This window comes from Equus przewalskii, chromosome 16 (genome assembly GCF_037783145.1).
Source record: "Equus przewalskii isolate Varuska chromosome 16, EquPr2, whole genome shotgun sequence".
Classification (NCBI taxonomy): Eukaryota; Metazoa; Chordata; class Mammalia; order Perissodactyla; family Equidae; genus Equus; species Equus przewalskii.
The window spans coordinates 1,146,262-1,218,350 of record NC_091846.1 but is presented as its reverse complement, the minus strand read 5'-3'; the positions used below and the strand labels follow the sequence as shown (position 1 = coordinate 1,218,350).

Genomic DNA, 72,089 nt, shown 5'->3' with positions numbered 1-72,089 from the left:
TCAAGCTATATACATCCAGAGGCCACATTCCTTCATGAAAAATCCAGACAAGATTACAGGCCAGGAGATCTCTGGGTCCCAGAAGTTTCTCCCTGATGATACTGTGGGGATTCAGATGGGACATGACTGGAAGCCCACATTGGTCATGGTTTGCACTTGAGTTGGAAGAGGATCAGAACTCTTGGGAAAGTTTTGGGTTGAAAGCACGTGAGGAGAGAGGCGGGTTAATAAAGGACATGGAGCTACGTGGAAAGTTCCAGAGCAATGGAGTTCTGTGTGGGCACGTTTGTCAAGGTTTGAGTGTGTGTGCGTTCAGCAGGGCTTGAATGTTCACGTTCTACAAGCGTTTGTGGGCAGCTCACCATGTGCTGGCTCTTGTGGAATGTGCAGATGAAACTGGCAGACAGTTAGCCATTGATGATTGAGTAGCTAGGAACTAAAGGGTTTTTTTCCGTTTTGCAATTACTGATTATAGCTTTTAGCTGTTTAACCCATCCATTGTTAACTGTGCTCCTTAGGCAATATGCTCTCTGATTCCCACTAGGCTCCTAGAGATAAGATCTCGCTGGAACCTGGGTCACCTGGTAATGGGTATGTGAGCTGTTCTTCAGGAATTAGAACCCCTTTGTCCACTTCAGGGTGGTTGAGACCACCAACCCATCAATTGAGCCCACGCAGATGTCTGATAGTGACCTTTTGACATCAAGAGGCTAAAAACTCCACCCTTAGATCGTGCTAATGCCGCCATTTTGTGAACATGGGTCCTATGAAGAGGCATGGAGTCTGACTACGCTTGCACAGATCATCAATTACCTCACCTCTCCTCACCTCCAATCACCTTGCTCCACATTGCAGACCACCTTGCCCCCATCGCATAAATATCCCTGAGTCCCTATTTTCAAGGGAGCGAATTTGAAACTCATGCTGTTGTTTCCTCACGTGGCTGCTTTGTGAGTAAACTCTCTCTCTGCGGCAATCTCGTCGTCTCGGTGTTTGGCTTTCTGGGTGGTGGGCAAAAACGAACCTGGTTAGGTAACACAGACATCCATTGGAAATCACCCACTGTGTGAGCAGTGTGGTGGAGGGAAAATGTGCTGTGACAGCTTGTGTCACAGATGTCTTCATTTAGGGTCCACGTGTGCGTATGGGGGTACCGTTGAAGATGGTTTCCCCGAAGAGGTGCTGTTAGAAGAATAACTAGAAGTTTCCCAGGCTAATGGACTAAGGCTGAGAAGTTGGGGAGAGAATGTTCCAGTTTCCTCATTTGTAAAATGGAGCTAGAAGGATCTCAGATAACTTCTGTGAGAGGACTAAATAATATAGGGACACTTACATAGGGCCTGACTGTGGCAGGCATGCACATGTCCTGCCCATATCCCCTGGGAATTCGCCTCCCTGTGTGAAAACTGCTCACTGTGACCATGTGTGAGTCCCTGAGGGATTGTTCCTCTGGCTGTGGGAGCATGTTCAACCCGCGTATAAGGCAGGCTGGAGAGCCGATGCCTCCAGAAGCAGGTCTCACAATGACAGACAGGAAGCTGGCAGGTAGGTATCCCGCTTCCTCCCCTCCTAACTGAGCTGAGCTCTACTCGTCTCTCAGAGTCCCCGCTGGATTAAGCTCCAGTTGCCCACGGTGGTTTAGCAGAGTTCAGTGGAGTTCCGTAAATGCTGGCTTTGTGATGGAGATGGACACTGAGGCAGCATATTTGAGAAATATATGCGAGGTAAAGTCAACAGAACTTAGCGATGGGTTTGGTATGGGGACGGTGAGAAGTGGAGACGGTTGGCAATTTCAGGCTTGCGTGGCAGGAGGGACAGGGTGTGGAGTCCTGCCCTGACTGGGGACCTGGAGAAGGCTGTCGGGGAGGAGATGGTGTGAGTTCAATGAGTTTGTGTCTGGCTGCACTGAGTCTGAGATGTCCACGAGACATTTGAGTGAGGTCTCTGGAGGCGGCGAGATGGACGAGGGTGGAACTCAGAAAGGAAGTCTGGGTCGGAAACGCAAACTTGGAAGTCGTGAGGATGTAGCTGAGAAGAGAAGCTACAGGCATGGCTGAAACTGTAGGGAGGCAGCATCACGTACAAAGACGAGAAGCTGAGAGGTGAGCCTCAGAGTCCAGGAGAGGAGGAGGAACCAGCGAGGGGCACAGAGAAGAAACAGGCGGGGAGGAAGGAGAAAAATCACAGGGTGGGAGTCGCTGAAGCCTGGGAAAGAGGGGCCCCCAGAGGCACCGGACGTCCGTTGTGTGCAGCCTTTTCTTCAAGGCTGCTCGCAGTGTGGGGCAGTTGAACTGTCCAGGTGATTATGTTGGTGATTCTGCCGCCTCCCTTTCCTCCATTTCCCGAGCCAATCCCAACCAAGGAGGTGGGTCGAGACCCCCTTCTCCGTGGAGGGTCAGGGATGAGCCTGTGACTACACACCGGGCAGCTGTGGCCTCTGCTGTGCCCCCTTAGCTTCAGCTTCCCCTTAACTCTCCTCAGGTCTGCCCAGCCAGAGGCTTTCACCTCAGTTTCCTCGACTAGCCCCACGGGACCCTCCCCAGACCTGGACCTACCTTTTGCCCACCTTCCTTCCCTCCACCTTGGGTCTTGCTGTCATCTGTTCATCCCACCAGGAAAACAGCTCAGCCTCTAGAAGAAGCCCTCCGTGTTGTCAGTTCCTACACTGTTTCTGGGAGCACTGGACTCCTCTCTTGCACCGCTCCAAATTCTTGTAGTCCTGCTGTCATCCTGGCCACCACCAGGGCCACCTATTCCTCACTGTGGCCAGCTTGGCACAGTGCAGCCTGACAGTGTCCCTGCCCTGTCAGCTCTGCACGCCCTCTTCCTGCTCTGAGCCTGCTGGCCACAGCGGGAGATGCCCCCAGGGACCCTTCAGCACCTGCGCACACCCAGCCCTTGTGGAGCATCCCTTGGTCAAAGGAGGGCCCGGACAGATGGGTGTCCACTTCCCCTTCTCTTCCCCACGATTCTGAGACACTTCACTCCACTCTGCGGGTGGAGCATGGGCACCGGTGATGCTGCGTCCACCTCCTTGGTCTTTCACGCTTCAGGCTCCCATTCCCGCACGGGAGCCTGCCCAACAAACGTCCTGCAGGAAAGCTTGGGCCCCACTGCGGGGACGCAGACACAACTGACAGCCTTCTGACTGTTGCCCCTTCTCATCTATGACTTCTCTGCAGGGCAGCAACGATGACCTTTAATAATGCCCATCAAATACCACTCTGCTTACAATCTTCCAGCACCTTCCCCTTGGCTCTGAAAAGAAAACCCAGGCTCCTTCTCTTGGCCCTTGAGATCCTGCAGATCTGTCCCTGCTCACTCCCCTCTCCTGGCCACTCAGGCTCTGTGCTAGTCTCTCTCTGACTGGAACATTCTTTTCCTGCTCCTCATGTGGCTGGTTCCCTCTTATGCGTCAGGTCTCTGCTCGAGTGTTGTCTCTGGAGAGGCCTCTCCTGGTCCCTGGAGCTCCAGTGGGCTCACTGCATTCTTTGTCTTGAATCCTGTTTATTCTCTTCCTGGTGCTTATGAAACTCGGCAGGGTGTGGTTCATGCATTCACTTTCTTTCCTGACCCTCCTTGTAGAAGACCAGCTCCCTGAGGGTGCGAGCCTCAGCTGTGTTGTAGCCATCGTGTGCCCTTGCACGTATTAACATGAGATCACGTTATGAAGTCTCTCAGCTGCACTAGCCACGTTTCAAGTGCTCAGCCAAATGTGGACAGTGCGTATGTACCAGATAGTGCAGATACAGATGTTTATATCATGGCAGAAATGTCTATTGCTGACATGGCTCAGATTCTTGAATGAATCAACAACTCGACAAGTAAACCCAACATCCTGGCACCGCGCACTAACGTACACCTGCTTGATTCATATTGGACCTGGGACAGGGATCCCAGGAGGTTTTCTAGGGTTAAATTTATCCAACAAATTTGCAAATGCTACACCCATCTAAAGTGAATGGAGAACTTACACATCCTTTACCTTTAAACATTCATACGTCCAGGTGGCTCTGGACAGGTAGGACTCCTAGTATCACAAGACACCTGGCCCTCTGCCTGAAAGTCCCTCCTGTCCCTTAAAAGGCTTAGTGTCACCAGTCCAGTGCCCAGGGAAGAGCTGGAGGGGAGGGGAGGGAGGCGGACCTGCGGTTCCCAAGGCATCCTTCAAGTTGGAGGGGCTGTCCTTTTGTTTCCTTCTTTGGGACAAGTCTGGCCCCCTGAGGGAAAGGTCATTTGCATTCGGCTGAGGTAAGAGCTCTTTCTGTTCCCTTTCCTGTGGTCCTGGCGTTTCTGCATTTTTCAGATCTCTTGGCCCAAGAGTTTTAGGTCACTGGCCCCTCCCCCGGCTCACCCACTCAGAATTCTGGCTCCTTCTGCCCCCTCAGCACCTTCTGGTCCTGCAGCTCCCCAATGAGCTCGGAAGGCTCTGGAAGACGGCTGAGCAAAGTCAGCCTCGCCTCTCCTTGGGCCTCCGGGCTCTGGGCTCAGCCAGCGCAGCCCAGCGGGATGCTGGGGTTTCTGCCAGCCCCACGCTCCACGCTGACCTTCTCCTTGCTTTTTTCCAAGAGGATCTGAAATGATCCTTTTACCTTTTGGGAAAAATTGCCTTTTAATTTTGTGTTCTTAGATACACTGTGCTACTTTGTCCTTTTGGGGGAGTTTGATTTTGTTTTAACCTGAATAATTCCCAGAATCGCTTCCACTCTCTCACTCTGGGAGCCAGCTATAGAAAGATGGATATTAGATCAGACTGTCTCCTAACCTCAGGCCTCTTGTGAGGATTAAGTACGAGGCTCTACAGAGCGTTCATTGTGGACATGAAGTCTTTCCTGTGTTGCGCTTTGTACTTCTATGCGCAGGCTGGGTTAATTGTGAAATTCTAGAGCTACAGGCCGCCAGGCGAGGCCCTGAGGCCCTTCTTGGAGGCAGCCTCAGCTCGCAGGGCCTCGGGAGTGCACCAGGGTGGGTCTAGCTGAGTGTGAGGAGCGGCCCGTATGTCAGCTCTGAAAGTCCCAGCGGCCTCTGCTGAGTTGATGTCAGCTGCAACGAAAAGGTGAGGACGGTAATAACTTCCTCATTTCAGCATGTCCAGTCCTCTCAAGCTCCCAGGTGCCGCTTCCTCCTTGAAGCCCTCCCTGTCTCTCTGCCCATCCCCTTGAAGTTCTGTTTGAACCTGCAGGCGTCCCTTGTTCATTCCACCCAGCAGCCTGGGTGCTCACACTTTTGAGTTGCTAGCCAACTGCAAATTCTTTGAGGGTGGCGGTGTGTCTGGTTCATCTTCTTAGATTCTTATTCTCCCCATAGCATCTAGCGCAGAGTAGGTTCTCAGCAAATACTTGTTAAATAGACAAATGAACCTGCTATCTCGACTTCCGGCCACTTCTGGTAATGACTATCTAGGTAATTTGGAACAAGACTCTACTGAGGACAAATAAAAAATGAATATATCAAAATCTTCCTAAAAGCATAGAAGAGATGAGACAAGATTGTGAGGAAGTCCTGGGCCACGATGTGACGAGACCCAGGAGGGGCACACGTACCATGGAGCGAGGAAGCTCCCCGAGCCGCGGGGCGGCACTGAAATGACTCCAGAGGTTCTCGCACGGGAGCAGCAATAGGAAAGTGACTGCAGCACGGCAAAGCACAACTGATAGGCGCCAATCCAGGAGTTTACGATGATACCAGCGAATAAAAGCCCCACCGGCCACCTGTGGAGCTGTTACAGACTAACTTGTTATTTTGAAAAACAGCAAATAAAGGAAAGGACTCAGACATTTAACCTGCTTTTCTTACATGAATGTGCCTCAGGGTCACCAGATAGCTGAGGAGGGTACATTTTTCTCTATGTATTCAGCTAACAAATTAAGAATGATGCAATCATGAAACTACCATTCTCCAAAAACCCCTAATGAAAAGATACTCTGGGCGATGAGCACGAGGGGCCCCTAGCATCTCAGAGAGAAAGCCACCGGCTGCCGAGTCTGCAGTCATTCAAAAGATGATGGGACAACATACAAACAACTTGCACGTGCCAACAAAATGGAAAATTCGGAAAAAGGGACAGTTTCCCAGAAAATATAATTTATCAAAATTCACTCTAGAAGACAAAAGAAAACGGCTTGAATGTTTCTATAACCATTAAAAAAAATTGACTCAATCCTCAAAAGCCTTCTGCAAAGGAAAACACCAGCCCAGGTGGCTTCTCAGGAATTACAGCAACATTCCTGAAAGGACTAGTGTCAATCTTATGTACATTATTCTGGAGAGAGTTTATAAGACTAGAGAACCCTGATACCAAAAGCTGATAAGGACAGTATGAGAAATTAAAATTTTCTAACAATCTCAGTACAAAAATATTAGCAAACCAAGCCAGTGCTCCATGAGCGGGATAATACATTGTCATCAAGCTGACCTTACACCACAGATGCAAGGTTGGTTTCACACTAGAAAATCAATAGAGATCATTTACCACATTAGCAGATCAAAGATCATCTCCATTGTTGAAGAAAATATGTCAGATAAAATTCTCTTAGCAAACAAGGTGTAGACAGGAAATTCCATACGGAGATTGACAAAAACCTAGAGCAAATACCATACTGGAAGCTGATGAGGTGACAGCGTTCCCTTTGAGATTTACAATAAGACGAGGATACCACATCTGTTCCATTTTCCTGGAGATCCTAACAAATGCAGTTACTCAAGAAGAAGAAATAAAAGATACAAGACTTGGAAAAGAAGGGGGAAAGCTGTCATTATTCACAGATGATATGATTGTGTATATAGACAATCCAAAGAATTTGTAGAATTAATGTGAGAGTTTATCAAGTTTGCTGGATATAAAATCCATATACAAAAATCAATTGTACTTATATAAATAGCCAAAAATGGAAAATTAGTGAGAAGAGGTATTATTTGTCATAGAATCAAAAATGTGAAGTTTCTAGGAAAAGGCAAGCAAAATGTACGGAAAACCTCTATTGTTAAAATTATGGAACATTATTGACAGATATTAAAGAGGACTTTAATGGTATATGGAGACGTATTTAATGGTATATGGAGATATATACCACGTTCATGAAAAGAAAACTCAATATTGTAATAACGTCAATACTCCCCAAATAGATTTTATAGATTTTGTGTCACCCCAATGTTTGTGTGTGAGGATGTGTGCATGTGTGTGTGTGTGCGCGTGTAATTGATATGCTGTTTCAAATTTTATTTGGAGATGCAAAGGGCAAGAAAAGCCAAGTCACTCTCATAAAAGAAAATAATGAGGCAGGATTTGCTTTACCAATCAAAAGTTATTATAAAATTTTATTAATTGACAATGTAATTTTTGCACAAAAATAGACAGATCACTGTGAGAAAATAAGGAAACTAGAAACAGATTCAAGTAGACATAGACACTTGGTTTATAGTAAAGATGGCAAAAAGGAATAGTGAGGGAATGAGAGAATGGCTATATATTCTGTGGAAGTAAACGTGAAAGCAAAACAAGCAAGTGTTTAGAAGGTAATATAGAATATTCTTATCTTCATGATCTTAAGGATAGAAATGTTTCTTAAACAAGACACCAAAAATGTTAACAATACAGAAAAAGATTCATGAGCTTGATTACATTAACATTATGAAATTCTATTCATCAAAAGACACCATAAAGGGAGTGAAAAGACAAGCCACCCCAAGATGGGAGAAGATATTTCAAATCAAGCAACTGACAAAGGACTTATGCTCAGAATTAGATAAGTAACTTCTGTAAGTCGTTAAAAAAGAAGAATGGGGAGAAGGTGTCTGGCACTGTCAGTGAGTTTCCTGACATGGGCGGCGCCCACACTGAGTGTTTACCTTTTAGTTATTTATTATACTAAATATGTATTTGTGTTTTATGAAATTTTCTCTATTGGGTTATATTTCACAAAAAAAGATTTTAAGAGTATGTCAGTGGGATTAAAAACACTTTACTCTGGAAAATTTCAAACATACACAAAGATAGAAATAATAATGTAATGGGCCACATGTACCACGCATTCTAACTTCAATGATTATGTCCTCGATTCTGATCCATCCATTCCCCCCTTCTCTGTTTCTTCCTGATGTATTCTGCTATCAGGACCCACTTGCTCAGCTTTGCCCCTCTCTTCTCTTCCCACCCCACTTCTAAGACTTGGTTCCATCAATCATCTCTCTGCCTCTTGATTCTTTCACTTCTTCCTTGATTTCTTACTTTGAGACTACAAATACACGTCTCTCTTCCATCCTTAAAAAAATTCCATGTCTTCACTTTTCTGTCAACAGCCCCACCCTTATCTCAGTTCTAAATTTCACAGTCGAGTATGTTAGTAACCTATACCTACTACCCTTGAATACACACACATGGCATCACGAGCCCACCTGGGAGCTAGGGTGCTCCAAGTGGTGGTACTCCTGAACACCCAGCTCCTACCTCTCTTCTTAGTACCCTTCCCTAGATGAATGGTTGGTCCCGGGACTCTCCCACTCACCTCTGGGCAGCTATGCTAGCTCAGCAGTGGGCTGGAGCCAGCTCATCCTGGCCCATGTGAGCTGATTGTAGGCATCTCTTTCCAGCTCTGTGTTCAGTGATGTCAAATTGATAGCTTGAAATTGGCCATGAGGTACACTTCAATGTGCGTACATGTACGGACACTCAAGAATTTGGCAAGGCTAAAAAATCAGGACTTTTTCCCTTTTTTTTTTCTTTAGTGGTCGTGGGTAAACGTTCACCAGCCCACCACAGGCCAGCACCGACCTGATAAGTCATGCCCTGTTTCCTGGTCTCACTGATCCCTCAGCCAGATGACACTTGCACCTTTGAGACTGGCCTGGGTTGCTCATCCCCACCAGTTACTAATCACCTGATCCAACCTTCATCTCTCTCCAAACCTTTCTGCTACTGGCAACAGTGGAGAAGAAGTGTACAAACCAAGTGCTGAAACTACCACCCAGGATGAACTGGATCTACCAGGGCCTTGTTGAAAATACAGATTCCCTATCTCCCAGACCTCCTAAGTCGGAATCTCTGGGGGCAGGGCCAGGAATCTGTATTTTAAAAAGGAACCCCAGGTAATTTTTGTGAGCAGCCAGCAGTCAGATATGGCTCCTGAAATGTCTTCAAAGAGGTAAGTTCTTACCAGCTCCCAGGGTGCCTATTAGATCTTTGAATAACCTTGACTTAGGAAGTTCTGTCTTATGTTGAGTCAAATCTCTTTCCTGGAGCCTCTTCTCTCGGTTCCAGAGTCAGCCTTTAACTACTTTCTTGTCCTGCTAAGTCTTATCTTCTCTAGTCCTTTACAGCTTCCTTGTACAACAGACTTGAGAGTTTTCCTTTATCACAATTTTGTGATTTTTCTTATCCAATTGGAAGGGCGACTGTGTCTCAAGAAAATGATGCTTTCTATGAGGAAGAAGAAGAGAATTCTCCAAATATGTGGGATGCTAGTAAATTGAGCTCTTTTGCTCTTTCGAAAACCTTTGAGTCATGTCATGTTAAACTTGCCATGAAAGCCTTAGGCAAGTGGATCCCGTTCAAAATTTGACAGTTCAGAGACCTGCCACTCTGGCAATATAACCTTAGAAGGAAATAGTGTAAAGAAGTATTTCTTTATTAATTTAGGATCTGGAAACCAGTGTCCACATCCATGCTAAGAAAATGGCCTTGACAAAATGAGAAAGTTCACCTTTCATAAGAAAAACTCACATTTGATATTAGCTAAGCTTCAAAAACTGAACCAATAATTCTTCTATAATACTAGGAATTGGGAAAACTGCTTTTGACATGATGGAGGAAAATCCAAGCACCTAAACTAGACATCCTTCCAAGTACTAGGGCCATTGTTATTACTGTGCTTAATACAATAAATCCCTTAGAAAAATGCTTATTCAAATACTCTCTACAGCTGAGTAAACTACTCCTTGTTGAGTTCTTTGGGAAGATGCTTAACTCTTTCAGGCAGATGTGACATTTAATTCAATTTTACCAACAGTTGAAGATCTTCTCATAATATATATACAAAATGTATTCTCCCTGTCTCTCTATATACACATATAACTATCTATATGATATATTATATATAACTATGTACAGCATTCTCTCTATATTTTACATATTATATATAACTATATATATAACATTATCTCTGTGTGTGTGTGTGCACGTGCATGTGTGTGTGCACACGTGTGTGTTTATCACATCCTCTTTCTTTTCAACAGCTTCAGAAGTAATTAGATCAGTAGAAATCACTTCATCTTATTTTTAACCCATAACGGAAAAAGTTGCCTGCTTGTAATGAGAGAGTGTCCGGTTGAAAAAGCACAATATTTTGATGATGCTTGACATTTTCTACAAGAAAATTTGGGGTTTTCAATATATACAAATAGAGTGTATTTGGATCATATTCCAAAAATCCATGATAAATACTAGTTTTTCTGGCTTAACAGAGTCTTAGTTCCACTATAGTGCTAGCTTTGATCCTAAAATACAGCTTTGTCTTATGTCTTTACAATCAGAATGTCATAGAAGATATGTATCTCAACATTAAGTTCTTACTTTGAAAATAATATCTGAACTTGCTTTGACAGCTGAGCTCCATTCGTTGGTAAACCTTCTTATCTCATTCTGTACCATAGTAGAAGCGAGATCACCGCCTTATCAGATCGTAGATTACAGACTGCTGGAGTCAGGTGAAACTTCAAAGGTCAGAATAATACCCTAAGATGTATAGCACTTTCCAGTTTTATCATCTATGATCGAATTTGTCTTTACCATTATTATTCCCACTTTACAGACGGAGCTGAGATATTGGATCGCAGAGCTACCGTGAGGTAGCACTGGGTCTAATCTCTGGCTTCCCTGCTTCCACATAATAACATCTGTGGTTTTATTGAGCACCTACATGTTCCCAACACTGTGATGAGCACTTTATATGTGTTGTCTTTGATCCATAAAACAACCCTGGATGGCAACACTTTCATTATCAATTTTGCAAAGGAGATCAGAACTCAGATCTGTCTGGCTTCAAAGCCCGTTTTTTTCCTCTCTATGATTTCCTCACTTTTCCTCCACTTTTAGGAAAAGTATAAATGTGTTTTCATTATGTATCCCCAGGCATCCTAGGAGAGGGTTAACAGCAAAGAGGTGGAGGACCCCAAAAATGCTGTCCAATATTTCTAAGTTGTCTTCCATTTGCAAATGAGCTAATCATAAGATGGCTTCTCCTTTCTATCAGCCCAGGCCTGTACTCTTGTCAGTGAATTACTCTGTAGGAGCAGAGACTATCAGAGCCTAAGTCCCAGGAATTACTCTCAGAAATTCAGCATCTCTTTTTCTGTAGGTGCGACATTCCTTCCCAGATTCCTAAAATCAAGCTTGTTAAGTACAAGAGAGTGAAGAGGGGAAAGACTGAATAAGGTGGCACAAGAATACGTTCCACTGTGGCTACTTCAGAGCTGACTTCTTGTTGATTTGAGTCTTGGCTGTAGAACTTATAAAGAATCGCCTCAGGGATACGTGTTTGGAGCCCTGTTCCTGCTCCGAGACTTCCTGCCCCTTGTTTTACTACCATCCTACCCTGCAGTTCCGCCTGGCGCAGAGATTAGTGCAAAGCACCACAGGGATCATGGTCGGAAAGATGGGTTTGATCACAGATTACAGAGCTGGAAAGCACTGTCCATCGTAAGATTACTAGGATCAGAGCTTTCTTGGGGCCTGGGGCATCACTGAGACAGTAAGGATGAACAATGTGACTTCCTGGGCAGAGCTGCAGAGAAGATCCCTGTGGGTGGACCTGTTTGCCTCTTACCGCGGACAAAGTGTTTCTGGCAGATTCTGCAGCTTACACGGTCCTCGGTATAACTACACAGACTTGGTGCTCAACCAGGTGGCAGTTTGGTAGGAAGTGAGCTTGGTAGGACAGTTCCCTCTTCAAATTGAGGTCTTCCAGGGAGAAATGCGTCACACTGGATGTGCCCTGGCTGTGAAGGCAGAGACGATGAGTGGTCTAATTCCAATAACTCCGTGTTTCGGGAAAGAGAGCATCAGATGAACTCCTTGATGGTTGGGTGAGGGGATCGGGAGGAGAAAGTGGTGGGTTTGAGCCCAAGGGCTTTGGTATCTGCATTAGCTCCCCAGGGTTGCTGCTGTGACAAATTACCACAAAGTAGGTGCCTTAAAACAGAGATGTCTTCTCCCACAGTTTTGGAAGACAGAAGTCCAAAATCAAGACATTGACGGGACCACACACTCTCCAAACTCCCTAGGGGGCACCCCTCCATGCCTCTTCCAGCTTCTGGCGGTTCCAGGCTTTCCTTGGCTTGTGGCAGCTTCCCTCCAGTCTCCGCCTTTGTCTTCAGAAGGCCGTCTCCCCTGTGCCTCTGTGTGTCTTCGTGTCTCTCTAACTTCCTTCTGCTTCACTCTTACACCTGCCATTGAATCTAGGGCCCACCAGCTAATCCAGGATGACCTCATCTTGAGCTTCTTAAGGTAACGACATCAGCAAAGACTCTTTTTTCAAGTGAGGCATACTCCTGGGTTCCAGTGCTTAGGACATGGGCGTGTCTTTCGGGGGCCACTACTCACCCCACTATGGTACCAGACAGACCTGAGTTCAGGTTCTATTTTGCCGTTTACTAAATTGCGTAACAACTAATTTACTAAGTGTTATTACCCTCTCTACAGCTCAGTTTCCTGATGCGTAAAATGGAGCTACAAATAGTATCTGTCTCAGAGAGCTGTGTGAAGAGCCATGGGTGATGCACACAAGGCATCTGGCACAGTGGCTAGCAGGTATTTTAGCAATTATTATTATTATTATTCCACAGTTTTTGTGTTATTTTCATGTAAAAACATTTTATTTTAAAATTCATAGTCAGTGGAATACACTGATGGAGTATTAATTGCCAGGCATCTATGTGCATTTTTCTCTAATTGCCCTATCAACCTGTCAGAGTAGGTAGCCTTCGTCTGTTTTTTTGACTGGGAAGGTGAAGCTCTGAGAGACTGGGTAACTGTCAAAGACCAGAAGGACAATACCTTGGTATGTTCACTTTCAAGTCACTAGTGACTTGAAGCCACTGAGGAGGCAAAGTTGGGAAAAAAATTCTGAGGCTAACTCACCCAGACTCCCCTCTCCAACATGCCAGTGCTGGGGCTAGGAGCACCCTCCGAAGGACCACAGTGAGAGGAGCGTCTCCTCTGCCTCTGGAGCACCCCATCCAGATGCCCTACGATGACCACCAGGCGATCCCAGCACAGGTCTGGGGCATTGAGTCTGCTCCAGATGATCAAGGGTCCAATGTGGGTGAGGGAGTCTTTGCATGAATGATAAACAGGGCCCAGGGACTTCAATCCTAGGCTGGATCAGGTCAAGACTGGCCTGTGGGCATCAAAAGAGGACTTTGTGGGGCTCGGACCTCATGCTGTTGTGAATGAAACTGGGACCCCTCTCCCTGGTCTAATAGGCAAATCTAGTAAGTGAGCTGCGTAGGCTTCAAGTCAGTACCATAAACATCAATCTGTACTGTGAAGCAGCCATGCTGGCCTCATGAGCCTGTGTCTAAATGACCTTGAAACCCCTCATCTCCTGACTGAAAGTGCCAGCAGAGGGAGTCAGCAACAGGAAGAGATAATGGGCACCTCACTCTCACATTTCCCAACTACATTCCTTAGAGACTGAGGGAAAAAGCGATGACCCTGGTCCTTGCCTCTCTCCGCCCATGGATCACACCAAAACTACCAGCCTTGTTTGATGTATAACCCAAAAGTTCTTGTTATCCTCGAAGTCTATGAATATGAGCTGTGTGAGCCCTTTCCTACACGCACACTGCTCTGCTAAAAGGTATATAGACTGCACTCAGACCTGTAGACCTTGCAACATTTCCTCAGAACACCCTGCTGGACTGTTTCCTGGGACTCGAATTCCTCACTTTGATTACCAAGTAAACTCCTTTAATTCACCTTTTCCCAGACTCTTTATTTCAGTGGACACTATTCAGACATCACGTGAGTGCTCTACAGGCAATTAGGAATTGTTAGTTGCATAAAAGTTCATGTTAATATTAATTTTCTCTGATTCTATCCTACTTGTTCATTATAGATAATTTTGAATTTTTTCTCATATAAGGAAGTATGAAATTTATAAAGGAAAGTGTAAATGAAAAAAGAACCATTTATGATCTCAGCACACCAAAATAACCAGTGTTTATATGGTATGTTTCTTTCTGGTCTTTGTGTGTGTGTAATACAAATACATATATATTATTCTTTTAGAAACTGAAATAATGCTCCATGTAAAATTTTTATTTTTGTGTTCTTTTTGTAACTTAACATTATATTTGAGCATATTCTTTGGCTTATCTACTCATTCACTCAATCATTCATTTATTCAACAAATAGACATGACATGACTCTTCTTCTATAAAGCTTCTCTGCAGACACAGAGAAAGGTGAGCACAAACATACTGGAGAGCAGGCCTGTTCACAGGGACAGACCATGAGGTCAGGGGGTAAACAAGAGGCCGTGAGTTCATCAGCCTCAGGCATCAGCAGAAGATGCCACAGAACGCACCGGGATGGGACCAGGCCAGGCACACCCCAGGATAGCACAAGGCCACGGCCCCTTTCCCTACAAGGACACAGGTTTCTCAGCTCCTGCTCCACACTCCACATAACATACCTGGAGAGGAACAGAAATCTAACAAATGAATCTACTTAACTGAGTCATCCAAGCAGAGACTGAGTTATCTAAGGAGATGGTTTAAATTATGGGCTTGGGGTGGAGTTACCAGATGGACGAAAGTAAAGTCCTCTCTCTAAACTACTCTTCCCATAGTCACCCAGCAGGCAGGGCTTGTGAGGAAGACCAGCTCAATTATAAACAAGCCAAATGCATTTTCTCTGCATGTCTGAATTTGTGATCTTCAGTACACATTCATTCATTCAAATAAATATTGAATAAGGGCTACTTAAATAAATATCTAAAATTGCTGTGTGGGAGTCTGAAGGATAATAAAACAGACACAGCCCGTGCCCTCCCGCAGCTTGCCCTGCAGTGTTGGCGATAGATATAAATTAAGCAATCACACAAATAAGGACATGATTACAAACTGACGAGTGCTTTGAAAGAAAAGGACGGGACACTGAAAGAATACATGCTGGGGGATTCACTCAACCTGGGGAAGTCAGGAAAGATTTCCCTGAAGAAATGAATTTGAACAAAGATCTTAGAAATGAGGAAGCTGTGTGATGGGGTGGGAAGGGGACGAATGGTCCAGGCATAGAAACAGCGTTAATGACGCCTTAGGTGGAGGAAGTGAGGGAGGGGAGAGTGGAGGTGGAGACAAGACTGAAGAGCTAGGCAGATGGAGCACAGGCACAGCTTTGTGGCCGTGCTAAGGATCGACACTTCAACCTCAGGACCGTGGAAGTGGTTGACAGACTATAAGCCAAGGTCAGATACGCATTTTTAAAAGTCCATCTTGTCTGCTGGGGTCAAGAAGAGATTGGTGTGGGTGAGAATTCTGGGAGCAGGGAGCCTGGGAAGGGTTCTAATGCAGGGGTCAGGAGAGAGCACATGGTGGCTTGGACTTAGGGTGGTGGGGGGGTTGGAGAGAAGTGGAAAGAAGTGGAAAGATACTTAGAAGAATAATTAATGGGATTTGGTTATGGATGAGATGGAGAGGGAGATGTCAAAGACGATGTCCATGTGTCTGCTGAGGGTAGTTCTCAAGCTTCTTGTATTGTAGAATCATTCAGGAGATGTTTTTTAAAATGCATTTGGAACCGCCCAGAAATGGGTTCAAATTTTTCTGCCATTGATCAGAGGTGTGATCTTGCTTAAATGACACTTTCTTCTGAGTTAGTTTAGGTATCTATAAGAGAGAGATATTAATCCCTACTTCCCCAAATACTCCCTAAATAAATCCCTCGTATTTGTAGTTGAGGCGTATTTTATATACATACAGTAAAAGGCGCACATCTTAAGTGTTCAGTTACGTGAGTTTTGAAAAATGTGTGCAGCCTTCTAACTATAACCCAAATCAATATACAGAACATTTATATTGATGTGGGCTTGGCGAGCCGAGGAGGCGAAAGAAAGATTTCTTGGACTCTCAAAGTCTGGTAGTGGTGCTCTTTTATTCAGAGAACAGCATGGGGACAGGACCCAAGGGCAGTGAAGAGATGCAATGGGTTGAGGGTAGGGCTAAATTTATAAGGCATAGGTATGCGAGTTATTTCTTCACAAGACAAAGGAAAGATCATGTTAAAAAAAAGTCGTTAAAATGATATCAGTGCAGGTAGGGTCTGGTTATCATGTGGTTGTATTAACTTCAGATACGAGTCCTGTCAGGACGTCCTGTACTTCCCGGAGGATGATATAGATGGGCATGTAGGCCGGGATGCCTTGGGCTTCTCTCCCTGGGGCAGCCTGGATCCACATCCATATCACCCCTGAAAGCTCCCTCGAGACCCTTCCCAGTCAATGCCGTGCTCTCACCAGAGGCAACCATAGTTAGGATTTCTGTCACTGTAGATTAATTTTATGTGTTCTTGAACTTCCTATAAGTGTAATCATACACTATGTATTCTTTTATGTCTGGCTTCTTGCTCTCAACACAATGTCTTAGAGATTTGTCCCTATTGTCGCATGTATTGGTAGTTTGTTTCTTTTTATTGTGAGTAGTATTCTACTATATAAATATATTATAACATATCCATTCACCCATTGATAGACATTTGGTTTGTTTCCACTTTTAAGAATAAAGCTTCTATGAATATTCTTGTATGGACAAATATTTTCATTTTGCTTGAGTAAATACCTAGGAGTAGGATTTTTGGGTCATATGGTAAGTGTATGTTTAACTTTTTAAGATACCTCAAAACCATTTTCCAAAGTGGCCATATCAGTTTGCATTCCCACCAGTAATGTTTGCAAGTTCCAGTTGCTTTACCTCCTCAGCCACACTTGGTATTGACAGTCTTTAATTTTAGTCATTCTACTGAGTGCGTAGTGGTAACTCATTATGGTTTTCATATGTATTTCCCTAATGACTAGTGATCTTATCGCATTTTCAGGTGCTTATTGGCCATTTATGTATCTTCCTTGTGAAGTGTCTGTTTTTAATTGGATTTTGCAAAATTGGTTTGTAGAAGTTCTTCACATATTCTGGACAAGAGTTTTTGTTTTCTTTTTTTGTCAAATATATGTATTGTGAATATTTCCTTCTAATCTGTGGCTTGCATTTTCATTCTCTTAGCAGAGTCTCTTCCACATTTACGAAAAGGTGGTCTCTGAATAAAGATTGTTTTGTTTCCTCCGTTCCAATCTGGATGCCTTTTTTTTTTTCTTTTTCCTGCCTTATTGCACAGGCTGGAACCTCCAGCAAAATGTTGAATAGTGGTGGTGATAGCAGACATCCTTGTCTTGTACTTGACTTCAGAGGAAAAGCATCCAGTCTCTTACCATTAAGTGTGATGTTAACTGTGGGGTTTTATAGATCCCTTTTATCAGATTGTGAAAGATCTCTTGTATTCCTGGTTTGCTGAGAGTTTTTATCAAAAATGGATGTTGGATTTTGTCGAATGCTTTTTCTATGACTATCTGTTGTTTTTTTAAAATTCTGGTTATATGAGTTTTTTTTTTTTTTTTTGTAATATGTTGTTAATATGGTGAATTACACTGCATTCCTAGGGAAAAACTAATGATATATTATCATGGGTAATGAACCATTATATTATTCTTTTTGTGTATTATTGGATTTAATTTGTTAAATTTTTTTTTTATTAAAGTTATTGCTTCTATGTCCATGAGGATATTGGTATGTAGTGAGGTTTTTTTTGTGTTTTTTCCTTTCTTGCAGTGTCTTTATCTGCTTTTACTATCAGAGTAATGCTGACCTCATAGAATGATTTGGGAAATAGTTGCATGGAATTAGTATTATTTCTACCTTAAACATTTAGCAGAATCTGCTAGTGAAGCCACAGAGGCCTGGAGTTTTCTCAGTGAGAAGGTTTTTAATGAAAAGTTCAATTTCTTTAATAGGAAAATGGCTATTCATGCTGTTCATTTCTTTCTGAGTCAGCTTTAATAGTTTGTCTTTTATGGGATTTATCCATTTCAACTGAGTTCTCTAATTTATTGACATAAAATTGTTCATAATATTTTCTTATTATCCTAGAAAGATCTTTAGAAGCTATATTAATATCACCCACTTCTTGCTATTATAATTTATATCTTCTGTCTCTTTTTCTGGATTATTTTGGCAAGATATTTATTGATTTTTATTGATTTTATTAAATAACTAGCTTTTGGTTTCACTGATTTTTCTCTCTAGTTTTTCTGGGTTTTTTATTTCATTAATTTCCAGTCTGAGTTCTATTATTTCCTTTCTCCCACTTACTTTGAGTTTAACTTTTTTTCTTTTTTAGTTTCCAGAGGTAGAGGTCATTTTTAAAGATTGCAACACACTATATGAGGGTCTCTCCCCAGGTGGTCAGAACTCGAATATCTCCAAACCCTGCATGAGGTCTGAGAATTGTTTAGAGTACAGCTCCCTGTTAGTATTTTCTCTGGTAACTTCTCTCTGCTTGGCCTCGTGGAGTCTCACTCAATGCGTGTTCAGTTGAGCATTCAGCCCAGTACCTGAGGTCTGCTCTATGCTGGTGTCTGGACCTTTTTCTCTGAGTGCCTTCCTCATCTCCACTGTGCTGCCCTGCGATGTACCTCTGAACTCCAGTTTCTGTCTTCTTCTGTGAAGACCACCACACTCCTCTTGGCCCTTCCTGTCCACACTTTAAATGTGCTTTCAAGCAGAAAGCTGCTGCAATCTTGTTTGTTTCTTTTTTCCTGGAGATCACAGTTTTGTACTGTCATTTGATGTACAAAAACAGTTGTATATGATTTGTCCAGTTTTCTCATTGTTTGTGCCAGAAAGGAAAGTTGGAAAAGTTACTGCATCATAGCTGGAAGCAGAAGTTCAGATCATTTACATTTAATATAATTAAGGCTGAATTTAAGTCTACTTTCCTTCTATTTGTTCCCTGTTTGTCTTACCTGGTTGTTCCCCCTTTCCTGCCTTCCTTTGGTTTACTTGAGAAGTAACTTTTAGCATCTATTTCATCTCCTTAATTGACCTTAAAGCTAAATCTTTTTCTTTAACATATTTTTAACATATTTTAGTGGTTGCTCTAGAGATTGCACTATACCTTCTCAATTTATCAGGAACTTTAACTGAACACTACGCCACTTCACATACAATGCAAGAACCTTATAACGTTATAATTCCATTTACACTCCTAACATTCTATGCCATATTGTCATACATTTTACTTCTACTTACATACAAATCATACAGTAGACACATTTTTATTATTTTTGCGTTTGGCAGACAATATACTTTTAAAGAACTTAAGAAAAATAGCCTTTTATATGTACCCATAGGCTTACCCTTTGTGGTGATTTTCACTCTTTCTTGCAGGTTCAGGTTTACATCTGGGATCATGCCCTTCAGCCAGAAGAACTTCCTTCAGCACTGCACGTAATGAGGATTTGCTAGTGGTTAATTCTCTGAGTTTTTGTCTGAAAATGTCTTTCTCTTGCCTATGTTTTTGAAGGAGATCTTTGCCCCACACCGTCTGTGGGTTGGCATGGTTTCTCAGCACTTTGAAGGTGTTTCAACGTCTGCTAACTTCTGCTCCTCTGCTGAAGATGTCAGCCATCATTATTTTTGTTGTTCCCCTGAATGTAATGCGTCTTTTTTCTGGTTAGTTTTTTTCAAAGATTTTCTCTTCATTTTCATTTTTCAAAAGTTTGACTATGATATGTCCTTTGTATTTACCATACTTGGGAGTTGCTAAACTTCTTGTATCTGTGGATTGTCTTATATCAATTTTGGGAAAAAAATGGCCATCATCTCATTAAATATTTCTTTCCCCCATTCTCTCTGTCCTCTCCTTCTGGGATCCAATTGCATATATGTTAGACCAATCATTTGCTATTCTTCCTCAGGGCTCTTCCTCTTTGTGCTTCAGAAAGTGGATAATTTCTATTGACTTGTTTTCAAGTTCATGATCCTTTCTTGAGCTGTGTAGAGTCTTTAGTGAAGACTGTCCTATGGATTTTTAATTTCAGCACTGTATTTTTTAATTCTAGAATTTCCTTTTGTTTTCTTTTTAAAGGTTGTATTTCTCCTCTGAGATTCTCTGTCTCTTTGCTCATTCTTTCCATCTTTCTTGTAAATCCTTTAACATGCTTATAATAGTTGTTTTAAATTGCTCATCTGCTAAGTTCAGCATGTAAGTTATCTATAGGTCTATTTCTATTTCTTGATTGTGAGTCACATTTTCTGTTTTTGTTTTTTTGCTTGTCTTGTGTCTTTTAAAAAAAGTATTACTGTTTTGGGAATTCTGGATGATGTGTTGTAGAGAAATATGTTGTAGAGAAATATCACATTCCTCTAAAATGTGTTGAGTTTTGTTTGAAAGGCATTTAAATTACTGTGGATCACCTCGATCCTGTGAAAGCTTGATTTCTGGGTTTGTCATTATCCTAGGGCATAGCCTGTAGTCTTAGGATGTGGCTCTCACTCCTAAGGTGTGGTTTTTCTAGTTTTTCAGGGAAAGCCTGTAGGGTTTACTAAACCCTAGTTAACTAAGTAGAACTTGAACTTCGACTCTCAGCATCAGTGCCTGCTCAGAGACGGCTCTTTGACCTCCAGGTTGCTGCTTTCTGCTGGGCTCCTGGGCATCTGCTCATGCACGTGCTCAGTTTATAAGTAATCAAGAATTCGAGGAGAACTTTACGCTGATTTTGTACCCCCTCCCTCCCCATTCATCCTGCTTTCTGGGACGTTTCTCTTCAATTTCCAGCTGCTATGGAAGCTCTGAACTTCAACTTCTGTCTCTTTAGCCTAAAGCTATTGCTGCTTTCTGCTTGACTGCCTATTTTGCAGTCATTTAGGCAACTGGACAGAATCCTCAAAGGAAAAGCTGGTTACATGTGGGACTCACTTGTGTGCTTCTCTTTTCAAGGAAGAAGTTTCTGCCTGCTCTTGGTTGATTCTTGCTCCTGTGCCTTCAAACTCTTGGTGTTTATATTCTGACCAGAGTCTGTAACTGTTATTAGCAAGATGGTTAGTCCAATACAAGCTATTCTCTCATGACTAGAATCAGAACCCACCTGAGGAACTTTGAAAAATGTGGACCTATGTCCTGGACCAATTACATCAGAATTTCTGAGCATGGAACCCAAGCATCAGTGCTATTTAAAGCATCCCAGGTGACTTCTGTGTGTAACCAAACTGCCAACACGCATACAAAGTTCCCAGGAACATTTATTGAAGCCTTGTTATGCATCAGCACTTTTCATTAATTATTTTTCTTAATTCTGTGGTAGCCTTATTATTTACATACAAGAAAACTGAGGCTTAGGTCAATAAATGTTCCAAGGTCACACAGAATGTTCCAAAGCCAGGATTGGAATGTAGCCGATCTGACTCCAGACCTACAGCGTAAACACCACACTTTCCTGCAGCACACGGGGGAGCACAGGTTTAGAGGGCAAGGCCACAAGCTTAGTTTTGAATGATTAATATTCCATCATACTGCCATAATTTATTTTAGAATTTCTCCTGTTGTAGGATAGTTGTCAATATTTTTACTATTATAAATTAGTCTGCATAGAATATTTTCTACACAAAACTAAGTCAGTCTCTGTTTATTTAGAATAAATTATTAGAAGAGGAATTAGGTGGTCCACAAATAGAACTTTTAGAAATCTTGGCACACACTGCCGAAGATCTCCAGCAATATCCAGGAATGCTGGGCATACCACACTGTGGGTAAATTTTTCACTGGGAAATAAACAATAGGATTGTTTCTGTTTTAACTCGGCCATCTGGACTCGGACATTTGATTTCTATTCTATCTTTCTTGTCACTGACATTAACTTTATTGAGCCTCATATCTGTCCATCAGAATGTGCGTGGTCCATTTGTCCAATGGGCTGCCTGGTAAGACGGCAGTGGCTGGAAGAGAGTGGAAAGGGGAGGTCCCTGTCCACAGTGCACAGACACATCTGTCGTGGAGCCAAGCAGGTACTTCTATAACCAAGGCTGAGTCACAGCCACAGACACCTAAGAATTGTCCCTTAAGCCCCCTGAGAATTTCCTTGCCATGGTTACCTTTTCATAATTAACTTTTCCATAATTCCTAGCCATATTTATCTTGGGAGTGATTTGTGAGGGTTGATGAAGTAATAAGATGAAATTTTTACAAAAACGTGTTACACCCTTTCTGGATTGACTAGCTTCTTGCTTAGTGATGAAAGGGCAGGAAAAGAAAGGAGCACAGATGGCAGGATGTGCCTGAGTCTGATTTGACGAGGGCGTGATCAAGAGATTTGATTGATATTCTTAGTTCTTTCTTTTAAAAAACATGTTTATGACAGCCTGTTAACAGGCATTTGTAGATATTTTCAAGGCATTGTTTCAATTTGAAAATACAAAGTAAATTGAGGCAAAAGTGACAATGCACACAAACTCTAGAATGTGAAGTCCTGAATTTTTCTTTTTTTCCTTTTTAGAATACCCTTTTAACATTTTAAAATGCCCATAACACAGAATCAACAGTTCCTCAGAGGCACAGCAGTGCTACATGGAAACTTTAAAATCATGCTTGAAAGTGCTTCTAAAGTTAAATCTGGAATCTGTTGAAAAATCAAAATAAGTTCCTGACTTGCAATATGAGTACATTAAAACCAGATAAAAATGGCTGCTGTTCAAGATTTTCATGATAGTTACTAAATCTCAGAACTCATTTCTGTCACGCCCACACGAGAACCTGCTAACTTGAAAGAGATAGACCGTTTCACAGACTAATTTTGAGGAAGTCTTTTTTGTTGTTGTTACTCAACTTTGTGGAAGGATAATTTGCGCACAGAAAAATGCGTATGTTTTAAGTATACACTTTGGTGAGTCTTGACAAATGTGTGCCCTTGTAGCCACATCCCAATCAAAACATAGAACATTCCCCTGTCACAGAAAGCTCCCCGTGCCTTTCGCTGTTGATCCTCCGGCTAACCTTCTGCCCCGGGCAGCCGCTCATGAGATTTCTGTCATTGCAGGTTAGTTCTGCCAGTTCTGGAACTTCCTGTAAATGCATTCAAACAGTGTGAGCTCTTTGTGTCGAGCTTCTTTTGCTCTCAGCATAATGGTTTTGAGAATCATCCCTGCTTTTGTGTGTGTCAGGAGTTCATTCTTTTATTGCTGAGCAGTAGATAAAGTTTCCACCATATGGACACCTGCTCGTCCATCAACAAAAACAAAAAATACTTCTTTTTTTTTCTGCTATGTTTTGGCTTTTTTTGAGTAAAGCTTCTATGAATGTTTGTGTGCAAGTCTTTTTGTGAAAATATGTTTTTATTTCTATTTTTAAAAAAGGAATTGTTGAGTCATATTGTAAGTTTGTGGGTAACTTTATAAGAAATAGCCAATCTGCGGCAGCCCAGGGTTTCGCCAGTTCAGATCCTGGGCACAGACATGGCACCGCTCATCAGGCCATGCTGAGGAGGCGTCCCACATGCCACAACTAGAAGGACCTGCAACTAAGATAGACAACTATGTACCGGGGGGATTTGGGGATATAAAGCAGAAAAAAAAAAAAAAGAAAGAAATAGCCAATCTGTTTTCCGATGTGATTATACCAGTTGCTATTTCTGCCAGCAGTAGATGAGAGCTTTAGTCGCTCTACATCTTGGCCAATACTTCACATAATTGGTCTTTTAATCTGAGCCATTTTAATGGATGTGAAGCTACCTGAATGTGATTTCATTTCAACGTTTCTGATGATGATGTTAAGATCTGTTCTTGTGCCTTTTGGTGATACATATATCTTAAGTGAAATTCTGTTCAAGTCATTCATTCTATTTTTAATGGATTGCTTGTTATCATGGATTTATAGGAGTTTTTCATGTATTTTGGATAGAAGTCCTTTGGAAGATAATGTGTACTGAAAATATTTTCTCCCAGTCCGTGGCTAATCTCATCATTTTCTTAACAGTTCCTAGAAGAGTCTTTCCTCTTCTCTTTTGCACTAATTGATGCTTAGATTTCATTTTTCCTACGCTTGTCAACTATGCAACTTCAGCGCTTCTAGGAAATATTACTCTTTCTACAAAAGATATGCTATTCAGGAAATCTTGGCCATTTTTTCCATGACATCTTGTCATTTAAAATAAGTCAGTAGGGCTTCAGTTGTTCAACACTGGGCTGTGGATCATCTAGTTCAATAAGTGCAGGTCAGGGAAACAACTCCTTTCATGCTTTAAGGCAGCTGAAGATTTATACCAAATCTATGCCTTAAACCTTGTGTCTTATCTGCAACTGCTTTGCAAGGACCAACACTGAAAAGTGTAAAAACTACCTATAGGGGTGAGAGTTGAGTTGGGGAGGCAAAAAAGGATATGACCCAGATGAAAAGTAAAAATGCGCTTCAACGGAAAGCTATCAACTTTCTCCTTCATACCAAACTCTCAAGCCAGTAGAGAAGGCTGAAACTGCCGTGTGACCGTTTCATGACTCAGTAGTAATCCTTTCTAGTACACAAATGCCTGCACTGGGCGCTGTATGTCTTAAAGTTCTATAAGCATCCACAGGCCAAAGTTTTTGGTATGGAATATTTTTTAGAACTACTGTAACTGAGCAAAAAGGGGCTCGTTCTGCTTGCGGCAATCCAGTGCCAATCCATTGCAAACAAGCTGGTGGTGGAGAAAGGAAAGTTTATACGATTAGCCAGCAGAACTGGAAGATGGTGGACTCGTGTCCCAAAGAACCAGCATGCAGAATCTTGAGGCAGTTATACGGGGAAACGGGCAGGGAGGGAGGGGGGTTAGGGATGTTGACCATCCTGTGTGATAAACTTCAAGGCGCCACATTACCTCTTTCTTCTGTCATTTTTGATGGACACCAAAGCAGAATTTTCTTTATGGAGGTCGTCATGTTCCTGGGGAACTCAGAGAACAAAGTTATTGTCTTATCACAGTTAGGAAATATAAGTAAGCAAGAGTCATAGGACTAGCAGATGATGTATTTTGTTAAAGTAAGAGGTGCTTAATCATCGGTGCTACGTGCAGGCTAGAATGTATCCACAGACACCAGTGAGTCAGAGGCAGAGTTACAATGTTGCTTCTTTCTCTAAGATGGCCTCCCTCTTGCTAACTTCGGATCCAGCTGTTATACCACCAAAACCTATGTCGCCTCATGGATCACTCTTCTACCCCAAACACTAAAACTGAGTGGACCATGAAGACTCCCTTATCATTTCTGTAAAAAAATGTCATCTCCTGAGCCAGAGTTGTTTCTTGGGACAGCTGTTCAAACATTATTGACAATAGCTTTCTGGTCACTGCCTGTCCTTCGCATTTTGATACTCAGAGCCACTGATATGGTGGTTCATAATATTTTGCTGCAATTAATCACACAAGGGGTGGGAAAAACCGTGATGCTATTTACTACAAATAAGAATTTGCATAGAAAAGTCAGGAATGACCAATTAATAGAAAGATTTAAGAAAGCTTGGCTGTTCTAGCTCAAATTCATGAGGAGTCACAATTTTGTCCTCCTAAATGTAAATCAGTGATGAGAGAAATGGAAAAAGGGCTTGTGGTTGGGGTACCTGACTTGTCAGCAGTGAGAACCCCGACTGAGATGCAATGTCATCTCAGTTGTCTTACCCGACATGCTCTCAACGTTAACCGTGAACTTTCATTCTGTGTATTTCAGTCGTACTTTCTTAAGCAACTTCGCATCAACTTCTCTGGGGAAAATATTTTCCGTTGAAAATGCAGAGCAGATTTAAAAGATTTTGAGTGAATTTGGGTTTATGTTGGAGATAGAGACACAAAACTCATCAAAACTCAGTTTGTCTTCTTTTTCTTTTCTCAGGAGTGAGGAGAGTGATCTAGGGGAAATATTGAATACCTCCTAATGTTTTCTTTTCTCTCTTGCTTGAAGCCACCATTCACCCCCCTCACATATGGCTGAACTATATATGCAACTAGCCTGGAGAGTAACTGAGAGGACCAAAGCCCATAGGGTCCTTTGGCTTTTGTGAGCAGTCAGGACCATTTCCACCAAGACTAACCACCTTTGTGGCTGCCGTGCAACCCTCCTCAGACGGGGAGAACTTAGCTTCAAAGTCTTCAGGGATGGCCTGCTTACCCAACTCTGTTTGTTTTGGAGAAGGGTGGAAGTGAGAAGTTTGCGTTTGAGCCGACTGTAATTAATTCCTGCAGTAAGCCCAAACCACATGTTAGGTACCTCATCTTCTGTCTTCCGTTTTCATGCTTCACTTTAGCTACTTACCTGAGACGGGCAGACTGGTTGTGTCTCCACAGGGCAGAGGAGCCCTGAAGGGAAGACCCAAGGCCCGAGCTTTGTCGGCCACGTTCTTAGGCTCATTTGCAGTGTGATTTGGTAATAAGAGCAGATTCTGTTCAGTAGCAGTAACAGGAAAGACCACAGTGCCTTTTCTGTACATTAACCTTTTTGATCTTGAGTCCAACCACACACACACACACAGGGAAGCAGGGCTGCCATCATCATCCCCTCCTATGATGTAGGAAATAGACTTTTCTGAGCCTAGGAATTGAATGGCTTTTCTGCTTTCAGCACTGAGCTATGAAACTGTTAGGAATATAAGAAGAGCAGGCGACCTGGTCCCAGCTCTTCCCACAGGAGCTCTCCATCTAATTGGAGAGTCAGGATCATTATTCAGAAAGCACTTTCCCGGTGATCAACAGCCTGACACACGAGGTTACATACATGCTAAGTGGCTTGGAGGAGACCATAAGGGACAGTGCCCAGGGAGAGAGACTGCACGAGGACAGAGCAGCTGAAGCCTTCACTGAAGACCTGAACTGTGTTTTGAAGGCTGGGCAAGACTTTCATGAGTAGAGGAAGTGGGAGGGAACGCAGCCGGGTGCCTGATAGGACAGAAGACAGATGTCCCATTACACACCCTGCGTGAGATGGAGAGAGGACCAGATTGTCCAGACCAAATGCTGGGGAAGGAATCATGGCGAGACAGGACGTCCTTGGTTCTTAAGTCTGGGAACAGGTCTGAGCGTCTTATTCTCTCCCCATCTCACGGTGGACTGTGTGGGGACACGGCCTGGTGTGCGGCACTGTCCTGCCAGCACTGCGGAACCTGAATGTGAGATTTTCCATTTGCAGCCTCGTTGCAGTTAGGGACCTGAGTCTAGTTTCTATTCAGCTGATTGACACCCGTGGGTGGGCTCTGGAACCTAAGCGAGGTGTGGGCTCCGCCTGGCTGCTCTGGCAGGCACAGTTGTGGGGGGTGTCTGTTCGGCAGAGGGCCCAAGACTAACCAGTGGCTGGGAGAGAGTGACTACGTGGGCTCTAGGGCATCTGTTTACTGCAGCGGACTGCAACAGTGTGGTTCAGGTACGGAACCAGGAGAGAAGTTATGGTCTCAGGGCTGATGGAGGCAGAAAAGAGGTCAGATCCAGGCCACCACGGAAGCTTCCAAGTCGGAGGAGAGGCCGCAGCTTCCTCGGTGGCCCAGCTCTGAGGTGTGGCTTTAGGAGTCATTGCTGAACCTCGAGTGTGTTTCCTCACCTCTTACATCATGCTGCAAGCTGCTGAAAATCTTGTAATAAATCTCTTCCTGCTAAAACTAAGCTACAGTGGATTTGTTCTCTGCAGCTGAACCCTGCTGAGGCAGCCTAACCCTTGTCTTACACATGAGGAGCAGTAGTGAGTATTTTCAGCAACTGGGGACAAATAGAGTCATACACGAAGCCTGTTGCTCCCCTTGGAAAAGAGAGGCCAGTTTTACTACGAGAGCTTCTAACTGAATTCATTACAGGAGCCGAGGCCCACCAAGGCTCGGCCAGAACCCCAGCTCGCCAGGCGGCCTGTGGGGCATACAGCCAGGAGCTGCTGTGGCGTCTGCTCTGCAACTCTCCCGCTCTTGGGTTCTCAGAGCTGCCTTAGTGCCAGGATAATTCCATACTTCCCAGAAGGCAATCTCTTCGGAGAGAGGGAAAATGAATCTCCAACTGATAATTAATCATATCTTTTGCATCTAATTTAATCACCGAAGAAGTAAAGTTCTCCCCTCTTTCATGACCGAAGCATAGGTTGCTCTGTCTGGGTTTCTGTGGGGTGTAGACAGAAGGCGGATGTCTGGTGTCCTTCCTCCATGGGACCCAGCAAATGAGCCTCCAGCCCCGTGAAGAAGAGAAGAGAAGAGAACCCCAGGGCAGGCAAGTTTGTCCTCTCTTGTCCCCACTGGCCTTGGGCATGTGCATGCCGTTTTCCCACACACGCCCTGGCCCATGGTATTACTAAACGTGTGAGCAATGGGTCTGACGAGGAAACCACGCCACTCAACAGTCCGCAGTGTGGGGAGCACGATCGCGTCTTCGAGCGTTTGCTGGGCGGCTCCACGATGGCTCTCCCTTTCTGCACAGTGGGTCTCAGCTTTTGCAGAACTCGCAACACGTTCAGCTCTCCTTGCCACAGACACTGCCCTAGTGGCGACCTCATTAGCTCTCCTGGCCTGGACTATTGCCATGGTCCCTCACTCTCTCCGGCCTCCTGGCTGGCCCTGTGTCAAGCACAGGGTTAATCACGCCACTCCCCTGCTGACGGTCTTCAGAGCCTCGGCGCCGCCTGCGAGGTGCTCCTCCATACGACCCCAGCCTGTCATCTCCATCTTCCCTCCACTATGCCCTCCACCCGTGTGAACACCTGTTCACCCTACTTGGGCTGCTAACATGCCTTGCTGACGCGCCTGCCCTCCGCCTGCCTACAGGAACGCTCCCCACAGTCACATCTTCAAGACCCAACTCAAATATTCCCGCTTTTCCAAAGCCTCGAGACCTCCCCAGACAGACTCCATTTTCTCCTCCCTCTGCTCCATAGCACCTTGTTCCTACCTCCGTTATAATGGATTTTTGCTGCTTTGAAGAGCTGTCCCCTGTGAGGGGTCTCCGCGCTCAGGCTGTAAGCTCGTGGAGTCAGGGCGCTTGTCTGCCTTCGGGTCTCTTGCAAAGTGCCTCCCAAGAAATAAGGGTGTTGATAGAAGTGAGCGGCAAAAGAGAGAAACCACAACAAGCCAAAGCAAACTGAAACAGAAAACTCTAGTCAGCAGTCAGGAGCAAGGAGAGAAAGTTGGGGGCAACTTTCATCTTAATTTTTTAAAACTAATTTTTTGTCCTGTTTTTGTTTGTTTGTTTGTTTTTCAAACAGTGGCATTCCATAATCGAAAAATCTACCTCACCTCACCAAATAGTGATTTCTTAGTTTTAGGGTTTGAGTCGTGATTGCCAGCCTGTCTGTTCTCCACACTATGACAGGAGCCCTCAGCTGCAATGTCGCAGTCGCTCTGTGCTCTTTGGGGCCCACCCATTGGGAAGTGGGCAACCTCCAGAGCTGCTCTTTGCTCTGTGAGCTTGGCTCCCAGGGTTTCCAATCTTTGCTAAGCATTAAATAAAAGCCCTGTGGAGCTTTAAAAACCCTTGAAGTTGCAGGGGTGGGAGCCAGGCACCAGTATTTTTAAGACCTCCATGTAATTCTATTGTGCAGCAAAGCTCAGGGCCACTGGGGCCTTGGCCTGATGGCAGAAACTTGGCTGGGGTCGCCTGTATGAAATCAGAAGTGTGAACAGTGGACTCGGACCCAGGCCCTCCTCTTGGGAGCTGGCTTTTCAAGAGGTCAGAGAGCCCTGCAGGGGCCCTGGCACCTGTCGCTGGGAGGGCCAAGGGCCAAGCTGCCCATGTGCACTTTGGTCAGCGCTGGCAGGAGGCTCCGGGGCTCACGTGGGGGGAGGGGACCCCGTGAGAACAGACTCGCTGTGGGGAGAGGGGCACTGAGCTCAGCCGCAGGCGTCCTCGGGCACAGGCTCCTTCTCTGCGTGCTGGGATCATCCCACGTGCTGCTAGGAAAACATCAAGCTGTCCAGTGTCGCGTGGTTTCCCGATCTTTGCGTCTCGGGTAATTAAGATAAGCAGAAGGTAAATCCATGAATATTTTCAAGTAACGTGCCAAGAATGAGGGATTCCAAAGTTAATAATAAATAGTTACTGCCCTTGAGAATTTCCTAGATTAACAGGGCAGTAGGAACATGCAAATAAGTAGTAACACAATGTGATAATTCCATTGGAAAAACTGGTACGTTACAAGCTCAAGTAGCGGTAAGACCAAGCTCTGGCGTAGTAACGGCTCCCTGAGATGAACCCAGAAGGCGCCGAGCTCCTCACGCGGGTGCGTTCCGTGCCCCTGCTCACCCTGCCGCGAGGGAGTTGCAGTTAAAGGTTCCAGGACTCGCTGAAGTCTCCCAGCGAGAGCCAGGCCGAGCCCCACCGGCTCCCCCAACAGGGCTCCCCGCTGCCCTCCCTGCAGCGCTGGCTCGGAGCTGAGAGGGAGCGAGTCAGCTGAGGGCTCGCGGGGAGTTCCCGGAGGCGAGCCTGGGTGGGGTAAAGGAGCCCCTGGGAGAAGGACGGTCTCGGGAAGAAAGGCAGTGAGGGTGGGGATTGCGTCTGTCTCATTCACTGCTGAGTCCACTGCAGTGGGCGGTGGACGTGCAGTGGGCGATTAAATGGACAGGATCCACGGATCCATGAGGCAGTGAGGAGGTGTTAAAAAATGCAAGTAGCTCTGTGTAGCTGGGGTTCAAGCTCAGGGGATGCCTGGTTCCAGATGCAGCTGGAGAAGCAGGTAAGGCCCACATCGTTGCTGGCCTGTGTGGACCTTAAACAGTGCTGGCTTGGCAGTGGCCTGGGATTGGCAGGTTCAGATCCCGGGCATGGACCTAACAATGCTCACCAAACCACACTATGGCAGCATCCCGCATAAAATAGAGGAAGATTGGCATAGATGTTAACTCAGCAACAAGCTTCCTTGAGCAAAAAGAGGAAGATTGACAACAAATGTTAGCTGAGGGCCAATCTTCCTCACAAAAATAATTTTTTAAAAAAGTGTTGGCTTTGTCCTATAGGTGACTGACTCCACTGAGGGGTTTAAAGTAGAGGGTGACATGGCCATTTCGGCTAGCTTTATGGATAGATCACCTTGATATCTGGATGGACTTAAGGAAAGCAAAATAGGGGACAGGTGACTAGCAGGAAGACTCCTGGAGTGCTGTGGGCCTGAACTGAGGCAGGCACGGGGCATGAGCTGGGGGACACTCGTGTCAGTTGAAGGAAGGGGCTTTGTCTTGCCGATTGTTGGGCCTTTAATCCGGCACATGGAAGGGGAGTGCTTTGGAGGTGAAATGACAGGACTGATGACTAGATGTGGAAGGATGAAGAAAAAATGAGAACCAAGGACGACTCAGATTCTTGGCTTGAACAACTCGGTGGATGGTGAAAGTATTTACCCAGATGAGGAAGACTGAGGTGGAGGAAACTTAGGGAACATGCTTAGGGGAAGGAATTAAAACTTCTGTTTTGACCATGTTAAGTTTGAGACGCCTTTTATTCTTCTAAAAGGAGACGTTCAGTAGGAACCTGGACATGGATGTTTGTTACACAGCACTGAAATCAGGGCTGGAGCCATGAATGTTAAAGTGGTTGAGTACTTGTGGTAGCTGTATAGACTTAGAATCTCAGTTTTTAACTGGTGAGTTTAGTCCATTTATATTTATTGCCATTTCTGATACATTTGGATTTATTTGTACCCACTCATTTTGAGCCATTTTTTGTTTCTTTGTTTTTGTGAGGAAGATTGTCACTGAGCTAACATCTGTGCCAATCTTACTCTATGTTCTTTTTTTTTTTTTGAGGAAGATTAGCCCTGAGCTAACTACAGCCAATCCTCCTCTTTTTGCTGAGGAAGACTGGCCTTGAGCTCACATCCATGCCTATCTTCCTCCACTTTATATGTGGGACGCTGGTGAGTTTAGTCCATTTATATTTATTGCCATTTCTGATACATTTGGATTTATTTGTACCCACTCATTTTGAGCCATTTTTTGTTTCTTTGTTTTTGTGAGGAAGATTGTCACTGAGCTAACATCTGTGCCAATCTTACTCTATGTTCTTTTTTTTTTTTTTGAGGAAGATTAGCCCTGAGCTAACTACAGCCAATCCTCCTCTTTTTTGCTGAGGAAGACTGGCCTTGAGCTCACATCCATGCCTATCTTCCTCCACTTTATATGTGGGACGCTTACCACAGCATGGCTTGCCATGCTGTGCCATGTCTGTACCCGGGATCCGAACTGGCAAACCCCGGACCACTGAGAATGTACAAACTTAACTGCTGCACCACCAGGCCAGCCGCACCCCCCCCCCCCACCTTTTTTTTCTATGTGGGATGCTACTACAGCATGGCCTGATGAGCAGTGCTAGGTCTGTGGCCGGGATCTGAACCCCTGAACCCTGGGCCACTGAAGTGGATCACGCTAACTTAACCACTATGCCATCGGGCTGGCCCCTTGGTTTTACTGTACCCTTTCTTTACTCCCTTTTTCTCTTTTTTTCTGTAGGGTTCATTTTATTCCCACCTTGCCCTGTTACTGGCTGTAAAATCATGTTTTATTATATTTTATTTTTATACTTTTAATGATTACCTCTAAAGTTTTATTGTGGCAGAATATACAAGACATAAATTTACCATTTTAGCCATTTTTAAGTGTACAGTTCAGCAGCATTAAGTATATTCACATAGTTGTGCAGCCATCACCCCTATCTATTTCCAGAACTTCTTCGTCATCCCAAACAGAAACTGCAGCCGTTAAGCAATAACTCCTCACGCCCTCTGCCTGTCAGCCCCTGGTGACCACTATTCTGTTTTCTGTCTTTATGAATTTGATGATTCCAGGTACCTCATATAAGTGGAATCACACAATACTTGTGTTTTTCTGTCTGGCGTATTTTGCTTAACATAATGTTTTCAAGGTTTATCCATGTTAAACCGTATATCAGAATTTCATTCCTTTTTATAGCTGAATATGTATATACGACATTTTGTTTATCCATTCATCTGTGGTTGGAAACTTGGGTGATTTCCACCTTTTGACTGTTATGAATAGTGCTGCAATGAACATTGGTGTACAAGTATCTGTTCAAGGCCTGCTTTCAATTCTTTTGAGTATATACCTGGAATGGAATGGCTAGATATATGGTAATTCTATTTTTAATTTTTCGAGGAATCATCAATCTGTTTTTTGCAGTAGCTGCACCATATTACGTTCTTAACAACCGTGCACAAAGGTTCCAATCTTTCCACATTCTCACCAACATTCATAGTTTTTTTTTTTGATAATAGCCAGCTTAATGGATGTGAAGTGGTATCTCATTGCAATTTTGCTTTGCATTTCCCTAACCGCTAGTGATATTGAACATCTTTTCATGTGTTTATTGGCCGTTTGTATATCTTCTTTGGAGAAATATCTATTCAAGTTCTTTGCCCATTTTTGAACTGGATTATTATTTTTTTTTTATTGTTGAGTTGTATGTGTTCTTTATATATCGTGGATATTAATCCCTTATCAGATATACGATTTGAAAATATTTCCTCCTGTTCTGTGGGTTTTCTTTTCACTCTCTTGATAGTGTTCTTTAGTGTACAAAGTTTTTTTTATTTTGATGAAATACATTTTGTCTATTTTTTCTTTTGTTGCTTGTGCTTTCAGTGTCATATACAATAAATCATTGCTAAATCCAATATCATGAAGATTCCCCCTATATTTTTTCTAAGAATTTTATATGTTTGCCTTTTATATTTAGGTCTTTGATCCATTTTGAGTTAATTTTTATATATGGTATAAGGTAAGTGATTAGTCTTAAATTTTAACATGAATTGTTGACAAAGCAAAATCTAAATAATTATTTCTAAAGAAATTAAATTGCTACTTAGAATGTTTTAATCATGCCATTTTATCTTATTTTTGTCCAATATGTTAGCTCCACCTTGGTTTTACACATCTGAATTAGAACTTATAATTGTTTTCTATATTGTCCTCATTTCTTACATTACTCAACCTTATCAACTTCTTTGTTCACTATTGCTTGCTGAAGCAAATTACTCTTTCCTTTTGGGTTCAGTTAATTATAATTCCAGAATTATAATTTTAAATAGTTCCCTCAGAGAGGCTTAATAATGGTAAACTCCTATAAATTTATTTACGTTGTCCTTACTCTTGAATGATATTTAAGCTAGATATACAATTTTAGATTGATATTTTTCCTCAGCTCATTGAAACTGGTTTTCTATTGCCTTCTGGCTTCTAATGCTGCTTTCGTGAAGTCATTCTAATTGACATTCCTTTGTAGGTGATGCATCTTTTTCTATAGCTGCTTTTAGGATCTTCTTTTTCTCTTTGGTGATCTGAAGTTTCACTATGATGTGTCTAATTGTGGATTTATTTTTATTTATCTTACTTGGAACTTGTGATTTCTGAATCTGAGAATTCATGTCTTTAATTACTTCGGGAAAGTTTTGAGACCTTCTTAGTCTACCCTCCATGCTTCTTAGCCCCTCTTTCCTATTTTCCAGCTCTTTATCTCTCAGTGCTACTTTCTGAGTAATTTCCTTTGATTTATCTTCCAGTTCAGTAATTATCTCTTCAACTGTACCCAATTCAGTTGAGAGGTTTTCATTTTATTTCATTTCATTTTAATGACATGGTTTTAATTTCTAGAAGTTCTATTTCAGTCTTTTTCAAATATATCCATTTTTTTATTGAGAAGAGTCTTGTTTATTTTTTTCAGTTTCAGTTTCTCTACTCATATTCTTTTACTCATATTGAGGTCATAATAGTTTATAACATTGTGAAATTTCAGTTGTACATTATTATTTGTCAGTCAGCATGTATACATGCCCCTTATGCCCACCCCGCAACCCCCTTCCCCTCTGGTAACCACCAATCTGTTCTCTGTATCTATGTGTTTCTTTATCTTCCACATATGAGTGAAATCATACAATGTTTGTCTTTCTCTATCTGCCTTATTTCACTTAAAATAATGCACTCAAGGTCCATCCATGTTGTTGCAAATGGGACAATTTTGTCTTTTTATGGCTGAATAGTATTCCATTGTGTGTGTGTGTATATATATATATATGCATGCCACATCTTCATTATCCATTCATCGGTCAGTGGGCACTTGTGTTGCTTTCACATCTTGGCTGTTGTGAATAGCGCTGCAATGAACATAGGAGTGAATATGTCTCTTTGAATTGTTGATTTCAAGTTCTGGGGATAAATACCCAGTAGTGGGATAACTGGATTGTATGGTATTTCTACTTTTAGCTTTTTGAGAAATCTCCATACTGTTTTCCATAGTGACTGAATCAATTTGCATTCCCACCAACAGTGTATGAAGGTTCTCTTTTCTTCACACCCTCTCCAACATTTGTTATTTTTGTCTTGGTGATTATAGCCATTCTAACATGTGTAAGGTGACATCTCATTGTAGTTTTGATTTGCGTTTCCCTGATGATTAGTGATAGTGAACATCTTTTCATGTGCCTGTTGGCCATCTGTATGTCTTCTTTGGGAAAATGTCTGTTCATATCCTCTGCCCATTTTTTGATCAGGTTGTTTGTTTTTCTGTTGTTGAGTTGTGTGTGTTCTTTATGTATTTTGGAGATTAATCCCTTGTCAGATATATGATTTGCAGGTATTTTCTCCAAGTTTTTGGGTTGTCTTCTCATTTTGTTCCTGGTTTCCTTTGCCTTGCAGAAGCTCTTTAGTCTGATGAAGTCCCATTTGTTCACTTTTTGTTTTGTTTCCCTTGACCGAGTAGACATGGTATTTGAAAAGATCCTTTTAAGGCTGATGTCAAAGAGTGTACTGCCTATATTTTCTTCTAGGAGTTTTATGGTTTCAGGTCTTTCTTCGAGTCTTTAATCCATTTTGAGTCTATTTTTGTATATGGAGAAGGATAATGATCTACTTTCATTCTTTGTACGTGGCTGTCCAGTTTTCCTAAACCCATTTACTGAAGAGGCTGTCTTTTCTCCATTGTATGTTCTTGGCTCTTTTGTCAAAGATTAGCTGTCCATAGATGTGTGGTTTTATTTCTGGGCTGTCAATTTCTGTTCCATTGATCTGCATGTCTGTTTTTGTATTGGTACCATGCTGTTTTGATTACTATAGCTTTGTAGTATATTTTAAAGTCAGGGATTGTGATGCCTCCAGCTTTGTTCTTTTTTCTCAGGATTGCTTTAGCTATTCAGGTTCTTTTGTTGCCCCATATGAATTTTAGGATTCTTTTTTCTATTTCTGTGAAGAACGTTTTTGGGATTCCGATTGGGATTGCATTGAATCTGTAGATTGCTTTAGGTAGTATGGACATTTTAACTATGTTTATTGTTCCCATCCATATGCATGGAATATCATTCCATTTCTTTATGTCATCACTGATTTCTTTCAATAATTTCTTATAGTTTTCATTGTATAGGTCTTTCACCTCCTTGGTTAAATTTACTCCTAGATATTTTATTCTTTTTGTTGCGACTGTAAATAGGATTGTATTCTTGGTTCTCTTTCTGTTAGTTCATTATTAGAATATAAAAATGCAACCGATTTTTGTAAGTTGATTTTGTACCCTGCCACTTTGCTGTAGTTGTTGATTATTTCTAACAGTTTTTTGATGGATTATTTAGGGTTTTCTATATATAGAATCATGTCATCTGCAAACAATGAGACTTTAACTTCTCCCTTTCCAATTTGGATAGCTTTTATTTCTTTTTCTTGCTTAATTGCTCTGGCCAAAACCTCTGGTAATATGTTGAATAAGAGTGGTGACAGTGAGCACGCTTGTCTTGTCTTGTCCCTGTTCTCAGAGGGACGGCTTTCAGTTTTTCCCCACTGAGTATGATGTTGGCTGTGAGTTTGTCATATATGGCCTTTACTGTATTGAGGTATTTTCCTTCTATACCCATGTTTTTTTTTTAAATCACAAATGGATGTTTGATCCTTTCAAATGCTTTCTCTCTGTCTATTGAGATGATCATGTGGTTTTTGTTCCTCATTTTGTTAATGTGGAATATCACATTGATTGATTTGTGGATGTTGAACTATCCCTGCATCCCTGGTATGAATCCCAATTGATCATGGTGTATGATCCTTTTAATGTATTGCTGTATTCAGTTTGCTAATATTTTGTGGAGGATTTTTGCATCAATTTTCATCAGCCATATTGACCTGTAATTTTCCTTCTTTGTATTATCCTTGTCTAGCTTTGGGATCAGGGTGATGTTGGCCTCATTAAATGTGTTAGGAAGTGTTCCATCTTCAACTTTTTAGAATAGTTTGATAAGGATAGGTATTAAATCTTCTTTGAGTGTTTGGTAGAATTCTCCAGAGAAACCATCTGGTCCTGGACTTTTATTTTTGGGGAGATTTTGATGACTGTTTCAATCTCTTTACTTGTGATTGGTCTATTCAGATTCTCTATTTCTTCTTGATTCAGTTTTGGGAGGTTGTATGAATCTAAGAATTTATCCTTTTCTTCTAGATTGTCCAATTTGTTGGCATATAGTTTTTCATAGTATTCTCTTATAATCCTTTGTATCTCTGTGGTATCCATTGTAAATTCTCCTCTTTCATTTCTAATTTTATTTATTTGAGCCTTCTCTCTTTTTTTCTTAGTGAGTCTGGCTAAGGGTTTGTCACTTTTGTTTATCTTCTCAAAGAACCAGCTCTTTGTTTCATTGATCCTTTCTACTGTTTTTTGTTTGTTTGTTTGTTTCTATTTCATTTATTTCTGCTCTAATTTTAATTATATCCCTCCTCCTGCTGACTTTGGGCTTTGCTTGTTCTTCTGTGAGTTGGTATGGCGTATTTTCATTCTCATTTGTCTCCAGGTGTTTTTTGATTTCTCCTTTATTTTCATTGATCCATTGGTTGTTCAGTAGCATATTGTCTAGTCTCCACATATTTGTCACTTTGCCAGCTTTTTTCTTGTAGTTGATTTCTAGTTTCATAGCACTGTGGTTGGAAAAGATGCTTCATATGATTTCAGTCTTCTTAAATTTATTGAGACTTGCCTTGTTTCCCAACATATGACCTATCTTTGAGAATGTTCCATGTGAGCTTGAGAAGAATGTGTATTCCTCTGTCTTTGGATGGAGTATTCTATATATATCTATTAAGTCCATCTGGCCTAGTTTTCCATTTAATTCCACTATTTCCTTGTTGGCTTTCTATCTGGATGATCTATCCATTGGTGTAGGTAGGGTGTTGAGGTCCCCTACTATTATTGTTATTAGTATTGTATTATTTTTAATATCTCCATTTAGCTCTGTTAATAGTTGCTTTATATCCTTTGGTGCTTCTGTGTTAAGTACATAGATGTTTATAAGTGTCATGTATTCTTGGTGGAGTGTCCCTCTAATCATTATATACTGCCCCTCTTTGTCTCTCATTGCCTCTTTTATCTTGAAGTCTACTTTGTGTGATATAAGTATGGCAACACCTGCTTTCTTTTGTTTGCCATTAGCTTGGAGTATCATCTTCCATCCGTTCAGTCTGAACCTGTGTTTGTTTCTAGAGCTGAGATCTGTTTCCTGGAGGCAGCATATTGTTGGACGTTGTTTTTCAACCCATCCTGCCACTCTGTGTCTTTTGATTGGAGAATACAATCTATTTGCATTTAGAGTGATTATTGATTTATGAGGGCTTAATACTGCCATTTTATCTCTTCTTTTTCAGTTGTTCTGCATTTGCCTTGTTTCTTTTCCCATGTATTTCTTTTTTTTTTTTTTTTAAGTAGGCTTTCTGGTGAGGAAGATTGGCCCTGAGCTAACATCTGTTGCCAATCTTCCTCTTTTTTCCCCCCAAAGCCCCAGTACATAGTTGGTTATCCAAGCTGCAGGTCATTCTAGTTTTTCTATGTGGGATGCCACCATAGCATGGCTTGATGAGCAGTGTGTAGGTCTGCACCTAGGACCTGAACCTGCGAACCCTGGGCTGCAGAAGTGGAATGCATGAAGTTAACCACTTGGCCACGGGGCTGGCCCCTTGTCCCATGTATGTCTGACTGCCAATTCAGTTTGGTGATTCTCCATGATGGTTGTCTCAGTTCTTTCTTTCTTTATCATTTGTGTTTCTGTTCTGACTTTTTCTTTAGTGGTTACTTGTGAGGTTTGTATAAAAGATCTTGTAGATGAGATAGTCCATTTTCTGATAGCCTCTTATCTCCTTAGTCTAAGCAGGTTCCATCCCTTTCCTCTTCCCTAAGTTATTATTGTCACAACTTATTCCCTTTTGCATTGTGAGTTTGTGATTAAAATGAAATGATTATAGTTATGTTTGGTACTTTCCTTCCCTTTATCCTTAATGTTATAATTAAATGTTTGGTAACCTGTTCTGATAGAGAGCTACAGTTTTCTGATTTTGTCTATTTCTCTCCTTGCTCAAGGATTTGTAAACCCTTTCTTTCTTTCTTTCTTTTTTTGGATATGAGGACCTTCTTGATCATTTCTTGTGGGGGAGGGGGTCTTGTGGCAATAAACTCCCTCAGCTTTTGTTTATCTGGGAAAGTTTTTCTTTCTCCATCATATCTAAAGGATAGTTCACTGGATAGAGTATTCTTGGCTGAACGTTTTCGTCTTTCAGTATTTTGAATATATCATTCCATACTCTCCTAGCCTGTAAGGTTTTTGCCGAGAGATCCACTGAAAGCCTGATAGGGGTTCCTTTGTAGGTTATTTTCTTCTGCCTTGCTGCCCTTAATATTTTTGTCATTGGCTTTTGCCAGTTTTACTAATATATCCCTTGGAGAAGATCTTTTCACATTGATATAATTGGGAGTTCTGTTAGTATCATTTACGCAGAATTCCAGTTCCTTCCACAGGTTTTGGAAGTTCTCAGCTGTTATTTCTTTGAACCAGCTCTCTGCTCCTTTCCCCCACTCTTCTCCCTCTTGAATACCTATAATTCTTGTGTTGCATTTCCTAGTCGAGTCGGATATTTCTCAGAGAATTTCTTCATTTCTTTTTAGTCTTATTTCTCTGTCCTCCACCTGAAGCATTTCTATATTTTTGTCCTCTAAATTACTAATTCTGTCCTCCAGAATATGAGCTCTGTTTTTTAAGGATTCTGGATTTTTCTTTATCTCATTCATTGTGTTTTTCATCTCCAATGTTGCTAATTGTTTTTGTTCTATAGTTTTAATCTCTTTTGTGAAGACTTCCCTCTGATCACTAATTTTATTCCTGAGGTTATTGAACTGTCTTTCTGAGTTTTCTTGTAACTCATTGAGTTTCCTTATGGTAACTATTTTGAATTCTCTATCATTTAGGTTGTAAATTTCTTTGACTTCAGGATTGATTTCTCAGTACTTGTCATTTTCCTTCTGGTCTAGAGTGTTAATATATTTCTTCATGCTATTTGACAGGGTGGACTTGTGCTGTTGCTTAGTGGTAATTCTGGTCGCAGATTCCACCTGCCACCACTTAGAGTAGGGGCAGCAGCTGTGTTTTCTGAGCTCACTGCAACCCCTGGCAGATGTGCCTGTCTGTTGGAAGCTGTATCAACAAGGCCTGTCTGCATTCGCCCACTGGCTGCTGCTGCTTTACACAGATAAGCACAGTTGCTCTGGCAGGGATCCCCTGCTCTGGCTGACGGGCTAAGCTGATGCTCCAGGTTGGAGGTGGGAGGGGCGCTGTCTTTTGTGTGTGCAATCTCATGGGCTCCCACTCTGCACTCACTGTCTGCCTGCCTGGGCTGCTTGGCTTGGGGTGGGTGCCCCCACAATTGCTTAGCCTCTTTGGTGTAGAGTGTTCCTGCAGGCTGGGAAGCAACTCTCAGAGTGCAAGCATTCCTCCCTTCTCCCCCTTCTCCTCTCACAGTCATGTGCCAACTGCCACATGAGGTCCTGTGCCCTAGAGGGGTGCCACTTGGGAGGGAGAGGAAATCTACTTACCTCCTTCCACTGCCTCCCAGTGGGGTCAAACACTCCCACCGGGGTCAAACACTCCCACCTTCAGACGTTTGGCTGTGTGGATCTCTCAGACGTCTATTGTGTTGTGTGAATGTCCTCTGTTGGTTTATGAATGTCCTTTCATTGTATCTTAGGGGAGAGAAAGTAAGGGAAGAGCTCACTCTGCCATGATGCTGACATCACTCTTTACTTATTGTTAATCATTTAAAACACACTTATTTTGAAATCTTTCAGACTCCCAGAGCAAGAAAGCTTCTTTGTCTTCCTTTGCATACTTTGCTAATCGACTTTTTTAGTGAAGATATAGCCCTTTGAACATTCTCAGGTTTACTCACAAAAAATTTTAACATTCTGTCTTATTTGGGTCTGGTGCCTCTTAGCCTGTCCACATATGAGTACTAAAATTTCAGTCCCTAGATTACCAAGAAACTTCACCCAGCTGCCAACCTCATCCAGATTAACAATGAGAGTAGAAATCATGAAGCCTTAGGGAGGGCCCAGGACCAAACCCAGAGGTATGCCAGCATTTAGAGGTCAGACTCAGAAAGGGAAGAAAACAAAAGAGGCCAAGAAGGTGTGGTAAGTAGGAAGAAAAGAAAACCAGAAGAGTGTGATAGCACAGAAACAAAGAGAAAAGAGTGTGTCAAGAAAGAGGGAGTGGCTAACTGTGCCAAATACTGCTATGAGGTCAAATAAAATGAGGACAGAGAAGTGATGACTGGATGTGGCAAGAATGGGAGGGGAGGAAGTGGAAGCAGTGATTATGGACAGTTCTTTTGAGACTATCTGTGAAGGGGACAGAAAAATAAGGTAGAGGAGATGGTGGATTGGGATCAAGGGAGAGCTTAAAAATAAAGGAGGTACTATATACTAGAGTGTATTTATGTGCTATTAGGAATAATTTAGAGGAGATAGAATATTAGAATACAGAAGAGAGAGGTGGGTAAGTTTTCTGCAATGTCCTTGAGAATGTGGGAGGGATGCATTCTCTGACTGGAGCCAGGATATGCCATCCACTGTAACAGAAAGAATGAAGAGTAGGGGGCCAACAACAGATTGGAGGTGGGGAAACAGGGAGTTCCAGTCAAAGAATGTAAGTTAAGGTCATTGGCTGAGAGTAAGGGCAGGGATGGAAGTCTTGGAAGTGAGAGGAAAGGCCAGGTCTGAAAAGGTCATTTGTAAAGTGAGTAATATTAGTGATCTTTAGTGACTTGCAGTGTGAAATTAAAATTCTCTTTGCTTCCAGATTCCCAGATCTTAAAGAAGAGTTACTGGGGCTGGCCTGGTGGCACAGTGGTTAAGTGTGCACATTCTGCTTTGGCGACCTGGGGTCTGCTGATTCAGATCCCGGGTGTGGACATGGCACCACTATCAAGCCATGCTGTAGCAGGCGTCCCACATATAAAGTAGAGGAAGATGGGCATGGATGTTAGCTCAGGGCCAGTCTTCCTCAGCAAAAAAAGAGGAGGATTGGCAGCAGCTGTTAGCTCAGGGCTGATCTTCCTAAAAAAAAAAAAAAAGAAGAGTTACCGTGTTTGAGTACATTGGCTTTTCTGAGGAGTATAAGCTATGGGCACTTGAGAACCTGTTATAGCCCAGAATGTCAGTGCTCACTGGTGTAGCCCAGAGGCGTGTGGGCAGGACATGAAAGAACTGAGGTGAGGGCATCCCTATGCTTGGTGTGAAGGCCACTGGCCCTTCTCACTTGTGTTCCTTTGGCCCTCTGAGGAAAGAAATATAATGGTGTGAAGTTCCGGGATCCTACACCCTTGACTATGTCTAACATCCCGACTTCTGACCAAGTGGGTAAGCCTGAGATATAATGGTAAGATATTTACTTTTCTACAAAGTAAAAACAAAAGAGTTCATTTAAAAAGGTACCCCTTGATTACATCAAATGGGATTGTTTTAAGATTTTTTAAAACAACTTTATTGAGACATAGTTCACATACCATACAATTCACTCATTTAAAGTATAAAATTCAGGGATTCTTAATGCATTCACAAAGTTGGGCAACCATCAACACAATAAATTTTAGAACATTTTTACCACTCCATAAAGAAACCCCAAGTCTTCGCTATTGAATGAAGAAAATGTGGTATACAGTGGAATACTACTTAGCCATAAAAAAAGACAAAATAGTGCCTTTTATGACAACATGGATGGACCTTGAGGGTATTATGCTAAGCAAAATAAGTCAGACAGAGAAAGACAAATACTGTATGATTTCACTCATATGTGGAGGATAAACAAACACATAGATACAGAGAACAGATTGGTGGTTACCAGCAGGGAAGGGGATAGGGGGAGAGTGAAAGGGATAAAGGGTGCATGTGTGTGGTGACAGATGGCAACTAGAGTTTTGGTGGTGAACACGATACAGTCTACACAGATGCTGAAATATAATAATGTACATTTGAAATTTATACAATGTCATAAACCAATGTGGCCTCAATAAAATAATTTAAAAAAAAAGAAACCCCATAGCCATTACACATGTAGCCTTCCGTGTCTGACTTCTTTCACTTAGCGTGATGTTTCCCAGGTTCACCCGTGTTGCAGCATGTATGAGTACTTCACTCCCTTTTGTAGCCAAATAATATTCTATTGTGTGGATATGTCACATTTGATTTGTTCATTCATCAGTTGATGGTCGTTTGGATTATTTCCACTTTTAGATTACAGATGTTTTTAAAACAACTCAAAACACAGTTTCTTGACTCACTGTTCCAGTGGGGAAATGCACACCAGACTCACTTTGGTTAAAACCTGGGTTTGTGGCTAGTGCTGACAGGGGCCTACCACACCTGCCCCTCCCTGTGACATCATGCCACAGCGATGCCCATCATGACGAATAATGTTCAATTAAGACTACACGCTGAATTGAATATGAGTCTAACTTTTCTTGACATACTTGTCAATTTGGCTTTAAAATCTATCCTGAGAAAACGACAATCAAACCTGACAGGCCACAGTCTAGCTTCGGTTGAGTCTAGTTTTTAAAAACTCCATGACTCAATGTTGCCCCATTGTGCAACATTTTTCTAATTTGATAAATTGACCTTCATTGTATGATCAGATAACGACATGAAAAATATTGATTTTGCAACAGGTTATAGTTGTATCTTGGAATCATCTTAATACCAGGTGCAGGAGGTAAAACTTGTTTATTTGACATCAGTTTAGGGCAAGTTTCCCCCAAAGACATGATGAACAATGGGTGGATCCCAGTCCCTGGAAGTTCACAGCCTCCAGGGGTCCCTGTGCGCCCTCACGGCATCCTCCTGTTTCTCTGGTTTATCTCTTGCTGTTGGGAGCCCGGGCAGAGAAGACCAAAGGGAAGCGGACGTTGCCTGAAGATCAGCAGGCCTAAACCCTGACTCTCCAAATCTTGGGCAATGTGAAGATAATGTTACAGCAAGTGTCAAGCCTCAATCCACTGGAAAAAGAAAAACAGAAGTGATTGTGTTCTCTGGAAGGCAAGGATCTGAGTGCAGAGTCTCATGTTTTCGAACTAGGAAAGTGTCCACAGCTAATATTTGGATGGGCCCACATCACACAGCTTTCTCATTGAAGCCTGGGTCTGTCTCATCAGAGACAAAGGGCCCTTGCTGTGCACCTGTGGAGAGGGGAATTTAGCTAAAGGAAGGCAGGGCCAGCCTCTTAATGCTCTTCTTGTTTGAAGCAGAGTTTTGCAAAGGGAGCGGCTCTGGAAGTAAAGCAGAGCATGGAGTGTCTGAGCCTGGAGTGTTTTGAAATGCATCTGCTCTAGAAACCCTCTGTCGCTGGGCCTTCCATGTAGGCTCATTCCCCATTCCTCCACCCAGGACTGCTGACTCTTCCATACGCTGCCAAGGACAACACTGGCCAGTGGAAATGAAGTGTTTGCTGACCCACGAGCCTGGGGTGACATGGAGCTTTCACTAGTAGAGAAGGTAAGGGGAAAACGCAAAGAAAACACTGTGTTGTAGTCTCGAGAGTTTCTTCTGAAAGCTGTAGCCCAGCACAGTAAACACTCACAAATGCATCAGGACTGTGCTAAGCACTGGGCATCTCTCAGAGAGCGCGAAGACAACAGCGGGGTCAGAACACGTGAAAATGTGCAGCAGAGAAAAGACAGCCGAGTGCAGGAATAGAACTGAGCAAGGGGTGATGAACTGGGTGAGGGGAAGGAGGGAAGCAAAAGGGATGACAGTGGTAGGTTTTTAAGGGATCAGAAATCACCCTGTAGATAACATAGGGGCAAGAGGATTGTGGGATGAAGGTCAGCATTCCAGACAGAGGCCGGGGCAGGCGATGGCCGGGGCAGGCAACGGCATGCCGTGTGTGAGCGTGTGGGTGTGTGAGCGTGCTTACTGATGTTTTTGTGATTATACAGGTGATTTGGTGAGCTGATCTGCAGAGTCTTGTGGATATTTAAACACTTCCCCTATCAACACTTGTCACTTCTTATTAAAATTAGTCGTTAATTGTCAGTCTTCTCAGTAGGTTATAAAAATCATGTCTATCTTGATTAACCTTAAGAAGATTTGAGTAAATGGAGAGACATATTCCATGTCCCTAGATGAAAAAACTTAATGTTGCAAAAACATAAACCTTCCAAATTAACCTGTACATTTTTATTGTGGTCCCAATCAAAATCCCAGCGGGATGTTTTTGTAATGTGATTCTAGACTTAAATTCCATCTGTACGAGTAAATATAAGAATATTCAAGCCAGAATTTTAAATGAAGAATAATATTTCAATAATATTATAAAACTGTAATAATAAAACAGTTGGTGCTCAGATAGGAAAGGCTAGATCAACAGACCAGAGTAGGAAATTTAGAAACAAAATTAGGTGTGAATGGTAATTCAGTTATTATAATAGATTACTAAATGATGTTGGAATAACTCACCTGTGATTTGGAAAACAATTCACCCAAATGGCTTGCCAAGTGTTCAAGTCACAGTCAATTGTTAGTACAAACAGCAAATGCATCTGTGAGCTCATCCACGAGCACAGTGGTCTTTCAGGGCTGAGGGCACATTAGTGTACAAGAGGGAGTAAAGTGTGTTTTCTGGATGTTGGCCCACTCACCTGCTCATTTAATACGCCCAAGAGTCTTGTGTCTCATCAAGGAAGTCTTGTTGCGTCTGCGTGGGAGTTGTGTTATCTGAGAGCCTCTTTTTTGAGCACATAGGGTATGGTGGCTAAATGTTCGGTCTAACAGCTGAGTTTGCATTTGGGGAGAGGCTGGTCCTTCTCCCAGGGGAGAAAAAAAGTCAACCAAGGACAAGATGAAAGTGAAAAGCAATTTACAATGAATTCACTGGTAGGTTTTTTGGAAAGGATTCAAAATGAAAGATTGTGCAGAATTTTACTCAGTATGTTCAACAATAAAATTTAAACAAATTCCATTGTGATTAGTTGAGCGCCTAGAAAGGAGAAAGGAAAGGACAGGAGGAGCTTTGTAAAAGGAGCTGATGAGAAGTTCTGGAGATGGACGGTGGTGATGGTTGCACAATGGTGTGAATGTACTTAATGCCACCGAACTGTACACTTAAAACGGTAAATTTTATGTTTGCCACAATGGGAAAAAAACAGAGCCAGGAGGAGAGAAAGCTGGAAGAGAGTGCAATGGTGGGGAGAGGCCCCCTCCTCTCTCCCGGGACTCGCTCCCATGCCCTGTGACGCCCTGGGCTGCCAAGGCTCATGATCTCCATTCCAAATGCCCTCCTCCTGGACTGGCAGGGCACTTTCTCACCTGTTCCACGTGCCAGGAACTCAGCTTAGTAAACTCTGTTTTCTTCTTTCTCTTAGGGTGCTACCTCCAAGTGACTTGTTTGGGTCTCTGGAAAAGTGTTCTTAGATGTGGGACATCATCATCGCCCAGATGTTTGCGCAATTGCCTTGGTTGTCATCTCTACACTTGTTGGTGGCGGCGGTGGTGTAGCGTGGCAGGGAGGGGAGACAGAGACTTGAGAGATCACACCAGGTGTCCCTTGGCTGCTCTGTCCCCATCACTCTCCGCTGCCCTCTTACAGCACATGCTGTTGCCTCTCCTGGACCACTCTGACTTGTCCCGCTCCCAGCCCAGCCTGGGTTAGACAGCTCTGTTCTGTGCTCAGGTCGGCGGTTTACAGCTAGTCAGTGTGCATCACATGCCTGAAAGTGCCTGAGTTGTGACTCTCTCCTATCATACCTGAAGCTCTTTGAGAGCAGAGACCAACTTGTATTCAAGCTGGTTCTCTCATCCCTGTTGATGCCTCACATGGAGAATCCACTCGAATTCTTGCTGAAAGCACGAAGCCTGAACCTCTTCCTTGTAAACTCGCAGCCTCTGAGGCACAAGCCCTTCTGTAGCCCGCCCGATCACGGTAAGGAGTGGTGGAAGGGGGCAGACACACACCTGCTGCCCTGCGCCCGCGCCTTCCCCCGAGGCCCAGCGCCGGGAGCGCAAATCCGGACGGGCGCTGGAGGGCGGACACGTGTGGGGAGGCTCCTCGGCGCGGGAGCTGAGGTTCTAGCTGTCCCCGTGAGGCCTCTGCTCACACCTCTGCTGGAATCCTGATAAGGCTTCAGAAAGGACGGAGGCTGCCACGGGGTCTACACACAGGAATCATTTTCACTCACTCAATAAGTACAAAGTATAATGTAAATATATACATCCGCCAGACTCAAGTGTTTGCATTTCCCTGAAGTTTATGGATATAGAAACATACGTATAATATAATTTTAGTGAAAATTGTAAATGGAAGATGCAGAGAAAATGAAGAATTTGCATAGTAATTCACATTAATGAATTTTTTCTTACAAATCATACAACATTATTATTCCTGTTAGCAGTGGGCAAACTGAAGCTTACTTATAAAACAGGGTAAGGCTACATGCCTTGGGTCTCACAGTTGTACGTGAAACTGCTGATTCAGACTCAAGTGTCTGACTCCAAGCTACATATTTCTTTTTCAGAGGAAGCATTGCAGCGAGAATAAATCAATCAGGAATGATCCATATCAGCAAAGGAATGCAGTATATTTGAAATAATGCAATTATTACTTCTACACCCATTCCTGCCAAAACTCACTAAAAATATGATTAGAGGTTTGGGGTGGGGCAGAAACCTCTGGCATGTGGTCTTATCTTGCATAAGCTTTCTGTGTCAGAGTATTTGAGAAAAACAAGATACACGCTCTTTCAAACACAAATTTTATATGGGTTTAAGAAACCAGCAACGTATAGTTGAGAAAGACTAACACTAATTTTAATTTTTTATCATTCCATAAGCAATATATGTGCAGGATAGAAAATTAAAAAAATAAAGATGTATAAAGAAAATGGTAAAATCCTATTTAATCCTGCTACCAGTACTAACTACAGACAGCATGCTGGCACATTGGACCACGAGCGTGTGTTGAAGGAGAGAAGGCATTTCCTTCCAGTCTCTTTTCTAGTGTGTGCATGTATGTCGTTGATGTAACTGAACCCGTATCACGTCATATCTCTTTTCCATGTAACATTTTGTCACAAATGTGGCAAATACAAATTGCCCCCCAGAACTCAGGAAAGCAAGGAATACAACTTTCTTTTCCTTACTGCACTTCCTTCTATTTTGGGCCCCCATCTGACAGTGGAAGGTTAATTTCTGTCAGCTGGCTCTTTCTCCCTTGGCTCCAAGTCACCTCTTGGTTCCTGAAGACTGTCTAATGCCACGGCATGGGGTGGGTGCAGGCAATCCCCACCATCAGCGTTCCAGGAACGCTGCTCAGATGGCACCAGGGCCTCAGGGCTCCCTCCACCCTGGGAAGGGGCCCAGGGTCCATCTGGTGTCACTGTGAGCGTCTCTCCCTGGAGTTGCATGCAAAGACCAGGGCGCTGGGGCGCTTTGCTCTCTCAGATCTCGCTGGGGACTCAGGACACAGGGCCCTCTGGTGAGACCCACTGATGTACACTAAGAAACAATACTACTGCAATGAGCCTTTCTGTAAAATCTTTGTCAAAAGTTCCGTTATTTCCTATGATAGCTTCAGAAGGTGGAATCACTGAGACAAAGAGTAGGAGGATGTTACCCTCTTGACAGGCTTGATCAGATTGTCTCCAGAGAACACCAACCTAATTCCCGCCATCACGCTGTGGAGGCCTCTGCCCGGAGCACCCTGGCGGGCAGGGGCACTCAGTATAGCCTTCCTCAGACAAAGAGGTGATTTTGTCTGTTTGCCCACTGAGCTTCATTCCTTTCAGTTACAAGGGCAGCTTTTATTGAGAACCCATTCAATGCAAAGCATGAATCTTCGGTACTTAAGGATGCTGAGCCTCAGTTTCTTTATCTTCAAAAGAGGGCAAAGAGACCAGGCGCACCCTGCAGAAATGAGAGCAGAGGCAGGCAGCAGGACCTGCAAAGTTCTCTCTGCAAAGAGCTTGGTCCCTAAGCAGGTGGGGGTGTGGAAGCCCACAGAACCTTCATGCGGGAGGGTCTTAAAGTTCCCCTAGTCTAAGCCTTCCCTCTATGTGAGGAAACGGCGTAGAGAGACACGGGGGCTGTGCAGCCTGGACTGAGCCCCTTCCTCTGCCGAGGCCAGTGTTCTTTCCATCTGTCTCACGGGAGGTCGGCCTCACCCCCAGACCCAGAGGGGCTGGGCGCGCTGTGCCCTCTGTCCTCAGACAGGGCTCCTTGCTCACACTGTGTACTCTAGGTGACACACCGCTCAGGTGAACCCCCTTTCCTAGGACAGCAGGCCCTCACCTGTGTACTGGACAGACAGGCCGACACCAGACAGGCAGCATGACTCTTCGGAACGGTCCCTTTGCTGGGCTCAGGTGGCCGCCCCAACCTAGGGCCTCCCTTCTGTCTTCCTGCTCCCAGTTACAACGTTCTCTGCTTTCCACTGAGGACGACTCAGCGGAGCAGGGAGCAATCGAGGAGTCTCGGCACCACTCCTGCTTCCACATTGGTTCATGTTTATGGCAGTCTACTTAGGATGGGCTTTCCTCATTAATTTCTCTTTTGCCTAATTTCTTGGCAAGCTCCAAAGGGCTCTGGAGGCCTGTTCATCACCCCACTACAACCTGAACTGCTAAACAACAACACACACACACAATCGTGAGTACTCCAAGCATTCTTAACTTTGGGATTTTGGGGGGTGTGACATTTTGAAGTTATTATTTCATGAGATGATTTTCTTCTTTTAATGGAGGAGGAAACCAGCGCTCACCGGATCCCTGTGTGCACGGGCACTGAAACATGTACTTTATATAATTCTGCCCTCTCTTTCTCACAACCATCCTTGGTATTCCCATTTTACTGATCAGGAAATCAGTCAGAGAGCCAACAAAAAGTAAAACGAAGATTGAAATTCAGATCAAACTCTGTTTTCTGCTATGTGCTGTTGCTACTTCCAGGAATGTTATCTTAAAGGATTTGCACATTCTGAAGTGTGGTTCTGTTACAAGTGACAGTTTGCTCCCCGGGAACCAGAGCATCACTTTGACATTTACAGTGGCTCATGAGAATTGATTAGCAACTTAATAGCCATTTCCTCACAAGTCCTGGAATAAAGGAACATAGAGAAGAGAGAGTCAGGAGGTTGTTGGGTTTGATCCGCTAAAGCTAGTAAGCAGAAACGAGTCTCGATGGGGTGAGAGTCATGGGTTGGTGACAAGGAATAAACAAGGAAGCAACAGCAAGTCCATCACCAGGCCCAGGATGAAGGGTCCATAGGGAGAGTAACAAGAGTGACTCTGGCCAGGTACTGAGGCAGGGCTCGTAAGTGTACTGAATTAGCTAGAACTCGTTTTACTAGGAAAGAAAGCACCAGCGAGTTAAGTGACCCGAATATACACCTAGACCCACAAATGACCTGAGGCAGATAATTCTACCTCTATGACTCAAATACTCTCTCTGTAAAATGGGAGAAATAACCTGTACTCAGTAATGCGCTCCCACTACTTCCTAGAGATGTTGGGAGAGCTTCCGGAGGCCCTTCTTAACCCGTAAACCTGATTATGCCCCAGTATACAGCTCTCTAGTTCTTTATTTCTTGCATCCCAGAACCACAGGAAAAGAAGCTTTCTGACATAAAACACAGAAATTACACAGAGCTACCTGAGTTAATTCTATAATTCAGTTTCTACCAAATCCACTACCCTTGTTCGTTATAGATTCATAAAACTAAAAGGTCTTCGAGATGACTCAGTCTAGTGGTGGCAAATGGGCGGCGTGCACGTCCTGCCCGCAGTGTCCAGCACCCAGGTGGACATTATCATTCCATGTGGGCACTCTTCCTGGAGCCTGACAACAGCACTCCACCAGCCACTGCCGACTGACTGCGGCCAGCATCCGAATGGAAACCAAGTTGCCCCTCTGATCTAGTCCAACCCTTTCCTTTCGTAGAAGAAGAACCAGAAGTCTAGAGAGAGTAAATGCTGAAACCAGGGTCTCACAGTAGTAAGCAGCAGAGCCAGGACCGAAATCTAGGCCTCTGGCTTCTTGCTCCACATCCATGTCTTTTTTATGCCTTTAAGGCTAGTGAGACCCAGCTCGACTAAATAATTCATTTATTCAGTAAGTAATTACTGAGAACCGTCTATGTAGCAGGCATTATGCCAGATGAATGACTGATCCCCTTGATCCAGCGAGGGAGGAATTTCATAAACCACAGGCCTTTTTACACTCAGCATGGGCTGGATCAAAATTCGACTAGACAGATAGACAGATGGACAGATAGCATGGCATCACTGGTTCTGGGGACTTCAGAAATATCTCTGAAAAAGAAGTTTACAAAGTGAATGCTAGTAAGATGCCAGGGACTACCGCCCACCGCAGCGGCCTTGCTTATGTGTCCTTTGGTCCTCTGGCCTTTCCTGGGCATCGCGCCATAAGAATTTATACAGAACGTGAGTTTACACAGTTTCGATGGAAAAACTATTATGGAAGGAAATTGGGTACCTTGTTCCAAGTCTTATCTCAAGGTTTAGGAGAGAAAAAAGATGTAATCATCATAGCTCTTGGTTACATTTAAATTATCAACCATGAATAAATTGTCAGTGGAAGGTCAGCTGCCCTCTCTTCCCCCTGGTTATTTATAGGGAAAATAGCACTGAACCGGGTACCAGAAGACCTGGGTTCCACTTTTGTTCCTCCCCCAGGCAGCTGGTGACACCAGATGAATCACTTCAGTATCGCTGAGCCTCTGACTTTGTGCCCCGACTGCCTGGCAAGGTTGTTATTAGGATTAATAATAATAATAAAAGCTCCCACTGCTATTGTGATTTGCCATTTGCAACACTCTTTCACAACAACCCTGAGATGTGGGTAGGGAAGTTTTAATTACCCTCAATTAAAGATGAGAAATCCACATCTCAGAGAAGTTAAGTAACTTGCTCAAGGTTGGTCACCCAGCTAGAAAGTGGTGGCTGTGGGAGCAAGCTTTCTGCTGTCTTGTGTGGGACACACTCCCCTAAGTGCTTCTCCAAGGGAGGCGGCCATGATTAGAAACCCCTTCCACACTCCGTAGTGTCATGGATGCACAGGGACCTGATGGTGTGCTAGTGCTCTAGGAGAGGACTGGAAATATTTGAGTGGCTCTTGGTAGGTTTTCTAGGAGTGGAAATGAGGACAGGCTGTTTTCAGTGAGAAGTTTCTCTGCTGTGCTTACAGACTCCACGTTTGTTTGCTCCAGTCTGCTCTACTTCTTTACCACGTTAGTAACTGTCTTCACACGTGTCCTTACAGTTTTCCTCTAAAAGGCACAACACACACACACACACACAAGCCACTTGATCACAAACGTACATTGCAGTGGAATGACCCTATATCAAAATCCTTAGACAGTAAACAGCTTCTTAAAGAATTAAGTCATGTCTTAGACATAGGTTATTGCAGCACAATGCCTAGGAAAAGATGAGAAAAAGAAAGAGAAAATACACGCCACTTGGGTTAGCAGTCTCTTTCTGTGCCTGCCTGGCTCTGTGGTGCTGGTAGACATGTTAGATTTGGCAAGGAGGCAGCAGGGACCACAACCGCCATCTCCCCAACCCTCTGGGAGTCTATACCCCCAGCACACCTTTCCCAAATGTAGACCATCTTATCCTGTGCATAAAGAAGTCACTGTGTGCTCACCACCTCCTGCAGTGGGCCAGAGGGAGAGGCTGCCAACAGACCCAACACATGGCAGTGGTCTCTCCTCTTGGCTTTATCAGTAGACAGTAACTCTAAAGCAGTGGCTTGCAAACTGTTAAATATGTGTGTGTGGGCATGCGTGTGTATGAGAGGAACAAAAACCAATATGCTACATGTCACGTAATTTGAGATTTCCTAGCCTATTCTATTTCACATAAATGAAATGCTGGTTGCAACTTAATGTATTGATCTTTTGACCCTCCAATGGGTCATGACCCACACCACCAAGTGGCATCTTTCAAAGGGCAACCTCATCACCCCCTGCATAGCAGAGAGCAAACCCCTGCTGCACGGGAGGGGAGACCGGGCTCAGGGCAGTGACACAGTCAGTCCAAACCCCACTCTGCAGCTCAAGGTCCCTTGCACCTCACATTTTCTTCCCAGAGCCTTCTTCCTACTCACTCCCACCAGGCCTGGCCTCCCAGCAAATCTCCCTGCCTCCAGGGGGGGCCCTCTGCGTCTCATCCTCCCCTGAGCCCCAGAACGATGCTTTGAACTAGAAATCTGCCCCTTCACACCCTTCCAGAAACCGTTGCATGACCATCCCCCAGCTCCATCATCTAAAGGAGGAAGGCTAAGCTCCTCCGATGGCTCCCGAGGCCCCTACCTCCTTGGTCAGACCTCCCTGCAGTCTCCAGCCCTCCACTCCCTTCCTCTTCCTTTACACTCCACTGCGCCCAGTGACTGCAGCTGCCCCCCAGCACATGCCGTTCCATGCCTCCGTGCCTCCATTTGTGCATGTCCCTGCTCTTCACCGGCTGGCATCTATTCAACCTGGCACTAGATCGAATAGCACCTCCTCCAGGAAGTAGACTCTGACCCATCCAGGTTGCCCAGGCTCTACTTTGCATGATCTGTGATCCTCTGGGCACACCCAGTGTGAGTACTAGCTCTGGTATTGCCTTTCCCGGACAGGTGTGTGGGAGGTGGGAGGACAGAGAAGGCAGTTGCTTGCGTGTGGGCTGTAGTGTGGAGTTGAGGGAAGTGACTTAACAGGAGAAAAAGAAATCAAAGCCAGAGAGACTGTCCAGCTGAGTCATCAATGGAACAGGGCTGGCTGACAGGAAGAGTCCAGGTACAGGGCAATGCGCTAAACATCAAGAAACCCCAGTGACCAAAGAAAGCTGACTATAGAAAGTGAGCAGCTGAGCCCAGATCTGGCTACTCAAAGTGTGGGCCACAGACCAGCATCACCAGCAGCTTGTTACAGATGCCCTGGCCTAAGTGGAGAAGCACGGTCTGGAGGCGCTTCCCCAGAGCCCAGAGCCCCAGCTCTTTATAGGAGTCTTTACCTGGTACCTGGCTACCCTGAGCGCTCCCGGGGCTGTGCTGAAATTTTCTGTCTACAGGTCTGTCAGCTCCCAAAAGCAGGGGCTGCCTCTTGTGTGACTTTGTGCCCTCGGTGCCCCCTTGTCCTCATCATGGCACGTGGGCACATGAGCATTCCTGCGCACTCTAGGCCAGAAATACTTCCCACAGCTCTTTCAAATTGGCTTCTAATGGAAGAAACAGCTTGGTCAACCTGGATCCATCTCTGCTACTTAAAATTGTTGTAGAATCAGGACATGCTCACTGTGGATGTCTTAGAAAATAAAGAAAAGATTAAAAAAATCCAGATTCTCACAATCCAGAGACAAACACTACTACATTTTTACAGCATTGCTTATTAAAAAAAATCTCAATGGATGTTTATTTTTCCTTCTAAGTAGTTCACATAACATTCATGTAATGGGTTGAAATGTATCAGTGGTGACAGTGGCTCTAAGACAGTGGCTTTCAAATTCCCATGGTCCATAGTAAGAAACATGTTCTGTGGCAACTCCATACATACATATAACAGAAATAAAAGTTCCGTTAAGCAATACTCATCTTTATTAAATACCATGCACTTTGGTATTTCCTACCCTAATTAGACTCCATTCCATTAAATGAAATGAAAATCCTGATCGCAATACACAGAAACTGAACTCAACTTACCCATGCACCATCATTTCCACTCCACTGCAGAAGAATACTTCATCTTAAGGTAACTTGGCCTCTTCTGATTTTACAGTTTGTCTTAAGAATTTATTTTATTGTGGTAAAATATACATAACATAAAATTTACCACTTTAAACTTTTTTTTTTTTTTTTGCTGAGGAAGATTCTCCTTGAGCTAACACCTGTTGCTGATCTTCCTGTATTTTGTACGTGAGCCATCATCACAGCATGGCCACTGAAAGACAAGTGGTGTAGATCCATGTCCTGGAACTTAACCTGGGCTGCCGAAGCAGGTGTGCTGAACTTAACCACTAGGCCACGGGGGCTGGCCCCATTTTAACCATTTTTAAGTGTACAGTTCTGTGGCATCAAGTACATTCACATTGTTGTGCAACTATCATCACCATCCACCTCCAGAACATTTTTATCTTCCCTAACTGAAAGTCTATACCCATTAAACAACAACTCCCCATTCTCCCCTCCCCTCAGCCCTTGGCAGCTGTCATTCTACCTTCTGCTTCCATGAATTTAACTATGCTAAGAAACCTACTCCATTGTGTGTATATATCCCATTTTGTTCATCCATTCATCTGTCAGCGGACTCTTATATTGCTTCCACATTTTGGCTACTGTGAATAACACGGTTATGAACACAAGTGTACAAATATCTGATCCAGTCCCTGTTTTCACTTCTTTTGAGTCTATACCCAGAATTGGAATTGCTGGATCACATGGTAATTTTATGCTTAACTTTTTGAGGAATTGCCATACCGTTTTCCACAGCGGTTGTACCCTTTCACATCCCCAGCAGCAATGCATAATTGCTCCAGTTTCTCCACATCTTCATCGATATGTTATTTTCTGATTTTTTTAATAATAGCCATAATGTGTGTGAGGTGGTATCTCATTGTGGTTTTGATTTGCATTTTCCTAATGATTATTGATATTGAGCATCTCTTCATGTAACTAATGGCCATTTGTGTGTCTTCTCTGGAGAAATATCTTTTCAAGTCCTTTGCCCACTTTTTAATTGGGTTGTTTTTTTGTTGTTGTTGAGTTGTGGCTCAGGAATTTACTCAGTGAAGTCAGGATTTATTCTCACTCCATTAGAAATTTCAGATTCTGTAGCCCCGGCCCCTGCTGTCATGAAGAAGCAGGAGGCAATGCAAGAAGGTGGTCAATCCCCTGTTTGAGAAAAGGCCCAGCATCTTGGCATTGGAGGGGACATCTAGACCAAAAGGGACCTCATTCACTTTGTCAAGTGGCCTCACCACATCTGGGTGCAGTGGCAAAGGGCTATCCTCTAGAAGCAGCTGAAAGTGCCCCCCTGTGATTAAGCAGTTCCCCAGGGCTTGGGCCACCAAACAGCTACTCAACTGCTTAGCTGTCCCCAAAGTACAGACCAGAGACAAAGTGAGAGAGGCAGCAGAGATTGTTGGCCCAGGCTGAGAAGAAAGCTACTAGCAAAGGAGATGTTCCCCTAAGGGGCCACCTGTCCTTCAAGCAGGGGTTAATACTGTCACCTCCTTGGTGGAGAACAAGAAGACTCAGTTGCTGGTGACTGTGCAGGATGTGGATCCCATTGAGCCGGTTCTCTTCTTGCCTGCCCGGTGTCGTAACATGGGGGTTTCCTACTGCATTAAGAAAAGGAAGGTCAGGCTGGGACATCTCGTCCGCAGGAAGACCTGTCCCGCCGTCGCCTTCACAGGTTAACTTGGAAGACAAAGGAGCTGGCTAAGCTGGCAGGAGCTACCAGGCCCAATCACAGTGACAGATATGATGAGGTCCCCCATCACTGGGGAGGCGATGTCCTGGTCCAAAATCTGGGGCTCGCATTGCCAAGCTGGAAAAGGCAAAAGCAAAAGAACTTGCCACCAAAATGGGTTCAATGTTGAGTTTTCTATACATAAAAATAATAAAGATTTTCCTTCAAAAAAAAGTTTCAAGTTCTCTCAGTTATTTTGTCTTCACCTGGGGTAATATCTGGGTGCGGATTTAGGCTGAGGCAAGCAGCTGTGATAAATATCCCCCTATATATACGTAGGACAGTTTATTTCTCTCTCATGTCAAGTCATAAACATGCATTCCAGGTTGGCAGGTGATATTTTCCGTAAGATAATCCCGGGAACTGGCTCCTTCTGGCTCGTAGTGCTGCCATTCTCCAGACCTCCTTATCATCTATATTCAACTGTGTGTGGGTAGAACACGTGCGTGGAGGGGCACACCTACTTCTAAAAAGCCCTGACCTAGAAATGCAAACTGCACTTGTGCTCATATTCTATGATGCAGAACCCTGTCACCTGGCAGCCGCACCTAACTGGAAGGAAGCCTGGGAGATCTCGTCCCCTCCGGAAGAAGAGAAAATGATTTTCGGTAAACAGCTCCAATCCCCCCCTGATCACGGAAACCGGGAGGAGACTCCCACAATGTGCTGCCCTCAGCCGTTTCTGGCCTTGTCGAGATGTCTCCTTCCACTCGTCCCTGCCGATGTCTGTCTCTGCACCAGCCATTTCTGGTGCAACTGGCCTGGCCTGGCCTGGCCTTTCGGCACCTGCCACTCAGATTAGCCCCAGCACGGGCTCAGCCCTGGAGCCATTACTCTGCGCTCATTTCTCACATACCCAGGACACATCTCTCACTAGGCACGGGGGGACTTCAGCTCTCCCCAAACCCAGTGCAGGCTGTGAGGAACTCGCGGGCACTGTCTCAAACTCCCCTCTGCCTGGAGATACACCTTAGTGACCACCCCACATTGGCGAGGGGCCTCACAAGACAGTGCGATTCCGGAGAATATTGTGCAAATGACACCCAAGGCTTTCTCGGGGTATTTGCATTCCTGCTTCCCCACGGTTTTCCCTCAAGGAGGAGGCGAGAGTGAGCAGGCCTTGAGGTTATTTACAAACCCAAAGCACAAAAAACACCTCTCTCTTCTCTCCACAGTTCTCTCCTGGATCTGGCAAATAAAAAGCTCTTTGATTTTAGACAGCCGTGCTCATTATTAGTTTAAAAAATCCACTCAGTGCTTCAAAGGCTTTTTTGTTTTTCGGGGCAGTATGTTTTTCCCTTCCTCCAAAACTTGAATGTCGTTGAATCAATGGGCAGGGACCTCAGGGACAGAAGAACAATTGTGAGAGAAAATTCTATTTTAAAAATCTCCTGATATCATGTGACCACATTCAGCTTTGAATCTGGCCTTTTCCACCCAACAATTTTGCCATGAAAATTTTCCCATTCCCTTGGATAATTATTTGAAAACACAATTTTGTCACAACAAGAAACGAGCTGAACAGACTGAAAATCATATGTCTTAGATCCGTCAGAGACCTGCGATCACATGCTCACTACTGGCCTGAGAATTAGAGACGGATCCAGAGCATCCCGGCGGAGCGCGCGGAGCCGCCGCTGGAGCCGGAACTGGTAGGAACGCTGCCACTGAAACTGACCAGTCGCTGGAGGTCAGCGCGTGAGGCTTGAGAGCTGAAAACTCTGGGTCCAATCTTAGTGGACCCTCCACACTTTTGTGAGGTTTACCCCCAGGAGCTCTACCAGGTTCTCAGGGTGTATATCAAAGAGAAATCCCCTCAGACTTCCAAAAGGGGGAGGAGAAAAGTAGCCATTTTGAAATACAACTGCCTTTCAAGGGAAACTTTCCCCAGGGCCTAACTAACTTGGCTATACCACAGCCTAGCCAAGGTGAGAGAAGGGAAACACCCAGCTCCAGCCCCGCCAGCCTTCTTGTCTCTCCTAAGGGAGGAGGCGGAAAGCTGAGAAGCACTCGTGCAGGCCACAGCCCAGGGACAGGGCTCACTGACAGACTGAGATGTAACCATAGGCCTGTGGAACACTGCCCCTCCCCCTGCACCCCACCCCCCATTGATAGGGCTTCTGTAGGATAACAGAGGCCTTCAGCTGAAAGAGCAGCAAAGCTCAGATCTTATTTAAGAAGGGGTCTCCATGGAAATCGAAAGATAACAGAGGACACAAAAACAAGAACATGAGAGGAAATCGAAGCCTCTGACGCCACAGCCTAACTTCTAGCCAGATACACATACAACCTCACACAAAAGACCTATTTACTTCACTTCCAATTACCTAAAACATCACGTCCAGCTTTCAACAAAAAATCACAAGGCATACTAAAAGACAAAACCCCCACATAGTTCGAAGAGACAAACAGGCAGCAGAACCAGACTCAGCTATGGCAGAGATGTTGGAATTATCAGATTGGGAATTTAAAACAGCCAAAATTAATATGCTAAGGATTCTAACAGGAAAAGTGGACAGCATGTGAGAACAAATGGGTAATGTGAACAGAGAGCTGAAAACTCTAAGAAAGAATCAAAAGGAAATGCTAGGAATAAAAAGCACCATAACAGGAATGAAGAATGCCTTTGAGGGGCTCATCAGCAGACTGGACACAGCTGAGGGTAGAATCAGTGAGTTTGAAGATATGTCAAAACACAATTTCAATTGCTTTTTACTTTGTGTTAGCTGTTTGTAGTTCCTATTCTGTAAATTATCTGCTTTTTCCTGCTAACTTTAGCTCTGTGTCAAACCAGAGCTTGAGTCAACATATGATGGTAAGAGAAAAACTTCATTAAAATGTATGAGTATTGGAGGCAGGTAAACAAACACACACAGAAAAGAATAATATAAGAAAACACTAAAGGGAGATAGATGGAAAAAATAATTAGAAATTAGATTAATAAAGTGTAGGAAGATATGGAGACTAATCACTGAAATAGGAAAAAATATCAGAAATATAAATCCACAAGTAGATCAAGGGGCAGGAATGATACTGATAAAACAACAGAGTAAGAGTCCCCATAAGTGATATAAATCAAGTAAAAAATCAAATTGTTAGAACTAACATTCAAGGATGCAGGGAAGTACAGGTAAACACGCAGAGCAGGGCTGATAAAAAGGGCACCTGGGACTATGATGCAGGTGTGTAGACGGGCAGTACAATGTTGTGATAAGAACATGGCCCCTTGTTAGATGTGGTTGGGAGCTCAAATCCCAACCGTGTGTCTCACTGCATGCACGAACTTGGTTGAGTTTGCCTGTTTTCCCAACTCTCCAACGGGGGTGATAGTGGTACCTGTCTCAAACCACCGCTGAGAATTAGATGAGTTGGAGCATATAAAATACTTAAAAGAGTACCTGGCATTTAACATTTTAACCATTATTATTACTACAATACTATTTTTCAGACAGCAAGATTCTGGAAAACAGGGACCATACCTTGGTCCTTTTTGTATCCCACCTAGTCTCCTGCCTGGCCCACAGTAAGTACTCATCGAATGCATACTACTGATGAGGGAGAAACACCATCCTATGACTCTCATTGACGCCTGGTGGCCTTGAACTCAATAGCGGAGTAAGAACTACCTTTCTTAAAGACATGATTATAACCTTGGAGAAAACGTTCATGTAATTTTAGAATTTCCATTGTTAAGGCAAAGCAGGGAAGACTAAGCAGTTTGACATATGCTCTAGACTCTAGACAGGCAAACTAATTTGATTTCATAACCTGAGATACTAAAAGATGAGATATCCCAAGATGGTGCAAAAATTCTAAAACACATGGCTCTTGCTGCAATTGCAATTTATACAATTGAGGATAAAAAGGAGAGAGCATCTGAAGAAAATACAACTATACACGACTTTCTTTGATGAGGTGAGATTTTATAAGTGAGAGTGATGTGGAGTAGTAAGAACAGCATCAAGTGGGTGAAATCGAAAATGATGGCTGCAGATACTAGTTAAAATCCATTACAGAGGACTCTAAAGAGATCAGTCTTTTGCTTCTTGCTTATTGCTGCTTGTGGCTGTTAGTAAAGTGTTGACAGAAAACAAAGAGAAAGTGAAACATTACCTTCCAGCTGGAGTCTGTCTGCTATGTTAAGGAGGAACATTTTTAGACTAAAAAGTGTAGAAAGAACTTGTGTAAGGAAAATTGAAATCCAATGTCAGTAAAGAGATTAGAGGAGATTTCCCAACATCTCAGGAGAGAAATGAGAGCTCAGGGCTTCCTCCAGGCCTTTGTAGCACGGCTGAGCTCTCTGCCCGGGCTCCCCACCCCCTCAGCAGGAACGAGCACAAAACCCCCAAACCACAGAAGGAAAAAGCACCTGGAAGGAAGGTAGGAAGTCACTCCCACTGTATCAGGAATGCAGGTATGAATAAGCCGGTAAGGACTGACAGGTCCGCTCTGCCAACATGCAAATATATTTCAGCAAACAAGGAAAAAAAGCTGGGAGACAGGAAGAGAGGGCGAAGTAAAGGAAGAGACGGAGACCAACCCAAGAGAACGCAACTTCAGGAACAGAAGTAAATTCCGCACAGTTGTTTCACTCTAAAAAAATCGTTTAATAAAAGTATGAAGTCAACAAAACAGCCAAATGGAAAAAAAAATAAAATTACAGAAAGAGATTAAAAGGGAAGTTGCAGACATAAGGAAATACATGGAGGACCAAAATCTCACTGTTAATAAATAGATTAAGAAAGCAAGGGGCAGAATTAGATGTGGATGGAAATGGAATTACCAGCAAAGTTGGAAAGGTTTGGCATAATCCTGGAGCATGCCAGTGAAAAAGACACGAAAATCACACTGGAAAGAAGGAAATAGATGTCAGTCACAAGACAACACAGGGATTGAGGTGGAGAGCGTGCAATGGAACAGAAGAGGCATTTAAAGACGTAGCACAAGACCATTTTCCTGAAAAAGAAAACGAACAGAACTTGTACCAAGAGAGCACACAATATTTCAGGAAATTTTGATATAGAACACTCGAGTATAGTTAAGCTACTGGATTTCAAGGTAAAGAACAGATTCTTAAGACATCAGGCAGAAAAAACAAAACATCTACGAGGCCAAAACCAAAATCAGTCTGATCTGCAACTTCCCCACAGCGACATTCAGTGCCAGGGACACTGGAACGGCGCCTCCACGTTCTGAAGGAAGTTGACCCCAGGGCACTGTGCCAGCCCAAAGGCCACAGACGAAAGGCAGCAGGCAGCCATTCTCAACGTGGAGGATATGGGATGGAGGAGCTATGCTTCAAGGTCGGCTCGTGAGCTGATACAGAACTATTCTGGGTTCCAAAGAATATAAAAGTTACAACCCTGCACAAAGTACAATAACAAAACAGGGAGGTATGGGCGGGGGGAGGGCAGAAATATGAAAGGACTTGCTGTCATCTCTCAAAACCAAGAGTCAGCAAACACTGTCAAAAATTGAAATACATACTTTGAAAGACCAACAATATATTTTTTTAAAGCTTGGCACCTGAGCTAACAATTGTTGCCAATCTTCTTTTTTTTTTTCGTATTCTTCCCAAAGGCTCCCAATACATAGTTGCATATTTTAGTTGTGGGTCTTTCTAGTTGTGGCATGAAGAACGCCGCCTCAGCATGGGCTGACGAGCCGTGCCATGTCCACTCCAAACAGGATCCGAACCAGCAAAACCCTGGGCTGCAGAAGTGAAATGCGTGAACTTAACCACTTGGCCACGGGGCCGGCCCCTGAAAGGCCAACAATATTGACCTCTTAACATTTCTCACAATTTCTTCATTTAAATTGAGAGTTATTTTTAGGAAATAATATCTCTTGCAGTGAAGAAACTTCAGAGTTTCAAAAATTCCTTCAGTTTAATTTTCTTGTATTAAATTCAAGTAAAAACAAATTTAACGTCTTTTATTAATAGTGATATTTTAGGATGATTATATCTTTATGAAAGTATTTCTCTCCATTTGTCCTCCTATCTTTATGCATAGGGAGATGTCTAATACAATGTTCACCCAATGTTAACAATAGTCATTTCTGGCTGTGGAATTAGGGGGTGATTAAAAATGGCTACCTTTCTATTTATTGCATTTTTTTGGACTTTATATCATAAGCTTTTTTTAATAACACATTTTTATAAAAACAGTGGAGTGATTTTTCTTTTAAAAAAAACCTGGAAGCAAAATATGCCAAGATGGTAATAGTGGTTAAATCTGATGGGAATGTAGAATGTTAGGGTTTTATTTTTTCTTTCTCATTAAAAAAGTTTTAAAGAGGAGCCAGCCCTGATTGCCTAGTGGTTAGAGTTCTGTGCACTCCACTTCAGCAGCCTGGGTTTGGTTCCCGTTGCAGAACCGCATCACTTCTGTCAGTAGCCATGCTGTGGCGGCAGCTCACATGGAAGAACTTACAACTCTGCACAACTATATATGTACTGGGGGCCCCGGTGGGGAAAAGGAAGAGAAAAGGGGGGAGATTGGCAACATATGTTAGCTTAGGGCGAATCTTCCCCAGCCAAAAAAAAAAAGTTTTAAGGAAATTCTAACAGAGTTTAAAGCTGCTCTAACGCAATTAAAGTGTCCTGATTTGGACAAGTTACAGCCTGGGGAGTCAGTGTAGCCAAGATAGCTCCATCAATATGAATTTTTAGAGACAATCATAGAAAATAGGGAATAGCTGGAAAGGCCATATTTTGGAAAATGTGGATCTGATTTTCAAAAAGAGGGAGAAAATGGATTTTTCAAGTCATACTCTGTGAGCTGACATTTATCTGGAAAGATTCTATAATGAATTTTTTTTTTTAAAGATTTTATTTTTCCTCTTTCTTCCCAAAGCCCCCTGGTACATAGTTGTATATTTTTAGCTGAGGGTCCTTCCAGTTGTGGCATGTGGGATGGCGCCACAGCATGGCCTGATGAATGGTGCCATGTCTGCGCCCAGGATCAGAACCCACAAAAGCCCGGGCCACCAAAGTGGAGCGTGAGAACTTAAACACTCAGCCTTGGGGCCGGCCACTACAATGAATTTTTAATGAGACACTTTATGAATATAAGCAGCCAGCATGCATCCAGTTAAAAAAAAAAAAAGGCATGTCAATCTCATTCATTTTTAATTTTTGATAGACTTGCTAGAAAAACCAGAGAAGTGTGTAAATATTCTATATCAGGACTTCAGCATGATGCCCTTGAGAACCACACAGCCAGGGAATAGCACAGGCGGAGTAATAACCGCTTAAAAACACTGCACTCGTGGGACGGTGATTACAGATTTGATGGCGTCCGCGAAGGCATTTGGAGTGGTGCCCCATGGGGCTCTGTCCTTAGCTTGCTCCTGTTCAGCTCCAGTTTTCACAAACCTGAAGAGCTATCCAACAAGAGGATGGATTGGCGTCAGGACCCAATGGAGGAATCGAGAGACCCATTTCCACTCGATCTAACAGCTAACTTCCTAGGGAAACAGCTCTGCAGGGTGTTGGTGAAGAGCGCGGCCTCAGACTCCAACACACCTGGCTTTTAATCCCAGCTTCACCCCTGATTGCAAGTGCTGCAGCGTCTCATCACCTGTGGAAGGTGATGCCAACTGCATCTCCTTTAGGATTCCAAAGGATTAGATGAGAAGTAGATTTAAGGTGATTGGTGCCACACCAGACAGAGAAAGTGCTCAATAAGTATCAGCTACTGTTTTGTTATTATTTCTCTTCTTTTCTTAGATCCACATTTTACCCTTTATAATACACTCACATTTATACACAAAGTCCGTGTTCACAAGTACAAAAGGCGAAGAATCTCAAAGCATCACGGCAGCCGCATCATCGACTCTATTTAACAGAGTTGATACTGTTGTTTGCATTCTCCATTTTCTAAATCCAGAAGGAAATTGTAAATGCTGTCCTACACGTGGGCAAGTTTTAGAAGTTGGTTTTAGAAGTTGGAGACTGTGTAGTTCCCCACACATCTGCTCTCCACAGAACTGAACTGAGGTTCCATGTTCCGGCCGAATTAGTCAGACGAAAGCCATCCATTACTGTTTGAGTTCCCTAGGGTTTCAAAGCCAGAATTCACAGCCTGTGTTTCTGTACTGTTCAGCTGAACTTTGCTTTCTAGAGCAGGTATGTTTTTAACAGTAGAAATTCCTTTGGTTTGGGTCTCTATGTCGGACGAGTCAGTACTCATGGAAAAGTTGGAGTGTTTCCATGTACTTCCCAGAGGCGGATGAGGGCTACTGTCTAAAAAGAAATTTAAGTCTGTCTGTGCACACGTGTCAAAAATTTCAAGGCCTCGGAAGTTAGAGTTCCTCTCCCAACACTGTTAGGACCAGGCAGAGGCGTTTGCCAGTGAGCAGCCAGTTGGGTCTCTATGTTCGGTAATTCCGAGACAGGCTCAGTGGTCGTGTGCTAAGCTCACTCTCTTCAGGTTCAGTCTGGATATTTGAGGCTGAAAACAACTCTTTGATATCAAAATGGATTGTGAGGCTGGGTTGGGCCAGCTGGGAGCTGGGTGTTGGGTGTTACGGTACTCTTTCTCATCTTTAGAGCAGCCCAAGGAAGCAATGGAGAGGTCCATGACTACTTTTCCAAGAAGTCTTCCAAAGTTGAGGCCCTCCATTTCTGGCCGAAGACCTAATTTAGGAAGATATGCACAACTGAAAACACCGCATAAAACATGTTAACAGGACCCTATCAACTTCAGTTCTGGATTGCCAAGTGCATGTTGGCCTCAGAAATATTTTTGAATTGATTATTAGCAAAATACTGAATTAGGGGAGAAGACGCCATCTATACTTTTCCTGGGTTGCCTTTGGGGGCACGATGTGACGCAGGGCATCTCTGAATCCACCTTACTACAGAATCCTACTGAGTTCCCAGTGTGTGATGGTGGCTGTCGATTCAACATTTTCAGTTGTCACTTTCTGTGGTCATTTGTGTGAAATGGGGCCTAAGTGTTTAGTTTTCCTGCTTGAAAACTTGTCAGCGGACTGTGGTAGCTATGCCATTTACTTTTTCTTAGAATGATGGTGAGAAAGGAAAAATTGTGACAACAAACATTAATAAATGAGCATTAACTTAATTTGCATTCTAAAGTATAGAGAGGTAAGAGGTAAAAAATGAGTTATTGTTTAATAAATGCTGTTACATGCCTCTCTGAGGTGGTGTGGTGTTTTGCTTTTCTTTTGGTTTATTTCTTTGTTTTTAGTATTTTTGTTTGGTTCTAGGAGTTAAAAATATGAATCACGGAGTAGCTGTCTCAGAGGAACTGAAAGTCTTCGGCCTTTTAATTTGGTGGGCTTATTTTAATAATCACGGACTCAACTCGGAAACGGCTGCTTACATTTTCTTCACAAATAATGAGCAGTGTGAAAGCAATGTCGTATGTGACTTGAACACACTTTTCTTAATGGGATTCCTTCTCTTGAGGGTGTAAAGTGTTTCCCAGGGAAAGAATGTCACCCACATGGAGTAATCTCATGTCCTGAAAGGGCAAACAAAACGTCACAGCAAACACCTTCCTGCAGAGACAAGCATTATCAGCTCCTTTAAAGATGAGGAAAATGATAGTGTCAAGAAGGGAAATATTTGCACACTCTGGGGGCACAAACAGCATCCCAGGAGTTCGAATCTTTTGACTGTTGAAATAGTTTTCATTAATCCAAGTGATGTGAGTACACGAAGTTCCTTTTAGTGGCTTTCCTATTCAGGTAATTAATTATTCATTTAGAAAGGCCTCCTATCTCAGAGGAAAGATAGGAAGAACGCTGAATTTAGTCAACACCTGTTTTGGGGAATGGGTTGGGTCTAGGTTATTTTGATTCAAATCTGACTCAACCTTCGGATTACAGTTTAGGTATCACTTTCTCAGGACTCTTTCCTGAATCCTCAACACTGTGTTCAATACCCCTCCCTCCCCAACCCAAGGGCTCTGATGGCACCCGATCCGCCCGCATGCCGTTCTGGCACGGTTTCCTCGTCTGTACCCACTGGCTCAGATCTGCTTATTTAGCCTTGAATACTTGGTACTTAACTGGTACGTAGAAGGCACTGATATATTTGTTGAGTAGGTGAGTTTTTAAAGGACATTCATAAACATGAAATTGTGAACAGTCAGGAGGCACCAAGATGATGCACAAATTCACATTGCAGGGGAACTTCCACTGGGAGGTGCAGCACCCAGAGAGGAGAATCGGAAGAGGTTTACAGAAACTTGCCGGGTCTAGAATTCAGGCAGATTTGCCCTTCCTGTGGAGACGCCTCCTTTCTTTAAAGCAGGCATTTCTATTAAAGTGTAGTCATCCTTGAAAAGGGGGCAGTGGGGACTTCACACCAAATAGTCACCTGAGCATGTCACTCCTGCAGCATTTATTTCTAGCAAGGCTGCTCTCTTTCACCACATGTTTGAAACAAACCCTCTTTTTAAAAAATGACTGAGAAATACCATTTCAGAGACTGTACAATAGGGCCCGGAAAGGGGATGGTGTACACAGGAAGAGGTTCCCCAGGGCAAGAGTGGGAGGGATGCAGTAAGACCTACTCAGCTGCCGTCTCTGCTGAAAATGGAGCTGCCGACAGTCAGAAAGGCCCAGAGCCGGCAGTGCGCTGCGGGGTGCACCCTCAGCTGGGCTGCTCTCTGTTCAGCCCTGATTTAGCATCTAGCGGACCTGTTCTAAGCGTGGGGGACCGAACCAAATCCTTAGTCAGACTGTTAAAATAGTGTGAGGGCATCCCAGGGCTGGCATTAAGGAAGGGTAAGGCCTGAAGCTGGAGCTGTTTTGGGTTCAAGGTCAGGTCAAGAACACAGTTGGTCCCAGCCCAGGAAAACCTGGGCATGGTGGGATTTCAGACTCCTCCAGTTGATCAGGAACCAGGAGCCACTGAGCATGCGCAAGACAGGTGAGAACGGAAGGGCATCACAGCAAGGGGTCGTCATGGCAGAAGTTGTTACTTCTAGTGGAGACTTGCAATGTCACTCCATCAAGTCACTGACTTTACAGCCAAGCCTGCAACCTCTTAGAGTATATGGAAAGCAAAAGCATGCACACCAGTGTTCTCAACTGTGCTTAAAAATCAACGGGGTGCTGGTTAGAACTCCTGACGTCAGCCCCAGAACAACAAGCATCTGGGGAATTCTGCTGCAGGTGATATGTAAACCACATTCTGATAAAGGGGATAACTCTTGGCGTCAGGGCCAGGATGCGTCCCCAACCCATGTAGGGGTGGCACTGACTTTGACATCAACACATCACAGATACACAGTCTCTTGCCCTTGGAGAAACTTGCTTTTCTTTTGGGCATCTAAAGCACTTCTTTTATGGAAGAGGAGGTAATGTGGGACCTGCATTGCTTTCTATAAAAAAAAAAAAAATTGGAAAATAATCCTGTTTTGCTTTGAGGTGAAATGAAGAGTGGTGACTGGACCTTTTGTTTTCTTTGTCTTGATTGTCCATTTTTGCAAGAAAGTGAATACCAAGCAAAATACGAATGGATGTAGAAAATTCTGCCTAACTAAGCAGTATCTTTAGAAGTAAATATCAATGTAGAACCGGAAAAATCCCCAGGGACACACACCATCTGCTTTGCACAGTGGGGCCAACATGCAGCCACCACCCCGACCTCAGAACCCTCCCTCCCAGGTAAAACAGGACGCATGTGACAAAGCCCAGCAAGAGCAAACCTTTATTTTACCCAATCTCTGCTTTCACATCTTTTTTAAAAAACAGCTTTATTGAAATACAATTTACATACAGAACAATTTACCCATTAAAAGTGTACAGTTTAGTGGTTTGGGGAATATTATGTTATAAATTTAAAAAATAGTGGTAAATATATATAACATAAAATTTGTTATTTTAACTGTTTTCTGGTGTACAAGTCAGTGAGTGGCATTGAGTACATTCACAATATTGTACAACCATCACCACTATTTCCAAAAGATTTTCATCCCCCAAATGGAAACTCTATGACCATTAAGCACTAACTCCCCATGCTCCCCTCCCCACAGCCCCTGGCAGCCGCCATTCTACTCTCTGTCTCTAGGAAATTGCCCATTCTAGGGACCTCATATACATGGAATCATGCAATATTTGTCTTTTTTGTGTCTGGATTATTTCACTGAGCATAATATTTTCAAGGTTTATTCCTGTTGTAGCATGCGTCTGACCTGCATTCCTTGTAACAGCTGAATGATATACCGTTGTGTCTACGTACCACAGTTTGTGTATTGATTCATCTGTAAATGGACGCCTCGGTTTTTTCCACCTTTTGGTTACAGTGATCAGTGCTGCTATGAACATCCATGTACAAGCATCTGTTTGAGTTCCTGCTTTCAATGATTTTAGGTGTATCCCTAGGAGCAGAATTTCTGGATGATACGGTAAGTCTCTGTTCAACTATTTGAGGAAGCACCAAACTGTTTGCCACTGTGAGTGCACCAAATTACATTCACACCATCGATGTACAAGGGTTCTAAATTCACCATATCCTTGTCAACACATTTTCCTTTTTTAAAAAAAATTATAACTATCTTAGTGGGTGTGAACTGGTATCTCATTGTGGTTTTGATTTGCATTTCCCTAATGACTGGTGATATTGAGCATATTTTCATGTGCTTATTGAGCATTTGTATATCTTCTTTGGAGAAGTATCTATTCAAGTCCTCTGCCCACTTTTTAATTGGTTTGTTTGTCTTTTATTGTTGAGTTATAGGAGTTCTGCATATATTCTCTGTATTAAGCCCTTATTAGATATATGTTTTCCTAATATTTTCTCCCATCCAGAAGGCTTTTCACTTTCTTGATAGTGTCCTTTGATGCATTTTAAATTCTGTCAGTCAGTGGCTCAGTCAATTCTTTATCAGCACCATAGCCATCGCAGAGTCAGGACAAAAGGGCATATAGGACTCTCGAGATTTTGCTCTTTCTGAAGTTTCTGATGAATTTCACGAACCGCTCAGTGGCCGAGAAGGCTTGGAAGGACTGTTTACGTTTCTTCTCAGCCTACTGCTTTGATGATAGTGTTCCAACATCAGAATACAAAGGGCTTTTCCTCATCCCAAATCTACTTCTCAACCGTCAAGCTAGCCTTATGGGGGCCCCATGATAAAGGGAGAAATTTTTTGATGTTTTAAAATGATAATTTAAAAGGAGAAAGTGTTCTGAATCCTGTCTTTCTCTTGTATTGTTTTCTCCTGCTCTTTGCACCTACACTCTTCCTCTCCCCTTGCTGGTGGCTTTTTTCAGCTTTAATCCTTAATATTAAACCTGATGTTTTTCTTCTTTCCTTATTTTCTCTTTCTTTCTTATTTCCCCCCCACTGGATTGTCCACTAAAACTTATAAAGGCAATACTGCATAAGAAGATATATTCTTACCAGGAGAACCCAGAAGAGAAATTATTTTCAGGTGACTTCTGGCATTTGATAACGAAAGGCATTTGTAAACCACATTAATTGTTTCAGTTCACACTGGGAAAAGCTCCAGTGAACTTCCTTCAGATTGATAATATGGCAGTAATGTGGTGTCTTTGCTCTGTGGAACGACTTTCATATTATATTCTCAAATATACCTTAGGTATTTTCACAACCTGTAGGAGACGAAGGCCGACATCCATACGTTTTAACTGCAGAGGATAAATCTCTGCAAATCATTTGCCTTGCAGGGGTCACATGGCCAACTGTTGTTGTTGTTAGTGCCACTGAGTCAGTTCCAACTCCTAGGGACCCTGTGGACAGCAGAGTGGAACCCTGTCCTGTGTTTTTGTGCCATCCTCTCCCCTTCCGATGCTCTATCAGACAATCCTCACTGCTATTCACAGGGTTTTCTTGGCCAGTTTTTCAGAAGTGGGTAGCCAGCTTCTTCTTCCTAGTCCATCTCAGTCTGAAAGCTCCACTGAAATCTGTCCATCACGGGTGACCCTGCTGGTATTTGAAATACCAGTGGCATGGCTTTAAGCATCACAGCAACACGCAACTGCCACAGTATGACAACCCCCAGAGGGGTGGTGTCATTCGCTGAATCTTAACACCAGAACACCAAATGCCGAGTGGCCCAGAGATAAACATGAAACCTGGGATTTAGAACGCCTCATCCTGTAATCACTGCTGCCCCTGTTTATTACAGTAATTAGGCCACAAGCAGGTCTTCAACAGTTGAAAAAGAATCCTCCTATCTTGGCTAACATCAAAATTGACTTCATCCTGAAGTCAGCAGCCGGGCGTCAGGGTGGGGGCAGAGGAGGATGCGTGGGAGCTAATGGCTGGGATATAACGACTGTTTGAGGGCTTTCTACCTCTTACGGAAGGTACGCAGATTGTTCCCTGACAAATAAGACGTTCTCAGCCCCTTGAGCTCTTCAGCGGGCACGACAAGCCATCCACCTTTGCACCACTCCCACTTCACTCTTATTGAGTATGCTTAGTTAACATGGAGGCACTGCTTAACCCTTGACCCCTCATTCCTTTCTTCTGGGGCAGATTCAGATCATGCTTGGAAAAAAAGAAACAGGGCAGGAGGGAACATGCAACTTCATAAAACTGGTGTCCTGAAAGCGGCAAAGTCTGACACTCTGGGCCTGAGAGTCTTCAGTCATCTCCTGTTAGTGTGGCCTTCTCCTGCACTGTTTTCCAGCTTTCTGAACTAGGACGTTTAGTAAGAAATATCTTTATCTTGTGATCTACTATACACACTCATGCACAGGTATCTAGAACAGAAAGTATACACAACAATACCTCGAAACCTGTCATGCACTCTGATACTTTAACTCTGTTTTATTCTAATTATCTAACTACTGTGAGTACTTTGGAAATCACGAGGCTACCCTCCCCAAGGCAATGAATGTGAGGGCTCCCCTCTCCCTGCTTAATTCTTCAGTCTCCATTTTGGGCTATCTCTTGGAAATCATTTCACTTCCTAGACTTCTGCATCGTTTCTCGTAGGCTGTGGATCGGAATGTGGAGTCCATTCACACGCGTCCGGTGAAGTTTCCCCAGTCTCCTTAGCTCAGGATACAAAGCATTTTCAGAGCCCAGGTGGCTGACGGAGCAGGAGAGGTGCAGAGATATTCCCAGGGAAGTCTCCGTGAGTGGCCAGCAACACTGTGCAGGGTGAAGCCTTGCCGGACCCGAGAGGCTTGGCTCACGCTGGCCCTCTTATTCTGGGGCTGACAAATTTTCTTTAATAGACTTTCTTTTTTAGAGCAGCTTTAGGTTCACAGCAAAACTAAGCAAAAGGTACAGAGATTTCCCATAT

General features: G+C 43.4%; 1 long non-coding RNA gene and 1 pseudogene across 1 annotated transcript; both read left to right on the top strand.

The window, feature by feature from the left end:
* Positions 1-30,333: 30,333 nt before the first annotated feature.
* LOC139076304 (uncharacterized) lies at positions 30,334-48,899 on the top strand. Its single transcript, XR_011527736.1, has 3 exons — positions 30,334-30,753; positions 44,757-44,864; positions 46,733-48,899. It is a non-coding gene; the product is annotated as an uncharacterized lncRNA (long non-coding RNA).
* A 4,399-nt stretch (positions 48,900-53,298) lies between these two features.
* Positions 53,299-57,066, top strand: LOC103543524 (large ribosomal subunit protein eL8 pseudogene; annotated as a pseudogene).
* The last annotated feature ends 15,023 nt before the right edge of the window (positions 57,067-72,089 follow it).